At 39.9% G+C, this 72,089-nt stretch overlaps 3 protein-coding genes across 7 annotated transcripts in view; 1 reads left to right on the top strand and 2 right to left on the bottom strand.

Moving 5' to 3' along the window:
* The window catches only part of LOC134628163 (copine-9-like), a 197,493-nt gene extending 182,606 nt beyond the window's left edge, over positions 1-14,887 (bottom strand). Inside the window, exon 1 of the mRNA XM_063474871.1 lies at positions 14,650-14,887. Coding sequence (XP_063330941.1) covers positions 14,650-14,726 — 77 coding nt within the window. The 5' untranslated portion in view covers positions 14,727-14,887. The remainder of the gene's footprint in view (positions 1-14,649) is intronic.
* A 7,499-nt stretch (positions 14,888-22,386) lies between these two features.
* Positions 22,387-44,451, bottom strand: mtmr14 (myotubularin related protein 14). Of its 4 annotated transcripts, none has more exons than XM_063474873.1 (20): positions 44,252-44,451; positions 43,629-44,107; positions 43,052-43,200; positions 41,065-41,173; positions 40,291-40,366; positions 39,196-39,256; positions 38,122-38,244; positions 37,229-37,302; positions 36,488-36,558; positions 36,332-36,406; positions 34,502-34,568; positions 32,522-32,607; positions 31,409-31,485; positions 30,859-30,895; positions 30,565-30,635; positions 30,413-30,477; positions 27,984-28,116; positions 27,021-27,194; positions 24,828-25,034; positions 22,387-23,344 (listed from the first exon to the last, which is right to left on the bottom strand). In XM_063474873.1, exons 2-20 carry the CDS (start codon positions 43,761-43,763, stop codon positions 23,164-23,166), a joined length of 1,971 nt encoding a protein of 656 aa, XP_063330943.1. In that variant the 5' UTR covers positions 43,764-44,107; positions 44,252-44,451; the 3' UTR covers positions 22,387-23,163. The 4 variants fall into 4 exon arrangements, with proteins under 4 accessions (XP_063330943.1, XP_063330942.1, XP_063330945.1 ...); XM_063474872.1 differs by having other exon boundaries at positions 44,210-44,451; XM_063474875.1 differs by lacking the exon at positions 24,828-25,034 and having other exon boundaries at positions 43,629-44,451.
* A 6,949-nt stretch (positions 44,452-51,400) lies between these two features.
* Positions 51,401-72,089, top strand: part of lhfpl4a (LHFPL tetraspan subfamily member 4a) — a 35,819-nt gene continuing 15,130 nt past the window's right edge. For both annotated transcript variants that reach the window (XM_063474877.1, XM_063474878.1), the window contains exons 1-3: positions 51,401-52,823; positions 69,329-69,565; positions 71,932-71,948. In XM_063474877.1, the coding sequence (XP_063330947.1) occupies positions 52,418-52,823; positions 69,329-69,565; positions 71,932-71,948 (660 nt within the window). In that variant the 5' untranslated portion in view covers positions 51,401-52,417. The remainder of the gene's footprint in view (positions 52,824-69,328; positions 69,566-71,931; positions 71,949-72,089) is intronic.

Here is a 72,089-nt window from a genome sequence, read left to right on the forward strand (position 1 = left end):
TGCTGCAAGGCTAAATGGTTCATGATAAGTTTAACAGCATGACAAAATCTTTCATGTGTTCATAGTCAAGTTCTAAAAAGCATTGAAAGTCCTTTCTTTCAAACTCTCTCTCAGCACTGTAAAAAGGACGGCTCTTACAACAGAAGCATAGTGCACTCTGTGTACTGTATATATGTGCAGTCGTATGTTAGTATCACCTTTTAGAGAACTCTGCTTTCAAGAGTGTAACTATGGTTAGATTAAGAAACTGCTAATGCTACAAAATAGAGGCACATGAATGGTTCCTTGTTTGTTGGTGTAGAAGAAATATTACAACAATACACAAATGCCTTAATTAGCTGACTATAACTGCACAATATCGTGAAAATGCCTACAATGTTAACTGTCACAGCCTCAGTGAAGTTCTTCTATAAGATTTATCCAAATAAACTTTAATTCCAGTGGAAATATTACTGCATACATATCCAAAACCAATCAAATCAGGTTTTTGTAAAAAGAAAAAAACAACAATTAAAAGCTAAATACATTCTGAAGTGAACTAAGATCATGTACCACATGGTTTTTACCACAGTGACAGCAGGTCATACACTAGAAACGTGCTATTTCCTTCATCATTTTGTTCCTGCAGGAAGAAAAATGAATCTCACACACACACACTCACACAAACACGAAGAGCCACACTTGTGTGTCAAATCATTGCCGGGATTACAACCCAATTTCCGTCTAACAACCTGACACATTACTGAGAACCGCCTGTGATATCAAACAGCGTTCGATAAAGAGCTGAGATGTGGGAGATGACAGATTGAAACATTGCCCTCTTGAGGACTTGGAGCTGTCAGGGTGATGAGGGTGACTACGGGGAGCACACATCCTCGCATGTTCACACTGTTCTGTTCGTGTCTGAATACAGTATGTTCACGTTCATGTGTGGGCATCAGTAAAACAGCCCTCGCCTGTCAGCACACTGTGGCAGCTTGTAGTGCTATAAAACAACCATACGAGTACCCCACGCAGATGATTTTATCCTACGGTTTTTGCCTTTTTTGGAGGACATTTTTCTCCCTTAATTAGAGAAGCAGACTCAGTAACGATACCAAATAAACCTGGAACTTTCAGTTTGTACCAAGATGCAAGAAAACCTAATAAAAGATTCACAAATACGAGTAGTCCTAAAAAGCCATACACATAATACTGTTCATTCAATTTGTCTGGAAAGCAATCAACAACATTTAAATAGCTATTTAATATAATTCTTTTCCACCATGAGCCCAAGATGGTAGCAGGCTAAATGTCAATAGATAGGCAGAGCTGTGAGAATAAGCTTGTCAATCTTCAGTCTAGTCTCAGTTAACAATAGCACACTCTTTCAAAGAGGATCCCAAAAGAACAGAAAGCCTTTAAAAACTTGCGCTCCCACATGTTGCATCGTCTTTGTAATAGAAAACACAATGTTGTTTACCAAGCAGGCATCCCAACAGTTTGTAGCACACACTCTCTGACAGCAGCTGGTTTGGCACTTGCTTCACACCACTTTTTAGAAGTCTTGACTTCACTTTATTTACCATCCAACATGGAGTAAAACTAGGTGATTGTGAATAAACTGTTCCATCCTTTTAGATCTTTTGATTTTTAGAGACTGGGGGAGCCCAGGCTAGAGTACACTTCAGTGCTTAGATCTATAATTTAACCTAATGTGAGTCATTAAACCTGAGCAAGTACTTTGATGCTGCCACAGCTTACCTACAAACTTGATGACTGTAACTTAGCAGTATTCATTTTCTGTCACTGCACCAGCTTCTCTCACACAGAGCAGGGATCACTTCTAATAACAAACCTGTCAAACTGTTAAAAGCTTCATTCTAATTGACGACTTTGGTTTGTGTCAGCTCTTGCTGTGGCTTCTGACACACACACACATACACACACACACTCATTTTCATATCTTGGGGTGGCTGTAGAGGTAGAGCAGGTCAGCCGCTGATCGGAAGGTTGGTGGTTCGATTCCTGGCTTCCCCAGTCTGCATGCTAAATATCCTTGGGCAAGATTCTAACCCCATGTTGCTCTCCGATCCATTGGAGTGTGAATGTGTGTGAATGTTAGATAGGCACTAACAGCTTAGAAAAAGTGCTGGTGTGATTGGGTGAATGAATTAGTTGTATAAGCGCTATATAAGAACCAGTCCATTGTTGACATGTCACGAACCCTAACCATCAAAACTGGTCACATTTAACCCTCAGCCTAAACCTAACCATAACCTAATTACAACAACAGTCACCTCAAGGTTCTTTAGATTTTAAGGTAGACCTACAATAATACATACAGAGAAAAACCCAACAATCATATGAGCCCCTATGAGCAAGCACTTGGTGAGAGTGGGAAGGAAAAGCTCTGTTTTAACAGGAAGAAACCTCCGGCAAAACCAGGCTCAGGCAGGGACCGCCATCTGCCGCGACTGTTTAGGAGTGAGGGGAGGGAGACAGTACAAAAGACAAACTCTAGAAGAGAGCCAGCAATGAATCATTAGAGAGAACAAGCTTTCATGCTTTGTTTAGATCCATCCTTTTACTCAGAAAGCAAAGAACCCTTCTTTGAAGCTTAACATCTGTTAGATACTAATCTCATTTAAGAGACAAGTTTTTTCTTGTAACGTGGCCTTGTGTTTGAAACCTTCAGGACATGATATGAGAGAAGCTGGGTTGCCCATCAGAGCCCTCGCCTGCTGACATTGACATTCTCCCACTGAGAAGTCCTGGCTCCCCGTGTTCGCTGACCTGCCTGGCATTTCACTCCTAAAGTGCTGCCAATGTCACTTTTTAGCATCATAACATCAGCCACACTGCACAGCCATCACCATTTGAGAGCGCTGCATCGATGCAGCTCTCAAAAGCCTTCACAAAAGAAGAGTAAAACCTTCTAATGCTGATATGAGTTTTTCTCTCTTCAGTTAATAATTACAGTCTATCTAATTAACTAATTATCTAATGAAAAACATTTTTAAACATACTAATGCTAGGACAAGATGGCACCAGGGTTACTACATGGTACATCTAAGTATGCACTTCTTTAATGTCCTAACAAAGGACTGTCCTTGAACTGCAATGGCTCACTAATTCTGTTACCAGAGACAGTTTTCACGGGGTCACGTAGTGCTTTTCCAGAGGTCCCTCTGTCTGCTTTGTCTCATATTTTTTTAAAAAATGTAACAAAGATTTGGGTAAAATATCAACTGGTCTTGTTGAGAGTTTCATTTGTGTATTTCAGAAAATGTCCTCCAAAGAAACAGGTGAAAAAACTCCATAATCGTGGAATGTGGAGGACTATGAACTAAAGGGACTATATGTGGGAGTTATATTTTTGCTACTGCAATTAACCTTTTCTAGTAAACATTTTAGAAAGCCATTGTAGTCTTTATGTGGAAAAAATGGTATCAATGGTGTTTAAGGAGAAATGATGCTCACAGCACCTTTGGATTCCTTTTTCCTGCAGAAATTAGTTTGGAAAAGATGCTCTTGTGACTTTCAGCATGTTATTAAAAGCACACGAGTCCCTTGAAATAAAGCCTGTTTTCCACAGGTGCCGTCTTCATAGTGTGTTCTTGAATAAGTCAGAAGTCGGAAATTAGGAGTTCCCAGTAGGATTTTTTTTTTTGGAACACCCCTTCAACTCAGATTTCCCACTCAGAAAGTTAGAGCAGACCAACATACCCCAAGTTAGTGATCCAAAATGGCAGCACTGAAGGTAAACAGTAGTAAAACTGTAAACATTTAATCTGTACTGCCACTGTTGTGTACTTTTGACACCGTAAATAAGCCATACACTGATCAGGCTCTTTACAGCAATGCCTTTTTAAAGCACAAAATTGAGTATTATGCTGCATTGCTAGTGATACCTAAATGCCTCTATCTTGCTAAGAAAACTAATCCTGTTTTCCCTGGCTCCCGAGTTCCGACATCCGAGGTATCTGGAACGTGCATCAAGCCAGTGTTTTCTTGCTATGAGGCAACAGTACTAATAATTGCATGAGATATAGATTACTTATAAAACATGAACCTGATTGAGGAGAAAACAAAGTCTTTCTGTTGCCACCAGAAAATCTTTACTTTGTAATGTATATTGGGGTTAATAGGTCATTTACTTGCAAGAGAACGCAGGTGATATATTTTCCCTTGTCTCATTCAAGCAATCCTGTGCCAGCAGTAATCACTGCAGACTGCAGGCAGGCTGCCACACTTGGCTTGTCTAATAGGATCTAGAGGAGCAGCATTTGGGGGGCAGGCAGGCAGCCACTTGTTTAAAAGGAGACAAAAAACACAGCTTCCCGCAACACTATCTGACTCCCTTTCTGACCCACATCCATAATGACACATCTGGCAGAGCGATTTCCACACACAGACTGTATACACCAAGTCATTTTCAGAGCTCTTCTTCAAGACAGATTCCATAATGTCAGTGACAAGTGGCAAGTCAAATCAGAGTTGCGTGTTTACACAGCAGAATTATGTTGTGTCATTACTCTTTTATGGTGATGTCAGAATACAAGGCCTGACTGCAGCGAAAAGAGCAACAAAAACACACTGCCATATTAACTCTTTCTTTGTAATATTACACAATATAAAGTGTCCCGAGGTGACAGTGAATTGGTGCTTTATATACTATTCTGAAAATGAATAGAACTCAATTGAATTCATATGTGTAATTCTAGTTTAAGTTAAATTCTTGGATTTGTTGTTCTTCATGGTTTTGGTTCTCTTTACTGTTTTCTGCTTGTGTTATATTTAAAGTTCCTTCCCTGTGTTCCATGGTTAGTTACTCTTGTCTCCGTGTTTGTAGTTCCCTAGGCCATGTCCACACTAATACGTTTTCATTTGAAAACATCTTTTTTCTCTCTGTTTTGGCCTTCTGTCCACACTGAGACAGCATTTTTGGTTGAGGAAAACTGAGCTTGAAAACGCTCTCCAAAGTGGATAAATTTGAAAACGCTGTTTTCGCGTTGCAGTGTGGACTGTGAAAGCTGATGCATTTTAGTCTGGTCTCCATGTCACAGTGTCAAGTCCGCGTCTCTGTGTATGTCTTTTGTTTCCTGTTTTCCTGTGACAATCTCGCGTCCGGTGCTCATTATTTTCAGTTTTGCTTCCTCCCCGTCTCGTTTTGTCAGATTAGTCCCAGCTGTGTTTCCCTCCTGTTTCCCCTTCCCTGGTTACTCCCCTGTGTTTCTCCCATGTGCTTGGTAATGTCCTAGTTCTTGGTTTCCCAGTTTAGTTTTCCAGTTTCCTAAGATTTCTGGTTTGAGTTTTCCGTGTCTCGAGTCTTGCGTTTGGGTCCTACCTCCTGCCTGCCACACAGCTAACCATGACAGAACGACGCAACAACGGACAAAGGAAAACACAGGGCTTAAATACACAAAGGAATAACGAGGGAAATGCTGGCAAAACTTCCACTTTTGTTGAATTTCTTTATTTCTCATCTGTTCTTGCTAGATTGTAGCATGATGTGTTGTTTCTGTAATGTCGAAGGAAGCTAAAGTATCCAGAGAGAACCCACACAGACACAGAAAAGACCTGACGGATTCAGACCCAGGACCTTCCTGCTTTGAGCCAACACTGCTAACCACCGTGCCACCAATACGGTATTGTACTGTTTCATAAAACCATCAATCATACCCAACTAAATTTGTCTCAATTTAATTGAATAACACACACACACACACACACACACACACACAACAAGAAGATTGTGCATTTCTATTTGTACATTATCCCTATTTTCTCCCCCCTTCCTTTTTTTTTCTCTTTGTCCTGCCTTTGCTGCCTTAGACATGGTCATACTATACCACCCATGCTGTAACAACTGTGATAACACAAACAGAAATGAATGAATAAACAGGTAAAAGAAACACATGAACAGGAGGAGCCTATAGAGAATTTATAAAGCTCATCTCAGGAAAGCAAACTGTGTTTGGAACAGCAATGCATTCAAATCATAATCAGGACAGGATTTAAAAGCTATAAATAAATTTGGCCAAATTTCAACAGCTGCTTGAAAAAAAAATTTCAATTAGTAGTAGAGATTTAGAAATTTAAACAGATGATTTTTAGCAAACACTGAATGTGTAATATAATATCATGTTCTAACTGTGAATGCTTACAAACTGGGCTGGTAATCAATTAGTTGGTAATGTTAGAAGCAGTGCTGGTAACTTCAGATATTTCTAATTATTTACTAGAAATCAATTGTTTAAATGCTCTGAATGACATTAGCTTTCACTCCTAAAATCACATCTTACAGTTTGTAGAATTCTTTCACAATTCAGTGAGCACCTGAATGTGCAATGATTAATCATAGCTCCTTTGAATTTTGCATAAAATATTTATCTTAAATCTTAACTACAGAAAACAAAATACTTATATATTCTTGTAGCCCTTCTTTCTTTCCATATCTCTAGCAGAACGTACAAATATGGGTGGTGGTCTCTATTTTTGTGCCAATGAGACGTCAAACAGCTGTAGCATAAAAAACACCTAAATTGCATTAGAGCAATCAGTTGAAGCTACTTGCCTGTTTTCCAATCAATGCACTCATCCTGCATAAAACAATGATTCTCATTTCCCCGTTTCACTCATGTCTAATCCATTTGAACAGAAATCCCAGTGTCAGCCATCTTAACCTCAATGGGAAAAGCAATCCCCTCATTACCAGCTGCAGTGGCTTTGATATGTAACACGACTGCTGTGCTGTTTGAGAAAGAAATCCCAACGGAAAAAACAATACCTGAAAATAGATCAGCTGGGACATCAAGTGCGTAGAGACGGATTTGTTTCTCAAGGAGCAAAACTGTCTTTATACTAAAAGCATGGATGACTTAATTGAAGATTTAAAGCAGCTAAGTCAAAGAGCAGGCGAGTCTTTTAAAAACAAGGTCGCATTTTCACCTCCAGGTAACCTCTACTGCAGATGTGTTGACATCTGCACAATAATGAGACAGAGTGCTACATGGAACCCTTTTAAAATCATCCAAATGTCAAGTATGTGTCAAAAGACATCAGGCAAGTCAGACCTGTATGGATTTTCTTAGACAAAGGGAGATGAAAGAGGCTCAGGTAGAAGGACGCGTATAGTGCTGCAGCTCAGATCAGACTCGGTTCAAAGGTCCGGCTTGTAGAGAGAGATGGCAGTTTCGAGAGGACCCAGAGTTAGCATCCACCTTTAAGATTTAAGTGTGTGTTTGCAGATCTGATAGGCTCATTTTCAGTACCATCACATGGACTACTCCAAATTTTTCCTGAACTTTTAAGGTGACTAAAATGTTACTTCTGGTTGATGGTTTGCATTTGTACACAATTTGTACAATGGTGCACTGACTGCTGTTGATCATTATGATTCACAACTTGAGACAAAGCTTGAGGCGAGACATGCACAAGCAGCAAGGCACATACACAATATTAGAGTTAGAGTAAGCAAAGCGATTATATTTTATAAGTTAACTGCTTGAAAAGAAAAAGCTATGAGTATATCAGAAACATCAAGCCCTAAACACCTACATTTCTAAACTTTCATGAATTATATTGTACTTATTGGCTGGAAAATAATTTCCCTGAGGCACACATCATGCTCATTGGCTAACAATTTGTCAGGTCATTAGCCAATAAACATGCCATGGTTTATCCTGTAATGATATTGTACAAAATTGACGTCACATTATCAGTGATGGGAATAACGCCGTTACAAGTAATGGCATTACTAACGGCTCCCGCAGGCGGCAATCACTTTCTGGTAGACGATCACTTTTTGGCACAACACCTGGAGCTCAGGGGAAAACAATGGCATGAGTGCTGCTGTTTGACTGAGGAAGAATAAAGTAGTCGTGGTAAGCCAATCACATGACCACTTCAGGATGACAAAGCAACAAGGTGATATATACCAGTTTTTAAATTGTGTTGATAGACCACGTAAAACCAGAGTCATGATAAACAATATATACGAGGCGTTTTTTCCTCAATAGTTTCGTCACGTTTACTGTCTAAGGACAGCGCCAGCAAGCACTCTGCTTATGGCCAAAAAAAAAAAAAAAAAAAAAAAGAAAAAAAAAAAAAAACACAGCCCGTTGGTGTTGGTGGAAAAATGTGTAACACACCCAAAGAAAGCTCCTAGGTCTGACCAACCGTCTCAGTCGTGGGCAAAATGATGACAGTCAATAAAATTCTAAAAGATAATTTATTGACAAAAATAATCATGAGATAAAAGATAAAACAGTCCAGTGTCCCTTTTATGAATCAAATAAAACACACAGTCCTAAGGCCAGAGCCAGCTATGCCACACGGCCAGTTGCACTCCATGTGTTGCCTTTAACAGGGTTAGAAGTTGTCCTTGGAGACCCACCACCCTGCAAGCATATAGCCAGTTGTCACTCCAGCCTCTGCAACTCTGTTGCCCTTAGGCTGTGGCATATATTAGGCCCTGGCCTGCACAGAGAGACAAAACGACACCTTCACAATAGAAGTCATAGCGCAAAACCCATCCATCTCAAACATATCCAATTTCATCACATTACATACCTGTACAGAGAGACAAAACGACACAGCAGTGTTTGTAGTGTGGGCTATAAGTAGACCAGTGTATCAGTGCAATCAAGTACACCTGCCTCTAATTAGCCCAACCCCATTACAGCCATTGGCTCACCAAAAATGTGACACACACACACACAACCACTCCCAACCCAGTGCAACTTCACACAATAATATGGAGCTGAATTAACACAGGCACACTAGTCTACCATGTTACAAATGCACCATGTCAAAGATGATATGGCGACAAGACATTTGGTTGTTTAGGAAGAGGGGGAAGTTTTAGGAGTGACGGCGAGAGAGAGAGAGAGAGAGAGAGAGAGAAAAAGAGAGAGAGCGAGTTTTGAGATGTGAGAGATTTGTGACATTTAGCGTGTTTGGAGTGTGTAGTTAATGTGTTGTCTTGTGTAGTTAGTGTGTAGTGTTGTGGATAGTTTTGTGTTGTGTGTCAGAACAATGAGGCGACTGCTGTCTCCAGGTAGAAACAGGAGCAGTGATACACCTGCTGCTGTCAGACCTGCAGGTATCAGGCTGTGATGTTCTCCTTTATAGTGGACAGAAATGTTTGGAGTGGCACAAATAATTTGTGTGGCATCTTATTGATGCAGAAAAGCTGATTGTTCTGTAAATAGTTTGAAATAGTTATAAAAAAAAAAGAGTAAAAGGTAAATGGCTGCAAATAACATTGTTGTTTGCAAAACTTGTGCATATGATTTTAAACTTGACAATTTATATTTGCATTTAAGGTTATGAAATATGATTTAATGAACATGTTTATGGTTGTTACAGTAAAAAATATCACTTTTTCTACTCGGATTTTATGTTTTTTGTCTGATTTTAGATCAATTGTGTTAATAGAGTATATCAAAATGAAAACATAACTGTAAATTCAGACACGTGAGGTTGTGCTGAAAAGGATGATACCAAACAAGACAAAGTAAATAGTTTTTAAAGGTGAAATGTAGAGGAAACATCAAACGTAGTCAAAAATGGCCAATTATACCCTGGACCCCAGAGAGTTAAACTTTTTTTTAAAGTAACGCAATAGTTACTTTTCAAGTAATTAATTACTTTTAGAATCTTGTAACTCAGTTACTTTTTTGAAGAAGTAATTAGTAACTATAATTCATTATTTTTTCAAAGTAACTTGCCCAACACTGCACATTATACACTATATAACCTGAAACAAGTGATATTATAAAGCCATCCTGAACAAGTTTAATGAGGTCATAAAGAAACGGAGAAGGGGGTCACCCTATCCTCCCAATAGAGGGAATGCAGGTCCAACAGCAGCCATCGATCACAAGATTAAAAGTAAAATTGCAAGTTTGTGTTTGTGTTATCCTCAAACAGCTGATAGGTTGTGTTACATTACCTTTCACAACTTAGAGACCAACAGATTTTAATGCACTGTAATCCTGGTTGCAGCTGTCTCTGCTGCTCTGCTGAAAATGCTCACCGGGCTCAAAAACATAGAAGTATGAGTATCACTGCTGACATACAGAGGCTTATTTGGCAGTGAATATGTTTCTTAAGAACTTGTCAAGTGCCATTTTCGACCACGGTATCTGGGACTTGATCATCCAAAGCCAAGAAACAATTCCAAAGTCATCAGCACTGGAAAATAAAAGGGAAATAATTGCCTTCTATTTGTTATGTGTGTTTTGCAAAAAAAATCTGTTTATATCATATGATTAGTTTTTAAACCCAAAAAGCCTTAAAATGCAACAAATCTATCATGGTTAAAATAGTCTTGAGTCACCCTCTTACTTACTCGTGAGGTCAAATAACAAATGGGAAGATACAAAATAGCACCGACACAATGGATTGAAATCCACCAACAGTAACAGGCAGAAAACCTCGCAGTGCAATTAGTTGTTTTGAACAAATAACCAAACATCAATGTGAAAGCAGCTTTGGGTCAAGTGTCACTGTGGTGTCTTTGGTGGAAATACTGACCTACTGAGGGGCCAATTAGCAGTTTGTGAGGAGGTCAAGCTACTCTATAGAAAGGATCCATCTGAATGGAACGCAGCCATAATTAACATGATTAAGGATCCCTGTGTTTAGAGAGTCACCGTTTCCTGTTGGGTCACTGATGTTTATCAGCATTATTGGTCACCCGTTCTGATGAATGGTGCTCAAAGCTTTAGCACCATAATGTTAACCATAACAAGGTTACTTCACTTTTTCAAAAACACAGTCTCCCTCTCCTGATGACTTACTTCTCTCCTTCTCTCCTTACTCACAGCTCCTGTGTGCTTGATCTGTATGCAGTGAGGATTCTTCTGGGGCCCACTGAGCCAACCCTATTCTGTCAGTGTCAGGGAGCTGAGAAAGCTCCCTTCTAAACCCTCTGGACTGCTGGTGCCCAGAGACACTGAGGTCCAGGAACAGCTTGTCACGATCAGCGTCTTCAGACTCTATCAGCATACAGACATGACCTAGGACATGGAAATGCTGCTGTCTGAGAGGATGCATGAACTTCTCTTTCAAAGTCTGACACAGGTGATCTATGCAGGAAGGACAGCCAGCTGAGGCTTCATGACAATTTTTGAAATTGCTTTTACCAATTTGTGGAACAAAAACAGCTCAATATATGAGATAGCTACCAACACATAACTCAGTCATTTCTTAGCTTTTATTGTTAACACATCACGAGAGTGGTGCTGGCTACTGCTGGAACGGAGCTAGTCAAGAGCAGTGAGACTAGTCGTGAAAGCGAAACAATTCCTTATAAAAAGATGTTGAGGATACTGCAACAACAGACATGGATGCTTAGTGGTCAAACACTTCATTATTGTTGAGGAAATTTGCTTAATTGAAATGCAAAAGACAGATATTTATAAGGCATCCAATTTTCTGTTATGTTTAGCTAAACAAATAATAAAAAAATAATAAATATTAAAAAATGTAAATAATAAAAAAATATCCATGCTGTCAGTTCATAATTAATAAAGCACACATTTAAAGTGCTGCACTTAAAGTGCTGCATAGGATTTATCAGTTAATATGAAAATTCTGATGTTAACATATATTTACAAGTATTTAAAAACTCAATTTACTAATATAGAGAAAACTAGAATTAGAGTTAGTCCCCCAAAACTTTGGCTTCCCTTGAAGGGTTCAAGTTTTAATTAAATATATTGAAGGCTTATTTTATAGAGTGCTGACCTGTATACATAACTTTTTAAGAAATTCTGTCAGTGTTTCCTTTTTGTAAAGCCTTTGAATAAGGGCTTTAACCAGGACCAAACTCAAAGGGTCTCCAGCTGCTCAGCCATAAATCTCACTGTCACTGTTTCCCCAACACTTCAGTTTTGACTTCCAAAGGGTAACAAACTCGATGCAAATGTGATTTACTGTGAGTGACAGAAAAAATGTAAAAGAAGACTACAGCGTGCAGAGAGGTCACTGACTGTTTTAAACCCACCCATAGCATATAACGAGCTATGATTAGTGTAGAGAAGCAGGTAAAAATCAATTTGCAAAATCAGAGCAGACACATTCTGGCAGTGCAAATGAAATAAGAGCTACCAGATTTGCCTGATTCCCACAGTGCCAAACACACGAACACACAAACACACAGAGTTTGCATGTTCTCTGTGTTCTCCGTGTTATTTGGGTTCTCTCCAGGTTTCCTCCCACAGTCCAAAGTCATGAACTTAGTGGGGTTGGGTTAAGTTGTCGTTCTAAATTGTCCAGTGTGAATGGTACATCTGTCCTGGCCCTGTGGCAGACTGGTGACCCTGTCCCTCGTCCTTTCTAGCACAGATTATCAATTAGTTCATTGATTTCTTTAATCTTCTTGCTATAACGAGCATAGCATACGTATGTTCATATATCTCCTCCTTAAAATGTAATAATTAACATCTAAATAAATGATCATCTCCCTGCAAATGCGATGTTGCAAATTGTTTACATTCATGATTGTTTCACATGTCATGTTCAATGTACGTCAACCATAAATAACCTAATGCTCACCAAAATTTGAGATGGAATTTTAAATATGGAGAAAGGTGCTGCAGGCCTGCAGTGTTAATAATAGTGTTCATAATTGTTATTACTGATTAGGTGATCGTCAGCTAGCAATAATCAAAAAGTGAATATTTGCTATGGGTAGTGCTATGTGCAAATAAAGAAGGCAATTCTATGTCTAAGTGCCTAAGGCGCGCACACACACACACTTATGAATATATGGGGGGAAACTCAGGGTTCAGTATCTTGTCCAAGGATATTTTGGCTTGCAGAATGGAGGAACTAGATGTCCATCACTGATCTTCTGCAGACGACTGACTCACCTCCTAAGCTACAGCCACAGAACTCTTTTTTTTTTTTTTTTAAATTTGGAGGAGAGCGAGGACCTGCAAACTGCCTAGAAATTAAAGATTAATTGGATTATAAAAAAGGAATGATATGGAAGAAGCCCAGGCAGTTGGAGCTCCTTAGGGCCTGGGACCATAATTCAGCCTTACGTGTCGCAAGTCTGTGTGCGTCAACAATGAGTGAGCTACTCAAACACACAGTTCAGTCATACAGTTTTGGACAATTAAATATTCTTTGGTAATGGTGGCTCTGTACACCACCACAGCAGATTTTAAATCAAACAATTAAGATGTGACTGAAGTGTAAATTTTCAGCTTTTATTCAGCTTTTATTAATTAATTTACAGCCAATTTTATAGAAATATCCCAGTTGTGAAATTCTCAAAAGTGATTGGACAAACTAACACAATGTTAAATATGATTGTTTTAACACAGGCAGCACGTCGGCGCACTGTTGCCTCACAACAAGAAGTTCCACCGTCTGACTGGAGTCTGTGTGGAGTTTGCATGTTCTCTCTGAGTTCTTTGGGTTCTTTGGGAAGGAAGGAAGGAAGGAAGGAAGGGTGAATGGGTGCTTTTGTATCTTTACCTGCTTAAATGTGTGTCAACGTTGCATTTCATAAATCCATTTTCAAAACATGTCATGGCTATTTGGAATGCCTATCTCAGTTAATTTTATGAAATCATATATGTGCATCTAAACTCCATCAGTGAGGCTGACTGAAAACAAGGCAGGTGACATTTCCTTAAGATTTCCTTGAAAAATGGCAACAGCACTTTGAAAATCTGAAAGAAAAATAACTAAAAACTTAGAGTAAAAAATGTGTCTTCTACACACCACATTGTGTGTTAAAGACATTAAAAGAGTGAGATTTCTTTACTCAGTGGGGTGAGACTTCTTTTTCTTGGTGAGCATATGTTGTTGTTTTAGTATTTTTTTCATCCAGTCCCTCTTTCTATCATTTTTTCCCCTGGAGTGGGGGAATTCATGAAATCTAAATATTGGAGGTCAAATGTACCTGAGTCAGCCTATGGGAGGAGATCATTCATCCTGCAGCATGAACTCCAGCGGACGTGTTTCGTTCATTTTTTTTATGTCGCTTAGCTTTTAGACCCTCTTCCTAGTACACATCAAAACTTTGACCACGTTTAAGCACCTTGCATACTTGTACATTTTATTCTCTTGCTCAATAGGCTCATTAAAAATACAAAATATTGAGATTTTAATAACTATTTACAAACTACTGCGTAACAGTGCTGGAGCGCAGTTTCCGTGCTCTGATATCCTGCTTATAAATTAAGATATAAAACAACTGAAAGAGACCATAACTTATATTATTTTTTTGAACACTGTTGAACACTGAACACTGTTGGCGTGCGAATCTTTTTCTTTTCTTTTTTAACAGATGGTACATTTAATATCTAGGCATTCATGTGATCTGAGAGTTGCACTCTCCGGAGCTCTCCGAGGCACTCGGAATAAATCCTGCTACGGTTGGTTGCTGCAACCCCACGCACTTAAACACCCACAGCACATGCAAATTCCTCCTTTGAGGAAAAAAAAGAGTTGTTTAGCGCAGGATAAAGACATGGAACACTGGAATGGAAACATGGAAAAGTGTATCGAGGGCAGAAAATTACGCACGAGAATATAGGATTGAATAAAAATAAAACAAACATCTGGAAGAAAAAAACTGACTTTAATTACAAACATCCAGTAATGTCTAAATCTGTCAGAGCACAAAGATCCGGGGCTTACCTGCAAGAAACGGTGATTTCAATCTTTGTAGCAGGTACGGTGGAGTTGAGTGGGTCGAAATCCCCTATTGTCGCCATGGCCGAGGCTATTTTTTATTTATTTATTTTCTTTAAATCAGTTGTTCTCAGTCCCTGAAGTTCGTACTTTTATTACAGCGCAAATTTTCCTTTGGCTATGTGTGTGTGTTCCATCAAACGGAGAGAGTGAATCGGCCGCCTCCGGTAGTAGTAGTTGTTGCCGCTGGAGCGCATCGGGTTAGGAGGCATACCTGAGGATGAGGCTTTCATTTACGGCGAGAGAGAGCGAGAGAGAGAGAGAGCGAAGCTGACAGAACCGGATGCTCAAGCTCCTCTGCGCCTCTTTCCTCTTAATTCCATCGCCAGGTGGAGACAGACATCCACAAATCTTTCAGCCGTATTTGGGCTCGACAAGAAATCTGGTATGGAAAGTGATCTGTGCCAAAAAACAAAAGGGAGTCTATGCAAAGAAAGACCTTTTCAAGAACATTATAAGATTGTTTTATATTTATATACACACAGATCGCTATTTATATTTTTAAAACAAACTGAGGCAAAACCATATGGGACACCATTTGTAAACTGAAACATGCTGAAATTTACGGCAACATTTTTCCACATTTAACCTTATAAAACATGTTTTTTCGAGTCACTTTTACAAATTAATTTGCAATTTGTAAATTACAAATTTACAAAAATATTTGTAACTTTTTATATTTAAAACTAAATGTTAAATCTAATATTATATTTAAATCTAAATGTTACAGGAAACTAAATATTTAGCTAATATGCAAATTTATTCTACTAAAATAAAAGCTTTACAAAAACCTCCCGCTCTAAAGTGTGCCTGTAGTGGTCAGGTTGTGTGACTGCTCTCCCCGGACGTTACTTCTCACTGCCACCAGCTGCTTCACTGCTTGGCTACCAGCATGTTCAGTGATTTAGACAAACATCAGAGCCATATAAATGTTAATTAACAGTATGTTTTCCATTCGTTTCCTAACTTGCTGAAATATTTTGAATGTCCAACAACATTCTATTAAACTCACAGCTATGAAGGCTTATTTTCACCACAGTAAAGGGCAAACAAGCCCTTGTTTTTTGACACAGTTGGACATGTCCACAGTAACCCATCGTTCTCTTGGAAGAACACAGATAGTAGACATGGATTACTTACCTTGTTCTTCTTGTAATTAAAAAACCCAATCAGCAGTTATTTTTTAATGCCAGGCTATAAATGTTTATTTCTGCTGGCTTAACACAGCAATCCACACTCCGTCTACATCAGCCATTTTAATAGGTACACCTGCAAGTGTCTAATCAGCCAAACACATGGAAGCAACTCAGTGCATTCAGACTTGGTCAACACGACATACTGAAGTTCAAATTGAGCATCAGAATGGAGAAGGAAAGTGATTTAAGTGACTTTGAATGTGGCATGCCGCAACCCTGATAAGGATAAGTGGAAGGAAGGAAGGAAGGGACGGACGTTTCATGGATATTTAAAAGCCTTCAGGTTCTCTGGATCCAGCTCCGATGTTTGGATTCAGGAGACAGTCACCCTCTCTACTTTCAAGATCAGGATTAAAACATTCCTTTTCAGTGAAGCTTGTAATTCATGCAGGATGAGGTGACCCTTGACGCTTCTTTTCTAGTTTATGCTGCAATAGGCCTAGGGCTGCTGGGGGATTCGCATGTTCCACTGAATGTTTCTTCTTCACTCATGTTTTTTTACTCTATATGTTTATACACCAATCTGCATTTAAATCACTAGTTATTATTAATCTCTGACTCGCCACAGTGTCTTTGTCCCGTCTTCCTCCCCTCACTTCCAACTAGTCACAGTAGATGCTAAGCACTTATTGCTAAGTGCTGATATTACTCTGTTATGTTAGCATAGTGTGTAAAAAATGTTTTTACTCAAACAGTAGTAGAAACATGCTAGGTGGCAACAGCTGTTATTAGGTATACTCTGGATTTAATGTTTCAAGTAAAAATGTTTGTCCTACAGCAGCCATCACAGCTAGGATTGTGTACAGAATTCAGCTGACTGCACCCTCCAATCTACTGACATTTAAGTTTTGAAAACTTTACACACTAACTTTTATCACCTGCAATTAACACATTTTTCATTTCGAGGCAACAAGTACTTAAAATTTTTAGGAAGGCTTCTAGTTTCAAGTATGAGTGTCTTGATGCATGCTCAATCATCCAGGTAAGTAAATCCCAAAAGATTGATTCTGTTCATCTGGACGTAGCGTTTTCAGTGGGAGAGACGTTTTGTCACTCATCCAAGTGACTTCTTCAGTCTCAGCTAACTGCAGGTTTCATCAACTTTATAAACAGCACATTTGCAGAGTAACTGAAACTAGCACCACTGAATGAACAATGGGCTGTGAGGTCAGTTCTTTGATCATTAATATGCAAACTGTCATGGCCACTGATCGAAGCCCACTGATCAATGGCCATGAGTACTATTCACAGAGAGTTGGGGAATGGCTGCAATCACAGCATTGTAAGATGGTGAAAGATGTACCCTTAGGCCCCCTCCTCGATTCAGAGATGGTCAAGTATGAAAAACAGAATATTTCCTTTTGGCTAAGACTTACTAATGCTGATGTGTGAGGCCAACCCTCCCAGCCACGCTTCATGTTTTTGATCCTGTGTCTAAACTAATTATATCATGTAAGAGACTAATACATCAGGACTTCTGGCGCCGCAATTATGAAAACCAACTGATTTTTAAAGTTGAGGACTCCTTATAAGTGATCAGTTTTGTGCAGGTCCTGTTTGTCATTTTTATATTTCTAAAAATAAATGCAGTGATAAAGGCTCAAAGTAAACTCAGCTAGTCTTTAAAATTTATAATATGGTTCATTTGGCATAAAACTATATTTTGAACTCAAGACAAATGTACAACAAAGACAGTATCCTTTTTTTTTTTTGCCTGTCTACTGTAGCAATCAGAATTATTTTCTGAAGGCCAAGAAAAATGCCCAGATTTATTTTCCCAAGTGGACCATCATAGCTTTTGCTATACTGGCCCACTTGATCGTCATAGTTCAATTGAAATCTCGATCAATCTAGATCTTGAGATATATATATATATATATATATATATATATATATATATATATATATATATATATATATACACATATATAGGGAATAGAGGAGATGAGTTGTAGAGAAAAAAGACACTGAAAATCTGTTTGATCACCTACTGAAAAAAAACAACCAAATATAAAACAACACAGTAGGGAAACGACAGCAACAACCAGCATAAGCATAAGTAACAGTAAATACTGAATGTGACTGAGCAGCAGACAGGACTAATAATGCATGATATGTGTAGAGGCAGCAGCTAATCAAGACAGTGTGTCTGTGAGTACTTGTTTATACACCCGAGTGTGTAAGCACACTTGTATTCATAAGGTTGCTCCATGTAACTGTCTAATAGTAAGTGTGGGGAGCCACAGCCCCTGCCCCACAGGACATGAAGCAGGCATAGAGGAGATCCAGGCCCTAGACATCTAGAGGCCCCCCAGAGCCCAAGGAGGACCACCACAGGGGCAGTCGCGCCACCCACCTAGAAAAGAGGTGAGGGGAGCCCCGGACAGGGTTGTGGTGCAGAAACCATGGGGAGGTGCGACGACGAGCCTGCAGGCGCCGCTGGCAGCCAGCTATGCCAAAACAAACCGAGTACGGGGCACAGAGACCCGAGACCCCTCCACACCCCAGAAGGGGCCCAACCGAGCCAGGGGGGCCAGGCCCCACCAAGCAGCCGCTGGGAGTGAGCCAGTACTTACCCCCACCCGCCGAGGCTGGGTGCTCAGGTATCAGCCACTGGCAGTGTGGTGGTGGGGGGAGATAGGCCCCCACACCAGGGGTGGCCTGAGATGTTCTGAGAGAGGTGAGTCTAAGACCCGACCTAACACATAAAATAGACAAACACGCATTCCCAGCCTCATGCACACATATACAAATACTAAGCACTCACCCAACAGGGAGACACACAGACCTGAACAACACACACACACCATACCTACTCTTTACTCCCAGGTCCAGGCACCATCATCCCCAGAGGGACAATCCACCCCAGACCCAGGAGATGGTTCCCTTTACTCTGGAGTGGAGACAAGCAGACCGATCCCGGTCCTGCAGCAGCAGGGAAGTCCAACAGCCCAGACCCCGACCAGAAGGCCAGGTCCTCCTCCCAGCCCCCCCCCCCAGATGTCAAACAGAATGGGGGTGTCTGAAGACCCCATACCTCACTCCGCCTGCTCATGTCTGGTGTTGATGCGTGCTGTTCTAAGGTGCATTTAAAACAGGAGGGGGGCATTGTGCCAACGACCCTCTGCCAGATAGTAGCTAGTGTCAGCACGGCCCCTCCCGAGAACCCTCAATGTCTACATGTATTTAAAATTGAGAGGTGGGCAGAGGTGAGGCTGAATAAACAGACCGACCTCTGGACGCTGTTTAGTGTGCCCACCCCCAAGGCCCTATACGCATGTGTCATGAGAGTATAAGTAATGTGAGTATTTAAGTTGTGGAATAAAACTGAGGCACAGGTGGCCAGGAGGGGGCAGAGGAGGAATGCCTCCCCTCTGCCTGAATGATGCACTTGTACCTCAAGGCCCTGCATGTGCTGTGGTGTGGTGTGATGGAGCGGGAGGAGGGAGGCACTTGGGGATAGGGATGAAAGGATTGGGGGAGGGCAAAGTACCCCCCTCTCTCAAACCAACTCCCCCGCTGACCCCCATAGGCACCACCATTTCCCAGAATCCACCAAGGGCAGGGAGCCCGGGCCCATCCAGACCAAGCCCCACAGAGCACTGGGTGGCCCACCCGATCCCACCGCAGAGGAAAAACACCCACCGTAGTGGTATCTGGCCCTCCAGCCTTTTAACTTCAAAGTGGTCCATAGGCCAGGGGGCGGTGGGCATGTGTGGTTGGTGGCTCGGCTGCAGCAGAGAGAGCAGTGCACACTGAACCACAAACAGAGCCAGTGTGAATAAAATAAAAACCTAAAAGAGAGCATCCCGTGTTGTGTCGGGTCCTTCAGGGTTACAATGATATAAATAGATTATGCCTCTCACTTGTATGACAGTGAATAGGTTTCTCTGGCCTTTATCCACGAAAACAAAAACACAAAATAATAAAATTTAAAAAAAAAAAAAAAAAAAAAAAAAAAAAAAAACCCACACACACAAAACACCAACAACAAACACACAAACCAACACACTTTGACCAAGAATTATTTTTCCTTTATTCAAAATTGCCACCTGGAGTTCAAGTCACTTTCAACTGTAGCTCAACATCCATCAACAAGTAATGGCATTTGATAACCCAAAAGGGAAAAAAAAAAAAAAAAAAAAAAAAAAATTAGCATTTTTTAAAAATGCATCAGATATACAAAGAAGACTCTACACAGAGGACACTAGACAAGAGCAATGCAGCATTTCAACAAGTTAAAACCTCATTTGTGAAACAATGATGTACCCCAACAGAGAGAGACTGAGGGTGGCGTGTTTTAGTTTTTTATTAAAAATTGTAAAAGAAAAAAAAAAAAATTGACAATGTTTTTTTGAATGCTAGATACTATGCCAAACCAGAGATAAATGTGAGAACTGAATTTAAGGAGAAAGCTCAAAGCCTGACAGGGAGATGGTGTCATAACAGTCAGACTTTCATTACATCAAACAGGGCAGATTGTTCCATTAGTCTCTTTGGAAGTACAAGATTAAACCACTGACAGCCCGTGCAAAGAACTGGTACACGCCACATTCAAAGTACTTACTGTATCAAGATCAATTTTAAATAATCCTGACATAGTAATTATTCAAGTGACTTAAAACGCCTCAGCTCATGATCTGAGGCATAAAGAAAACAGACTTTGGTTTTAGGCATAGCAAAAGAAACATTCTGTTAAGATTTTGGGAGATGGATCAAGAGCGAAAATAAGGCTGTGCATGTGTCAAGGACAGTGAGTCAGAATAGCCTAGCTCAACCAAGGAAAAACTGCTGGCTTCAAGTTTGTCCAAAATTTTATTTTTCAGGGTGGGGAATAAAAAATAAAGTTCAAAGCTGTTCCACTCTCCTACAAGACTGTCTCTATATAAAAGAAGACTTTCAGAGCTTTGTTAATAAGGTTTAATCTTTCTTGATCCAAATCATGGCTAGACATTCTATTGTAGCTCTGCACTTATTCCAGAAACAATACTGGTGCCAACCTTTTCATCTCAACCCTGAGTACATTTCCCAAAATAGGATATTATATTCATTAAAAAAAATAAAAATATTATATATAATAATAATACCAGTCCTTTTCAGCAACTGCCATTTACAGAGGCAGAACTGAAAGACTGCTGCCCGATATCCAACATCAATCTCCACAAAACTCAGCGTTGTGTCATTGTACAAACTGCAACCACATGAAAGCCTCACAGGTTTCACTGCAGTCAACTCTTAAGACAAAGCTCTTTAACAAAAATTTGTAAAAATTAAAAATAAATGCACACATTTAACAGAAAATATACCTGAAACTGGACAGAAGACTCATCCAGTGCTAAAGAATTAAGAGGCGGGACAAAAAAAAAAAAAAAAAAAAAAAAAGGCACAACAGAAAGGCCCTGAGGTACAGCAACTGTCAAACAGTTTGGCAACACCGATAGGCTAGTTTACAACTTAAGTATGAACTGACCCAACTGAGTGGGCAGGAAAGTCCACGTGTGACCTGAAAGGAGGTGAATGTGTGATAATAGCTGGGCAGGAATCTCAGTACTGGCAGGAATGAAGCGGACCTCCCTTCACTGGAGGGACGAGAAACATCGAAAAGGCCTTTAGTTCATATCTGCTACCATAATGCTCAGTGCTTCTTCACAGTCACTAAACCTTTAACAGATATGAGTCAATATGGTGATACTGTAATTGGCAAGATTAAAACATAATAATAATCATCATCATCATCCACCCTGTGAGAGCCATGAAGGAACAGTCCTTATATTTAAACTTTTATAGAAAAAGACTAAAGTATCACATAAATCTAAGGTCAGTGTTTTTTTTCTTGCAACTACTCAACCCAAAAAATGGTTAATGTAAATCTTAGCTCCTGAAATTTAAGCGTTTCCTACAAAAATTACAAAGCAAATAATTTGATCTGTCTGTCAGTCACATAGACTAATTTTATTTGCATGTAGTATGATATTGAGCTTCCCTGGACAAGAGTTTAAAAGCAATGCATCCATATACAACTTTTAGCATTTTGACTTGAGTGAGTAACCTCTGCAGTGTCTAGCTGTCAGCTTGAAACGTTCCAAAAGACTGTTGCTGATAACTGGTCTTAACCAGCCTTTTGCCCACAGGCATAGTCCTGTTTCCACCAGTCAAAGTAGAGGTTCAAACAGAGTAATAACCAAATAGACAACATTTGGCTTGTTCAGTTAATGGTGCCAACTAAAGCCAAACTGCATTGTTGGAGAAAAATTTCAGTTTTTACCAAGTCCTTTTTATTGTCCAATATTATTTTGTTCCACTTCAAGGCACCAAACATCTGCCATTGAGTAGTTTGTAAAATAAGAAAGCAGCATAATTCAGTTCTCTTCAAACCAAGTTGACAATGGTCAGACTATACAAGGTCTTTCAGCTAAAGCTTTCATGGGTCATTGGGGGAACCAAAAAAAAAAAAAAAAAAAAAAAAAAAAAAAAAAAACCACCAACACTTCATGGTTCAAATCCCATTATTAAGGGTCCTCTCACAATTAGTAAAGAATCTCAGCTTGAAGTGTTTGGTATGCTTGACACAAACTAAGTGAAATAAGGTAAGGCCAGGACTATCATTTTAAAACCAGTTTGAACATTGATTACTACGACCGCAGGAGTCAACTATTCTAAACGTTTCTGTATGGGAACATCAAAACCAAAAGCCCTTTAACTTTAGACCCCCACAACCATGAAGCTCTATGCAGTAAAACAGATTGGATAAAGTACTGTGCCAAATTCAAAATCAGAAGAGCATCGAATCTTTTCTGTTTTTAGAAGAAAATCTGAGGGAAAAACAAAAACAAATAAACCCCATCAAGTTCTTTGTCTCATTTCCCTGCCCAGTAGAACTACAGAACTGTTTGGATCAGTGAAGAATAGCAGCATAAGCAAAAGAAATCAAGTGATATTGTTTACTCGACATGGAGTTACAAATCTATAAACAGACCAAGGCAGAATTCTTTACACTGTAATAACAGGAGACCTCTAAGCCATTTAAATTTATCACCATCCCTTTTTGAAACCATTTCCCTTCCTGAATGTGACAAAAACCTCAGACATTTAAAGTCCACAGGGGAAAAATAAAATAAAATGGAGGCCATGTTAAAAAATAAAAAAATATTAAAATATTAAAAACAATAATGCTTCACCCCTAAAATTGAAGAGGGGATTGTTTGGCACAGACATGCTGAATCAACTGATGTAAGTAGGAGGGTCCAAGGTCCCATCAAGAGGCTCAGACGATGGCGTTACTGCCGCGGAGGCCCACCCCACGGGCAAACTGCTCCAGCAGGCCGGAGATGGCACCAGAGGGGCTGGGAGCTGAGGATTTGAGGCCGACAGTGGAGCTGTAGGCTGCCAAGAAGGCTTCACGTACTGCCTCCAGACGGGCCTGACGCTCAGAGGGGAAGGAACACCTGGAGAGGATAGAGGAAATAAGCAGGGGGGATAAGATGGGAGGTAAAGGTCTGAGAAAATGCAACTCCTGCCGAGACCAGAGAGAAGGCAGATGAGTCAAAGGGAGGACCCAGTGGAAATGGATCTCCCCAATTCTCATTGTCTACTGGGCAGTAAGCCATCTCTACTGAACATTTCAGTGCCCTGGTTCCAAAAACTTTAAAAAACAAAAAAAAAAAAAACAAAAAAAAAAAAACAAAAAAAAAAAAAAAAAAAAAAAAAAAAAACACAATTTCCTGACAAATCAAAGCTTGTTTGAGAAAGAAAAACACAAACTTTATGATACTGCTGTATTAGAAGTAGCACTATTCATGTCAATTATGTCAGTACAAATGGCAAGATATTAATGTGATTGTAGTTTGAAATATGGTCAAACATTAGTTATAACACTAATGTGCCTAACTCATTGAGCCCTTTTATTACATTGATCTTCCATGGCAAACACTACCCCACCTTATCAACTTTATGCACTGGTACAGCTGCCAGCACTAGACAGTCATTAGGCCCCTTTTAAAATTCTCTGAACCCTGTTATTGGTCAAAAGAGCTAGTATTCCCCGGTAATAGGACCTCTATGAGATGTCCACCCTCCTCATGGTTCTAATTATGATGTCAACTTCATATGGACTGACATTTATGCATTTCTCTACCATCACTGATCATGTGATCAAATGTGGTACATTTACTCATATATTCATACAATTAACCCAACAGCCATGAACAAGTCCGAATCGGTGATAAACAGGCATGTCTTTGGACTGTGGTAGGAAGGTACTGGGAGGACACCCACATTCCATAAGAGGCCCCACCCTGGGGTCCAAACCAGGAACTTTGTTAAGTGACAGTGGTTAGCACGGTCACCTCAAAAACAAGACAAAAACACAATGGCACAACATTTGTGACACAGACAATTTACCATGCTGGGTAGCACAGGAGTGTGTTAACAGCCAGGAAACACTGTTATAGTCAAGAACAGTAGGGACAGATAAATTGAAAAGAAATACAGACTAATGACCAAGATCATTTTGGTTGTGCAAACCTACATACAATGCTAAAGTAACTGTGAAACCAGCAAAATCTTACTACACCCAGTCATACAGCCCAGCACAAACTATGGTTACTGATTTGCTAAAGAGATCCTAAACAGGCACAAAATAAAAATGGCATCACAACTGAAAATTTCACAATAAACTGTGGACCCTCTAATGGCAAACAGATCCAGTGTTGGAATGAAGGATGAGATACCTGAGCATAAAGCTAGCCGTGGTTTAATTTAAGAAGTCTAAGCTGTTTGTTACTAACTGAGAAAAGGGTGACAGTCTGCTTTTCAGCATCCTTGTCCCACTGGGAAGTGAACCTCTTGTTTAAGACTATGAAACCATGCCATCATCTACAAATCTTTCTTACGGGACTGAAACCTATCTACCAGTGGAGAGGTACTTACATTCGTCCACTGGCTTCATCCTGAAAGCTGAATGGCAGGTGGGAGTCGTAGGCAGCGATAGCAGTAGATGAGTTGGAGGATGAGGCTGAGGCCAAAGGTGGAGGGAAATGGGCATGGTCATGGATGCTGCCACAACCGGAAACTATCTGCCAACTACCATAATCTGTAGAGAGGGAGGAACTTGACCGAGCACAGTCCGCTGCTAACCTGAGAGACAGATAAGAGGGACAAAAGTAAAAGAAAGCCCCCAGACCTCATCATCTTGATCAGTAGCATGACTGAAATTTGTGTTGGAGCAATCTCATTTTATGATACCCCGACTCAGTTTCAAGTCTGTATCAGATCTGAATCTTTAGCAAACCAGTTGTATCCTGATAACAAGTGGTGTTAAAAAAACAAAACAAAAAATCATTATATTTGTTCCTATAATGCATCTAAGATGTTTTAGGCTTTGCGTCCACAGACAGCTTGATTTTTGGCACTTCAGAGGTGCCCATGACCTCCACGACCACTGTTTACACCACGCTTCTTAATAGCTGCATAGCAAATGGATTTAAATACAAAATGCGCTGCTTGTGGACAGACCCTTGTAGGACTTTGAATTCTAAAGCTTGCTAAAGGCTTCCACACAACCTGTTAATAGACCTCTCTGCATTGAATCGTACTTGTTATTAATCTCTGGCTCTCTTCCATAGCATGTCTTTGTCTCGTCTTCCTTCCCTCACCCCAACCCAACCGGTTGTGGCAGATGGCCGCCTCTCCCTAAACCTGGCTGCGCTGGAGGTTTCTTCCTGTTAAAAAGGAGTTTTTCCACTTCCCTCTGTTGCCAAAGTGCTTGCTCATAGGGAGTCATGATTGTTGGGTTTCTTTCTGCATGTATCATTGTATGGTCTACCTTACATTGGTTTTGAGAAAAAGGTTCTATTAGAAAAGGTCCATAGTGTTGTGCCAGATGTATGACATTAGAATATCGTGTTGTAACTTTTGAATGATATGGAATCTTAAAGCCTTCAAATGGGACTACACTGATTTTGATTTCTAAGGAGACAGCACTCCATTCTTCACTTTCTGTCCCGTTTCTTTGCACAGTTGCACCCATTTTGGAGAAGCCAAATACTGCCCGAGTCTCAACACTGGTACCAATGTCTGTATTTCTTACCATATACTTTAAATCTTTTTGTTAAGGACAATCCATGAACACAGTCTCATAAATAAAATACCAGATTCAAATATGTATCCATTTTATTCAAGTATTCTTGCTAGATGAAAGTGATACAAATTAATAAGATGCTCAAATTTGAATAAGCTGAAACCGTTTAGCATATGGCATTTTTTGTTGTTTTTGGATGCAGCTGCATACTATCGGAGCTTTGCATGGATTTTGCAAAAATCAGTTATACAATACAATCACTTAAAGCTTAAAAAGTCATGCTGTGTTGATGACAGAGTGGAATCCAATTTGTCAAAATCCATTCACAAAGCAGGTCTGTTATGTACTAAACTTTTTTTGGCCTACAACTGCAAAGAGCATGTTATGTAGACCATCTTGTCTTCCTTAGGATGGGAAGTGTTCAGAGGGTTTGTGCCTTTTCCTGTACTTGTACCCGTCACAGGGTTTCTAAGACTGTTTAAAAAGCAGCAAGTTTAGACTTCTGTTTTACTTGGGGGGGGGGGGGGGGGGAAAAAAAAAAAAAAAAAAAAAAAAAAAAAAAAAAAAAAAACACAAAACAAAAAACAAAAAACTGCAGTTGCAGTTTTGTAATAAAGGAAATAAGCAGGTACTATGCAACAAAATCCTCCACATACACTTGCCTAATAGCAGCATTTAAGTGGCTGACAACTTCAAGCTATCTGATTTGGAAAATTTCCGAATACGTCAAACGGTGCAGTTAAACCCAAAATAAGGGATGTGATAGAAACAGAAATGAAAGAAGAATTCAAAGCCAACAAAGAAGCTGACGAAACCTATAGATAGAGGAAGTGGAACACACTCCAAACCAGGCGCTGAACATTTTAACAGGTTCAAATGACAACAGTATACAGTAGCAACTGTATTTCACTGCTCGTAAGTAAAAGCAACAGAGCTGACAAGGCGCATCTGGTGATTGTCCAAAATTTAAGTGTGTTAAGTGTGTAAAAGTACGCAGTCAACCAAACTTGAACTGGCGGCTTAAGCTACATGGACTCCCTCACCTTCTCCCTGGAACAGCCAATGGGCTGCTGCCAGTACGAGTGTCGCCATGCTCCGACTGATTGGATGAGGAGCTAGAAGACCTGGCGTCATTTGCTGTGTGGGAGAGGCGTTCGTCCAAAGGGTTCTGTTTATTCCAAACCACCATTGGAGAAGAGGACGTGGTGCCTTTTCTCCTGAGGGCAGAGAGTAAATCACCATTAGCAACAGCTTGTTATCTGAGGCCAACGATACCACCACTGCATAAGTTAGATGTTGTATTTGGTATCCCTTAGACAAGGCATCTTTGGCTTGGAACGTACGTGTGTGTGTTAGTTCTAAACTAGCAATGTGTTGGAGCTGTGAGCATTTCCTTAAAATGCAAAGAACTTGTTTGAGATGACACATCAACTTCAGACACTTTAAGGCCTTGGTTGAAAAAAGACAAGACTAGTCCAGCATAGGGTCACAACACAACCATCCAAATCACTCACCAACTAGCTTGCATACGATGACTGCAAAATGTTTAATAATAGAGTAAGCAGCTTTCTCTGACTGGGAAAAGTACCTGGAGACTATAATGCAAACACCCTATGAAACATCAATGCAATGACTGAGGTGAGCATTTACATAATACTCATGCACCTCTACATAACCAGTCAGATTCCTGAGTGACTCCATTCAACTTGCCCTGCATAGCTGAGGAGGGTCTCAAGCAGACAGAATCACAAAAATTGTAATTGTGTGGATGGAGCTTCTCACCAAAATATGAAAAGCTTTTACATGCGTTTTGCAGACCTTTTATTATCCATTGAAGGAGAGTAGATTTGCATTTTCTACAATATTGTTTTTACTGGACAGTATGTATTATATAGCAGTATAAATATTCTAAGAAGCTTGCAATAACTGGAAGAAAAAAAAATTCAACCTAAAGATGCTTTATGAGAAATTAATCCTTGAATTTTGTGAGCATGTGTGGTGCTGACCAGTTGGAGGCTTGGGGCTGACTGGAGGACAGGTCCACAGTGTCATTGGTCAAGCTTGATCCACTAGCAATCTCTTCAGTGATGAGGGAAAAGTCACTGCTCAAACTAGTCACACTGCCACGGTCCCTGGACTCTGAAAGCAAACAGCATTTCATCCAACATGTCACACAGGAGAGCCTGAGTAGCACCAACCAATAAAGGTTTACCCCCCTCCTTCAATTTTCCCAAAGCTCCTGTATTGTCCACCCCACCCCAGCTAAATATATTATTTAGATGTATAAAACAAAGACATTTACAGGGGAAGGCTGGAGTAGTTCCCTGACGATTCTGCAGTCACACGTCTGCTGCTCAGACAGTGTCGTCCTCAAACACTACAGCAAAGGCCTGAACAAAGCACCATTTACACCTATGAAACTGATCGAGTCTGACATGAAAAAGCACCCTGATGTGACTACCACATTAAAAGGTTAAGAGTTTGTTCCAGCAAGTTTTGGATTTTAGGCTTGCACTTTCATAAAAGATTAAAGTACCATTTTAAAATCACGGTCTCATTGTTTTGCTTTAGACACATTAAAGTCTCCTTGCATCAGACCAGAGGCAAGTAGGATGAGCTCCCACTGTAGTCTTTAGCATAGCACCAGAGACTGCTTAATGCTCAATACCTTTCTTTCAAGAGTTTGGGAATTCTTGAATAACAGCATTAGTGCCAAATGATGGTCATTTGATGCCACATTTAGGATGTCTATATAGATATACAAGCCAAAGCCTGCCTATGTATAGTTGCTGAACAGCGCACCCAACTTCTGATGGCTTTTTTCAGCAGAATAACATGCCATGTCACAAAGCACAAAGTCATTTAAAGACCATAGTGAGACGTGCTGTAACGTATAGATCAGGGGTCCCCAACCTCCGGACTCCAGCCCAAATCTGAACCCCAAGAGTGTTTTTTTCCCAGACCGCAAAGCATTTTCTCATTTGCCACGTAGATAAATGTTTTATTCCTGCCGGCTACCGTGGCTGACTTTTGAACAGGCGTGTCGGGCAACTATGTGGGGCAGCGACATTCTGGTCCACACTCCAAGCCAGCTGGTGGCAATATTGCACCACCAACACAAACACACAAAGGAAACCCATGCGGGCCCTTCAGCGCGGGTTGCTAAATTCCTAGCTTGGGAGCACAGATGAGTGAGTAAAAGAAGATGGCTTTGTCATAAATACGTAAAGTGGACTATGAAAATTGGGCATTTAAAGATGAATGGACAAAATTCACTCACAACTGAGTAATGAACATTTGCATCCATGCTTAAGAATTGCATTGACCCCATTTCACCCAAAATTTAAAATGCTAGCTGTCCATGTCCATGCAAATTTCTCCTACTAAAGTGAGCCAGCACAGTTTTGCAGGATGTTTTAAGTGACATTGTGTAGAGTTTGCCAAACACATTTTCTGCAGTTTAAAGCACTTCCTAATTTTCCTGAATACTGAGGGGTTTTTATGTTTTTGTTAGGTGAATTGTTTGCACCTTAATGTTGGTTTATGTGCAACAGATGTTGCAAAGATTATTGCATAATTTAATTGTTAAATTGTTTTTTGTTTAATATTGGTACTTGAACTGGATTGCACTTGTCTGTCCAGGAGATGATTTAATGGGCATAAAGTTAAATGATTAAAACTAATTTCTAAGTACTAAGTTTTAAAAAGAGACTTTCCATTTGATTCAATTTTATATGATGGATTATGCAGAAGAAAAATAGAATTAGGCTGAAAGGCCTGTTGCTTTACCAGTCACACCATATGATTAAAATGTCCTCTTTGCCCAATTCATCCCAAACCATTTCAATTGGATTTCTGCTTAAAGCGATCTGGCCTCCACAATCACTCACCTTACTATTCCAGAACAAAGCTAAACACTTTACATTTCACTAGATTAAATAGCAGTGTTTAGGTATGTCTGAACTTTTGATACTACATATCATCGGAATACCTTAATCCCTAAGGAAATTATGTGGTTACAGTTGCTCCAAGACAAAAGTAACAGACTGAACTAATTAAATAATACAATATATTACAAAGTTTACAAAACATAAGAAATGGCTCTAATATATACAAATAGTTCAATTATTAAATATCCAGAATACTACAGAGGTAAAATAAATATGATTGACATTTTACTCTAAACTGTAAAACTTTGTCATTTGTTATTTACACCCTTTTGCACGTTCTCTACAGTAACTATTGCAGTGTGTACTGTGCATTAGATGGAGGAGTTGTACAGGCAGGAATGATTTCCTGTGTCATTTAGTGGTGCATTTGGGTATTATATTATATTACAATAATATAGGCTCCCAAAATATCTGTAATTAATTAGCTAGATCCATGAAATATCAGTCAAAACTTCTACAGATGAAAGCATGCAAGAGTGACTCACTCAACTGGCAGAGCTCTTCCACAGTGAAATCACCGTCTTTGAAGTGAGAGTTCTTTCTTCTAAAACTTAGAGGTCAGACATTAAAAGACTAGTGAACAACTGATAGTGAATCCACACAGCTGGAATTTGACTAGGTAATGTGGTAAACACACCTCTGCTTTTTAACAGTAGAGAACTTCTCTGAAACAATGTGCTTCAAAAAATTGAAGCAAAAAAAGAAAATCTGAGGAGGAAAGAAGAATGTCTGATGAAACACAAACAGCAACCACTAAGACAAAAATAGAAACTGGTAATAGCAAGGGGTACACAAAGTGCATGTAGCCTTTCACAAACCAAAATTTATACAATGTATTTAGGAATTGTTATTCCACATTAATCTAAATGATGTCAAGTGTCATTTTTACTGGCTTTAGAATGAGCTACAACTTCATTTTAAATACAAGTACCTCTTCCCCTTTGGAGAGTCGATCTGGCAGCATGTGACTAGAAGGGGGAAAAAAAAGGAATGACTGAAAAGCTTCCCCATTGCCAAACCTCCTCAGCATAATATAATATAGCATAATAATACTATAATATAAAATTATATAATATAATAGTTCTAAACTGACCAGTTCTTTGTCATAGTTAAACAAACTGAACCTGAAAATTGGGGGGGGGGGTAGCCGTTTCAACTCTGTACACTCATTCCAGTAACTCTTAAACATTTTAGCTTAAAGATCTGAAAATGAGTTCATGAATCAGGAGTCCCGTGACTGAGTTTAAGCTGTTCGGTGATGGGATCAAAAAAGGCTTAAAATTATCTTAAATGCTGCATGTCTCAAGTTTACCTTCCCATTCTTCCATTAATCAGTCACAACTCAAATATGTACTGTAGACAACCAAGTCAGGTGGCACTACGAAGTGTCCAAATCATCTCTGACATATTTCTGCTGGCTAAATCAACATGGCTTAACAAGTTGCTGTGAAGTCATGAAATGACAGATGTAACATTCTTACCCAAAGAGGAACCAGTCGTAAGCGATAGTCAGATACAGAATCTCTGTGGGCTCCAGGCTGGCATGCACTGCACCATCCTGTGAAAGATGGGAATAACTGAGTCAAACGGCTCGCACTGCGGGTGGCATTCTAGTAGGTTTAGGCTTCAGCAGGTACTGTGTACATGTCTAGTAGAAGTAAAGTGCTCACTTTACTTCTGAATAGACCTCTCAGGAAAAGCACATGGGAGCATGACAGCAGTCTGGTTTAAATGCATGCACTTAAGTGAAACCATCCATGGTTTTAAAAAATAAATACATTAAATTATATAGACCATTTGTAATTTGTGACTATATAAAAAGGTAATAATCTGCTGCTTTTCCACGATGTTCCTCATGCCATGGATTCACTTTAAATATACAGTCTTGGACTACAGCCTTGTGGACCACCAACTGTAGCTTTGGTGAGCTAAGCCTAAAAGTGCTTGAATCAACTTTCCAGTTCCTGCAGGTACTGGTTACACTGGCTTCACCAATTTGTCCACATCTCCAAAGCAGAACAGATACAGTTCAAAAAAGTAGAGCTGGCATTTCTGCCCTTTACAGAGGTGCTGTGTCACATTGACATGTTTTACGTTGGCCAAAGTCATGAGTCTAGAGAAGGTAGCAGAACTGCTCTCTGAACAAGATTCAGAAAGTCACTACGGCATAATACCTTAATTTTGCCATTTCTGCTGCCTGTGCCCTACACAGTATCAGCACCCCATGACAGAGCTGACTAGTTGTCCACAGATCAACATAGTTTCAGTTCCTACTGAAAACAACTCCGTATGCAGTCTGTAGTTTTATCAGAAGATTGCCATGTGGGTCACATCTTCAGAAGAAGACTTTTTTTGCATAAACATGAATTGGAATTTAAAAAAAAAAAAAAAAAGGTGAATACAGCGAGGCTAATCACAGCACAGCAAGAATTGACACAAGGAGCAGTGGTGGATTTGTGGCAGACTGATTAAGCATGGGATTACAAGAGTCTCTAATGAAGGTCTGAAGGACCCATTAAGGCGTTTGGTGTCATGAGGAGAAACAGGAGGAAATAAAAAGATTTAAAAACCACTCAAGAATAGAAAAGACTTACTGCCCAGAGAGAGAGCCTGAGGAGGGATACGAACAGAGGCGTTCTGTCCCATCCTGATATGCAGTGCACCAGGAGGCCGCTATCATCTGAAATGACAACACCTGAGAGGTCAATACTGTAAGCGCTCTCTGGAAAGCAAGAGTATTATGAATAGGTAGAGTACATAATGCACCAGTACAGAAGTGGTGTGTAACATGAACTCGATAGATGAACTCAACTTGTGTACTGAACTGGAAACAATACTGAATGATTAAAGTGAAGACGACAGCACCGAGACTGAGCAACATGCATATTCTGTTTTGCAATGGCAGAGTGAGTGCCAGTATAACAGCTCAGCAATGAACTCTGCCTTCATGAAGGATGCTGAACCACAGCCTGAAATTTATAGATGTACAGGGAAATGCAGAGAAACTTGTTTATTGATCTGCATTCTGACAAAGGACAAAACAATAGACAGTAATTGGCATAATAATCCTCCGCAATGACCTGATCATGCTAAACACCATCTAGTGTTATTAATTATACTCCATTAGCCTGATTTAGTTTCAACTGGTGTGTTGAATTGAAGATAAGTTTATGTAACTGTATTCTAAATCATACTAAATAAATGGAATTTAAAAAAAAAAAAAAAAAAAAATAGTACCAATATTTGACGTAGTATAAATGAACAAAAAATAAATAAACTAAAGGACCTTGGAAAGAAAAGTGTCTGGACTTCTTTAAGTTGCTTTAAGATGGTTCTAACTAGAACTGAAGAAGCTTCTCGGATGAGAGGTGAAACATCTTCAAGCAACTTAAAGTCCAGATGCTTTTCTTTCCAAGCTCCTTAGACTACAATGATCTGGATGACTGAGAACCTTCACAGACAATAAAGCACTGTCAACTAATGCTTATTTAAGGACTTTTTGGCTATTTGAGATGGCTACACAGACCATTAATTAAGTTAAGGCAGTGTTTCCCCAACCACTGTGCCATGAGAAATGATCAGATGTGCCGTGGAAGATTATCTGGTTCCACCTGATTAGTACTAAGCGATTGGTGTGAGTAACGGGCAGAACAATTACATTCTCTTCCACTAGAGGGCAGTACAACTACCTGCTCCAATTAAATGGGTTGCCAACTGCCAGTAAAACAGAAGATGAAGAAGAAATTACATAATCGTCATGCTGTGAGTGAGACAACGCAGCACGTAATAGCAATAGATAAATATTTGAAAAGAAAAAGTAGTCAGTCTGACCTGGGTCCTGGAGAAAATTCTGACCCAGATGAAGGCCCTAGCATGAATGGTGGTCAGAAGCAAGCAAAAAACGTATACTGGGGACAAACCAAGCCAATTCCGTTATGCCTGGTGCACGGGGGAAAATGATCAATATGCTTTTTGTGACATTTTTGTTTGGAAAATTCACACAGCACACCACCAATGTGAAATATGTGCCATGGCTCCAGAAGGTTGGGAAACACTGGGTTCAGGAACAGTTCTGCTACTGTGATTATCATGATGAACTGGTTAAGACATCTTAAACTTTAATTAAAACCATTGTTTTGACACAAACTGACCTGAGCATTTTGACATTGTAGTTCCTTAAATATCTACTCAGATTATTCTGTTAGAAGTTGGACATTGAAACAGTGACAGTCTACTCAAAGAATCCTCAAAGTCTTCAGCTGTTTGGTGGTGGTTAACCATTTTTCCTGCCAGAGAATTATCCAAAACAGGAAGTGAATTAGCCTACAAAACCTTATGCTAAACCTGGTTTCTTATTTGACAGTTGATTCTATATTACATCCCAGTGACCAACGAGATTACCACTCATTCTGACAGAACATAAAATAACTGCTGGAGGAGTTACCAAGGTAGCTAGTTAATGGCAAGCATTCCTTCTACAATGACTTTGACTGTAGCTTCATATTATGATTGAGCTGCCTCCAATCCACAGCAAGAACACACACACACACACACACACACACACACACACCTACCATCACTATTGATGATGTGGAGAAGTAGCTTCAGGTAGTTCTGGGTCTGCTGCACCAGGTCCCATGACTGGACCGTTTTCACAGAAAAACAAACATTAATTGTGTGATAAAAACCTTACTTTGCACTAGTGCTGGGCGATATGACGATATATATCGTGTGGACGATAGAAAAGTGTCTATCGTGCCATTTGTCTTCTATCGTTTCTAACCCGAATTTTACAAATTATTACATAAAATATATCATTAACCCTTTACAACCGGTCAGAGCAGGCACACTCCGTTTTCCCTAACTATTTTTAAATCCCTGTAGAACTGTAACCACGTAAGGTAGTGCAATAATGTTTTTTTTTTTTTTTGCATATGAAACCGTAGGGGTTGTACTTACATCTTATTCCATTAGCTTGTCCTAAGTCACGGTTTTCTTCCACATATAGCTTTGCAAAAATTGCATAAAAAGCACTTCCAGCAACAAAAACATAATATTCCAGACTTGCAGCAACAAAAACATAATATTCCAGAAACACGCTTTGCCGATTCGATCAGCTGTTCATAACACTTCCTAGTTGGAATATAAGTCAGCGCAACTATCGCATGTCCACCATTACCTGTCCGAAACCGGAAGTGACGTCACTTTCGCGGAAAATGTAGTTTTTTAAGCTTCAAAGTCTGTTGGTGTTTTTAAAAGTCATGTTTGACTTTATGCTCTTCTGTATCGTTTCTGGGATGCTTAGAAGTCAAATTACACTGTTGGAAATAGTTTATTTTGATGCACATGCTGTTTTTTTGCAAATTTGCATTTATTTATTTTCATTTATATATAAAAATTTGTGTATCTCAAAAATAAAACTATGAAGACACTCAAAATAAATAAATGTAAAGATAAGCTCTGGCGGACTTGGTTCTATGGTAGGTCTTAAAGGGTTAAATAGCCTGTGCAAATATATTAGTGTTGTCTTCTCACTATACATACTCTGAACTTTATGCAAGAGAAAATAAAGTATAAAAAAATGATATTTTTCACAAAGAAACTGTCTTGTGGTTTTGCAACATGGTGCTGCTTTACGTGCACCCGGATTTGCGACATGCTTTACAGTAACTCAAAACAAAGACTGCACCCTCTCCACTCGCTGTTTACAGACTGCATACTTAATTTCCAGATGACCACAGGTCAGGTGGTATATCGTGATATATATCGTTATCGTGATATAAAATAATTCATATCGTGATAAATATTTTTTCCATATCGCCCAGCACTACTTTGCACTCAGGAAATGATCTTACTGGATTACATCTTAAACTGGAAACGTCCTTCATACTGTGTGTCAAAGCTTGGCTAGTTCCTCCAACCACATTTAACCAAATCAATAGATTAAAACCCAGGAAGAAAATCATTTTCTGCACATTTTGGCATTTAGCTTTACATTCGTGGACTCCAAAACAACATTCTGTGAGGTCAGACACCGTTTGACTGTAAAGTTTTTATCAGCATGAGTACACCAGCAACCGTTTATTTTTCAACCCACAGAGAAACATTAAACATTACTATAAGACACTATAATATTACTATAAATGTGCCAGTTTGTCCGTGTTTTGAAGAAATCTTTAAATTACAAAAATAATTTCAACCCATTACAGCATAAAAGCAAAAGCATTGGGGGGGGAGAGACTTATCGTGATGCTAGTGTATGAGCAGTCAAGTTATGAATAACGAGCCAAGAACTATGCAAGTTGGACAACAGATGGAGCTATAACACCAGTAATATCAGCACATGACAGTTATAGCAGATAAAGAACTCAGAAAAAGCAGGAAGACAAGAGAAGAAAATTAACCTGGTACTGAGTCCAGTCAATGTTCAAGTTGTGAGTAAAGCACCTGGGGATTGTCAAAGGAGCATCCACAAAGTCCTGTCAGAAGATACAAAGAAGAATGCTTAATACAGAGCTGACTTCTAACCAGTGCCTGATCTGTCTGAGCAGATTCTCTACCTGATTCCAGTTAAACACTAGACCCTCTGCTGTGTAATCTCTGTCTTTGTAGTCCTTGAAAAACTCACATCCTGAAAAACAACGGTAAAATTTAATTTATTTTTACAGCGCCAAATCACAACAACCGTTGTGCAAGGTGCTTTATATTGTAAAGTAGACCCTACAATAATACATAGCGAAAACCCAACAATCATATGTCCCGTCCCCCCCATGAGCAAGCACTCTGGCGACAGTGGGAAGGAAAATCTCCCATTTAACAGGACGAAACCTCCGACAGAACCAGGCTCAGGGAGGGGCGGGGCCATCTGCAGCAACTAACAAACAACTCCTCTGTAAATTAACCCAAAGTCAAGCTATAATGAGAGCATACAAAAAAAATAAAATAAAATGTCTAGTTCCCAAATATTTTCTGCCTGGCAGAAGGTTTTATGACAAATATGCACTTTATACAAAGCAGAAAAATGTGAATAATTAAATGCTTAAGATTTGACAAATTTTACTAGCTTAAAGTACAACATCCCAGAGCTTTAATTTGGGTAGACAGCACAGGTACATGTTATGAAAGATTAGTAGTAATAGTTTTAAGCACATACACCAAATGGTAGTTTAATTTATTACTATATTATCAATCGAGGGCTTTGTTCTACAAGTCACAGCTGTTCATGGACCGCCTCTGTAATTCCACTCATATTCCATTACCGGCTGATAAAGCACACCTAGCTCTGGTGAAAGGGTCCTTACCTGGGTAAGGCACAGAAAGCAAAGTGAAGTCTGCATAGCGTTGGGCCTTGTCTACCTTCTCTGATGATGTCACACTGCAGGGACACAAGGAAACCAAATGAGATGCATTATAAGTATTCACAAAATCAAATTACTCTAAGACTGAAGGGCAACATATATGGCAAAGCAGCCACCCAGAAACATGAAAATAAACCATTTTATTAAAAGCTGTTTTTATTGTGATAAACTAGCAGTGCAGCTTCTGACCTTTCTAAAGCTGACAATATTTTTTTTTTTTAAAACTAACTAAAAAGCTTATTAATGTTGCAAAATATAAAAAAAAATAAATAAATAAAAAAAATAAAAAAAAAAGCAGGTTAAGTCTCCCTTGCAATTAAATGCATTTACACAAACTTTTCATTCAAGAACCACCATAAAATTGTTCATATTTGCACAAATGACCAAAAAGAAAAATCCGTGTCAGAACAGTACTGGGGGGGGGAGGGGGGGGATTGGAACTTAATTACTCCACTTCATTGAAGTGTTCCTGTTATTCGTAGTGTATTAGTTCTTGTTAATACTGCTGCTTCACACAAAAATCTGTCCCTCAAAACAGTAGTTCCATCTGCTCCATGTGACACACAACTTTGTGGTCTGATAAGACCTTATAATACACTGAATGATGCAGCAGTGATTGCTGTGCTCTAGACATAGCTGTTTATAGTAAATTGAAAAGAAAAAAGGACTTCACCATAATCCCAAGCACACTGCACACACCCAGCTGTTAACGACAGAACTGACAAAAACCTGACGCTAAACTGAGTAGCCACATCAGAAGCCTCCCTCTCTCTTCTTCTAGGAAACTGACCTAAATGGAACAGAGTGTGAATGAACCAGTGCAATCGGTTCCTTACTTGAGGCCAAACTTAACCTTCTTGTTCTCCACCATTAAGTCGCAGATGTAGCGAACTGACAGGTAACGCAGCAGCTTAATGTCATAACCTCGAACCTTATCGAAGAGATGGGAGTCACCGTTCCTGACGAGGAGAAAAGTGAAAAAAATTAAAAAAAAATGATAGCATAGACAATTTATCTGACACATGCCACATAGTAAATGATCTAAAACACTGGAGAAGGAAAACAAGTCACTTTCCAAAATACAGCAGGGATGGGGGGCACATCACAGATGTGTGTACTTGCTGTACATTTATTAGTTTCTAGACAAAAATTATTACCTGCTAGCTCTCTAGCAAGCTACACATCAAATGCCTCTCTTCCAGTGGAGTGACATGAGCATAACCAGTGACCAGGCAGATGGTTAGACCTCAATATTTGAGATATTTTGGCTCCTCATCTAATGAGCAGTCATATGTACCTTAAGTCTGTAAAATGAAAGCTATGAAAGTTCGGAGATTGAGGGAAAAAAAAAAAATGATTAAAATAAATTACGACTGACGTTTAACACTTGTTAAAATTCTTGTCATTTGTATTTCACTTTAAAGAAAAATAATTTATAGAGATTGTGAAAACATGCACATAGCATATAAATGTTGGGCATTTGCTGGGTGTAGTTTCTAAATGTACAGATGTGTTACAGCATTAAATTATTTTTCAAGTTGTCAACCAATGATTGGATTAAGAAAAAATTAAGATTTAACTTTCAAGACCAAATATCCAGGCTGTGAATTCTGTGGGGTTTTTTGTTTGTAGTTTTTTTAAAACCCTGTATGATCAAGTCAGTGACAACATCAAACCTACCCTCAAATCCAAATTCTGACTTTTTTCTTAAAAACAGAAGACATTGTCAAGAATGGATTAATTTGTTTGTTTATCACAGATGAGACTTGACTCCATGAGATTAACACAATTCTTAAATTACAAAATAAATACATTTATAAAAAAAAAAAAAAAAAAAAAAAGCCATCCCACAGTCCTGATTAACCCACAGAGCGATGTCCTGTGTGTACAGCAGATAAGGTAACCATTACCTGACTACGCTGTCATCCTCTGGAAACTCCTCCGACTCCGTCCATGTGTCATCACTGCCCCCTAAACAAAGATAAATTATAAAAATAGCAGGCAAACATTAGTCGGGTCAATCTCTCCACATACAGGCTTGGAAATATTAATTGTTGCAGACTTTGCATAACAAGTGCAGCATCAGATAAAACATTGTTCCAATAAAGGGAGAAAAGTTAACACCTTAATGGAAGTGGGAAATCATTCAGCCATCTTATTCCACTCATCCATTTAAGAGTTGTGGGAGGGCTGGAACCTACCCCACTGTCATGTGTAAGAGGTGAGGTACACCCTAGACAGGTTGTTAGTATAGCAGGGCTAACAGAGAGCCAGACAACCACTCAAGCTCATTCACCTTGTAGTATCATCACTGAACCTAACACATCTTTGGAGTACTCAAGCAGAACCCACATCAAAGGAAGACACTTCCACAGAGAAAGGCCCAACCAGTGTGCAGACTTGAAACTGGGACCCTGTTCCACCCACTAGTCCTAAAATAGGGTGTAAACAGTGAATGCACTCTTAAGAGTTGTGTAGTCAAATACACAAAGAAATTTGCATGTGTGAGCCTAGCAGTTTTCACTCCATTAACAGCAAGTGTCTTCCTAAAAGTCAATCCCAAGTCTCTGGAGAGTTTTCTGAAAGCTTCTGTAATGCAGAAGTAATCTTTGCACTTAGTTCATAGAGTCTCAGTGTGTGCAGCAATGCAGAAATGGCACCATTTGTCAGACTGCCAGGAAGTACAGCTACTGTACCACAGCAGTGAACTTTGCAGCCTGAGAAATGCTAAGTGATCTTAATATTCGGTGCATTTCCACCCCCCACCCGCACACGTTCCCCTCAACTGATGTTAAAAGGGAACTAAAACAGAAACAACTGTAGTCATCCCTGATGAGTTGGTGATTTTCAGTGGAGGCAACCCTCAGTCAAAACAAAGGCTCCGAAAGAAAAGTGCTGCAGCTATTCACAGGTCAGAATCTAAACTGAAACTTATCATGAAAATAAGTCAGCCACAACTTCACGTTTATACTAATTTTAAGCCATTTGCAGGTGTTGCTTTTTACCTGAGAAAATGTAGTTGTAGCCTGTGCGTCCATAGAGCTCCCCCCAGCCTGCCAGTGTGGATGATCGGCATATATGCTAAAATATGGCAAGCAAAGAATACAAAACATTTTATATTGTCAAATTTAAACATTCAGAAAACTGAAAATTTTGAACCTTCAGCTACTTTACTTCTTAAAGAAGGAAAATGCTCCACAAAGTCAGTCAGACCAAAATTATGGCCTTGCAAAATAGCACAGAGAGTTAGCATTAGTACCTTAGAATCATTGTACCTCAGCGCCTCGTGCCTTAACACAGATGTAACATTAGCTGGTGCTGGCACTACGTAATCTTTAGAGTGTTACAGGTTCACTGCACCCCACACAGATCTAATAAACTTAAGTTTGATGCATGCAGGCTGAATTGGGTCCAAGATCCTCTGGCCCTTATTCATCTTCCACTCGTTCCCGCGTTCCCTTTGGTTCCTCACAACAACAACACGAGAAGGATACATAATTCAAACGAGCTTCTGCTTTCACAACTCAGCTTGATTTTTTTCTTTGTTGGCACTGTACACATTTTACCCGCATGTTTAACCTCAAACTATTCAGGGTTTGTTTTGAGTACATTTTTTTTTCCCCTGCTTCACAAGCGTCAGTGTTAAGTTTGTTTGTGCATGCTGCAGCGCTGTGGTTCAAGGAGCAACCACAGCATGAGGAGATCACACCTTTGACATCAGAATTTTGTCACATGGAGGAAAAAGAACAGTTGTATGTAACCAAGACCAATATAGATACCTTGCCATTGTAGAGGATGACTGGACAGACGAACCTCCCTCTACAGCGAGCCATCTTACTCCGGTTCACTAGGTCCTGCAGCTTAGAGATCTGCACCGTGCTCTCAAACCTGTACACACAAACCACCACATGCTCTGCACATTAACTACTCAGAATCCAGCAGTTAACAAATTTCTGCTCCAAATGAAACTAGTCTCATTTATGCAAATTTACAATAAAGATAAATCTTAAAAACTTTTATGCTCATATTGCTGATCTTCCCCCAGTTTCAAAAACTAAAATAACTGCAACCACTATAGCAGAAATGAAATTGACAGTTACAGCTTTTCTTTAATTTTTTTTTTTTTTTTAAACTCTTTTCTTAGAAAAACTTTAGCACACTGACACATGAAAGCCCTCAGCATTTTCATACATTGCTCTGGTTTGACTGTTTTAACTATACATCCTGCCATCTGACTAAATCACTGGACTGCTCCATTTTGAAAGTTTAAACTAATATAAAAATTGCTTTTAGTGGCAGGAAAGGAACACTGCACTGCTGAAGGAGCTTCTTTAAACACTGGCATTACTTTCATATTAGAGGCCTTTTGCAATAGTGACTAGGAGGAAATTAAGTTGCTCTCCAATTGATGTATACCAAAGGTAAGATCTGAGCGGAATGTTCAGCTTCTGCTACATATTTAGCTTTTTTTTGTTTGTTTTTTTAAATAGCCACCAATATTTTGCCCACACTTAACCTTATGTAAGTGCAGTCACAAAAACACCTAAGGATTACCTAAGGTAAAAGGGATCAAATGTGATAAAGCGGCCAGAGGTCACTCAACGATTAGAGTCAATAACTGATACTTAACAGATGACTCAGCATACTTTTTACCCCATAATGCAAACATTTATTACAGATGCAAGCTGCAATATTGGTATTAACTTTGTATCCAACTTTAGATCATTGCAACATTTTTGCAACATACTTGAAACCCTGTGGAACTCTGGATAATCTTAAACATTCATTTTAGTGATAAACATAATTTCCCAATTTTCCTGATTCTCAGTGCACTTTTTTGTCTTCACTAAAATACATTTACATAAATACACTAAATACATTTTTGTAACTATGTTTCTTGCATCATACTCAGTAGTTAATATGCATAGTCCATTGCCATTTTCAGCTTAACCTGCAACTTAAACATTTGTGAGAAAGTGAAAATTTTGTTTTTAACCAACACTTAAAAACTTCTCTAGAAACATGGCTGCACATGAATACATTCAAAAGGAATATTTAAGTCTTAAACGAAACACTCCAAAAAGCTATTTTTGCTTCATCATTACAGATAACTGTGCAAAGATTAAGAGTCTAACCTAGAAAAGATCAGAAAGGTTTCTGATGTAAAGTCAGCCAGCATTCCGGCCTCATCCATGTTTGCTACTTTAGATTACTAAATGACATCAGTTGACAATAAGAAATGTTAAGTTGCTTCTATACTCCCCTGGGTGCAGTTATACATGTGGTGGCATGCATTAATTGCAAACAGGTTTTTGTGTTCCACAATTTTTCAGCTGACATGAACTTTGGAATCACTTTAACTGAAAGAAAAGGTCTTTTTCAATGTATGAGTTTCAACTGTGTAAAACCAATTGATAAGATATATAGATCTTGCTGTGCATATGAAGGATTTTGCTGCCGTCTTAACACATCTATTTCTAGCACTCTACTGGAAATTTGTTGCGCTACATGAATCAGCAATGAGAAAGAGGGCCTTTTTGAATCACTGCTATAATGTGACTGACTCCATGTGACACAACAGTCACTTTACCCCTCTGCCTCCTTTATGTGTTCAGAGGGGCTGCAGACGGAGGATGATCTTTGGTCCCCACACCATAATAAGGTGTGCATGGATAGAAGAGGCACACAAACAAGTGGGTAATTGGTAACTAGGCTGACCTTTGTATCGGGGAAAAAGGATGGGATGAGTGAGCAGTGGAGATATACCTGTCTTTCTCCACATCTAGGCATTCATACTCCAGGAAAACTATCTGTCGGGGGTAGTGTCCACACACTTCTCCGCTGGTGTTCTGGATGATGCTATACTTGTAATCTCTGGCAAACAGATGCAGACAGCGTGTCTCTATGGCCTCCACCTGAAGGAGATACACATTATATTAATAGCCCTTAATGGTTCCTTTAGATAATACTATAGTCCAAAAGGCTCATGTGGAGAGACGATAAGATTCCATTGTTTTGGTATGGCAGATTCTAGCCACACAGTCCAAATGCATCCCCATAGATTGACTGCTCAGTGTCTAATAATGCAAACTGGAATGGATATGACAGCCAAATGTCTAAACATTGTCCACACAATCATCACAGTCTAGCTTGAGCAATACAACTTAAAATAACATGCATGCAAGTTACGTACTACTTTTTGGATATGCTTTTGCCGAATTGAGCATGTCTTCAGTGCAACTCATCATTTAAATTGACTGATTTAATACAAATAACATTTGGCGCATCCTTAGCAAAAGTAGTAACTTATCATGAAGCTAAAGTAAAGAGAAAAGAGAAGTACCCGAGGAGTGACTTCCTTTGCCCTGTACTGCGTCTTGGAAAACAGGTCTATCAAATCCGTTATTTCTTCACTCTTTCTGACCAACAGCCCGGGAGCCGGGAAGCCGCCGGCCGTGGGGAGGTGGGTGTCCGTCATAGTGCCTCGACCCGCCGCGGTGGCTTCGAGCCGCACTCGACCTCCTTCAAACACCGCTGAGCCTTGTCCTCTGGGACGGGGAGACCGACCAGGCCATCCCTTCCCAGCCAGCTTTTTCCTGACTGCCCGCTTGAGGGAGCCGGAGCCGGGGAGTCTTCTTGAATTCAGGGCACCAGCGAACTGTTCCACTCGCCAAACACAGCCTGTTAGCCAGCCCGTAAAGCCGGTCACTCAAACCACAGCTGCTGCCACTGCAGGCTACAGAGGTTAGCAAGACTAGCTAACAGGCTAGCTCAGGTCCCCAGGCGTAGCCTATCGTTCGTCTTTTCCACCAACTCAAAGCCCTGGTAAATTCATTCAACATAAATAAACAGCCGTTTTATTTTCTAACATAGGGTAAACTTTCGTTCATCTCTCAGCACCAATAAAGTAAAACTCCCCGTCACCTGGAGTCAGGAAATCTCCAGGATCCTTCCCGGCCTACTCACGTTTCCTCAGTGCCATGTCTTCCTGTCTCCTTAGAAACCACGACCATAACCTGGTTAAATGTATACAGTAAACTGTCCTGTCGCTGTAAGGTAGCAAAATAGAAGTGGATAACAGCCTCAACAATACCGAGTGGTGTCGCAAGCTGTGAAACAGATACTGAAGTAAAACAGCCGATAAACAGGAAGCAGGTTTAACCATGTGACAGCCATCACCCCCTTTAAATGGGTGGTGCCTGATTGGATCAGCTGGAAGGACTCACTACTACTTTACTACGGCTGGGTGTTTCCTGCGCCGTTCGTGTGCCTGAACGTAAACAATCTGATCACAGTATTTGATCGGAAATAAACACAGTGTTAAAAATTAAAGTAACAAAAAAACCCGATGATTTTACTAACCTTAACTTTACTTACCTTTCTAATTATCCTAGCCAGGTTAAGCAGACCTGAAATTAGAGAAATTATAGAGCTCGGTCTATGCATACAGAAAAAACGAGTGAAGGTTTGTTTGTTTGTTTTTTGCTTTTGTTTTGTAAAATTTTAATTTTTTGCTTCCCAAAGTGCAGAATATAGGGGAAAAAAACGAAAATACATTTATTTGTGTCACTACAATAACTCAATTATCGAGCGCTTAATCAAATCAAATCAAATCACTTTTATTGTCACGTCACATGTGCAGGTACACTGGTACAGTACATGAGAGTGAAATTCTTGTGTGCGAGCTTCACAAGCAACAGAGTTGTGCAAAAATACAATAACGTAAAAAAAAGCAAAATATAAGAATGGCTAAATCTGAAAGTAATAAATATATGTACAATATATAAGAGTATATGCATTACTGGATGTGTATACTAAATATGTTTCTCTACGTGTGTGTGTGTGTGTGTGTGTGTGTGTGTGTGTGTGTGTGTGTGTGTGTGTGTGTGTGTGTGTGTGTATATATACATATTTTACAAATGAAATAGAGTAAACAATAAAATAAGATATATAAAATATACAGAGGTCGGTAGTTGACATGTGCAAAACAGTGGCATTAATGTACAGTATGGAGTGCATAATGTTGAAGTTCCAGTAGTGAGGGTGAGGTGTCTATGACGTGTTCAGCAGTCTGATGGCCTGATGGAAAAAGCTGTCTCTCAGTCTGCTGGTACGGGACCGGATGCTGCAGAACCTCCTTCCTGATGGAAGTAGTCTGAACAGTTTATGGCTGGGGTGACTGGAGTCCTTGATGATCCTCCCCGCTTTCCTCAGGCACCGCTTCCTGTAGATGTCTTGGAGGGAGGGAAGCTCACCTCCAATTATCCGTTCAGCACACCGCACTACTCTCTGGAGAGCTTTGCGGTTGTAAGCGGTGCTGTTGCCGTACCAGGTGGTGATGCATCCAGTGAGGATGCTCTCAATGGCACAGCGATAGAAGGTCCTGAGGATGCGGGGGCTCATGCCAAATCTTTTCAGTCTCCTGAGAAAGAAGAGGCGCTGCTGCGCCTTCTTCACTGTTTTTTTTATGTGTACTGACCACGTAAGATCCTCAGCCAGATGTACACCAAGGAAGCGGAAGCTGCTCACTCTCTCCACAGCGGCGCCGTTGATGGTGATGGGGGTGTGTACTTCTCTGCACCTCCGGAAGTCCACTATCAACTCCTTTGTCTTTGCGACGTTGAGGGTGAGATGGTTGTCTTGACACCAGTGGGTCAGGGCGCTGACCTACTCCCTGTAGGCCGTCTCATCACCGTTGGTGATAAGACCCACCACTGTAGTGTCGTCCGCAAACTTCACAATGATGTTGGAGTTTCTAGTGGCCATGCAGTCGTAGGTGTAGAGTGAGTACAGGAGAGGGCTCAGTACACACCCCTGTGGAGCACCAGTGTTCAGTGTGATGGGGGATGAGGTGGTGCTGCCCAGCCTGACCACTTGGCGTCTGTCAGACAGGAAGTTAAGGATCCAGCTGCCGAGGGAGCTGCTCAGTCCTAGATCCTGCAGTTTCCTGTCCAGCTTCGAGGGAACGATGGTGTTGAATGCTGAGCTGTAATCTACAAACAGCATTCTCACATACGTGTCTCTCTTCTCCAGGTGTGACAGGGCAGCATGGAGTGTCAGGGCTATGGCATCATCAGTTAGAGTAGAATTAGAGTAGAAACAAAACATTCAGCTTTTTCTTCAGTAATCATGAAGTCTTAATTTAAGAGTTCAGTTAAAGAGTTCCCTCTTTAATTGACACTCCAAATTCATCAGTGCTGACATTATCAAACAGTACAAGGTAACACAATGTGGTTCTGTTACAGAAGAGGAAGAGTTACTGAAAATAGGCACTATAGTCCATTATATATAGCTTGGATCTATCATTGATTATTGGGTTACAACATTTTAATCAAATTCACTTTATTATCTGGAGTGATAGCTGGGGGATTAGGCTTAGTGGCTTACTAAAAAACATTTGTTTGCTGAAACAAACAAAGGGGGGGGGGGGGGGAGACAATGGATGAAACTTGCTAACAAGGTCTGCTAATATTTACTGATAAATTCGAACTCTTCTTGTTTAAATATGGTCACTTATTGCATCAAATTACAACAAATTGACAGGAAATGTGGTCTTCAATGAAAATACAACTGGCACTTTTGTTTGATAAAAATGTGGATCACATATTGTTGCAGTGATTAGTACTCTTGTCTCACAACAAGAAGGTTATAGGATTGAACCTGCTGGGCTACAGGAGCAAAGATATGCATGATCTGTTAACTAGTGACTGGCAGCAGGTGTGGATGTGAGAGTGAATGGTTGTGTGTGTTGGCTCTGTCATAGACTGGACAATGTTAACAAGGGGGGGGCTTTTATTTTGAAGGGCTTTTTATTTTGATATTATCGAGCAGGTCATGTGCTGTCTGTTTGCACTTTGTTCCAACTGAAACTGCAGTCTATTTTAACCCTTATTTAAAGCTTCCAGTATACAACATAAAAATTCCTTGACAAATTTTCCAATGCCTGATGCATAACATGGTTGCAGTGTTGTCAGTAAACAAAAGGTCCTGAATGATGTGGATAACATTTTTAGAAAAATATTTTTCCCTCCAGCGTGACTAGTGTAGGTCCGTGTCTACAAAAACACTGCCAGCAGCGAGCATTCATTATAGATAACAAATAACAAACTAGACAGGTGTCTAGCTATGTGGAGTAATTAACTTCAGCCCATATAACTTAGACAGATTTCTGACTCCACTTAGATTTTTGCTGTCTTTTTCTAATTCGTTTTTTTAGCTGCACTGTGCCGGATGATGTTCAGTACATGTAAAGTTGTTTTGCTTTGTTTAAATTATCTCTGTAAATATAATGTAATGTACTTTTTTAGTCTTACTGACTGAAGCATTTTTTACTGCAAGTGACATTTTAACTATATTTTCATACAATGTTTTATTCACCAAGCACGTTATCTACCTCCCATCCATGGTCAACTTAGAATTACCAGGTAACCTAACATGCATTTCTTTGGAATGGAGTAACTGGAGGACACCCATGCAGGCACAGGGAAAACATGGCAGGGAAAGGCCCTATAACGTGTGTGTGCGTGTCCTCTAATGTCCACTTGAAGCTAGCTGCCAAAGCAAGTTAATTCCAATAGACTGCCCTTTACTACATTTATTACTGATAAAGCTTAAAGGGGCATTGCCACACTGATTGTAGCTGCCTGCTCAGCCTCACCTCTGCTAATTCTAGTTATTGAACTATACTTCTCAACTGCATTGGTGCCTTTTGGAGCACAAATATATTCATCTGACAAATAACGTGGCTTAAAAATAATGTATTTTTGTTGAAACCCTACAGTCAAGCCTCCTTGAATTACCAGAAAACTTAGTCTGTGACTGTCTTATCCAAATGGGGTACAGACTGTAAAAAAAAAAAAAGAAGAAGAAGAAGAAGAAGTACGGTAAGAGCCAAAATGCTAACATGATCAAAGTGCTTTGAGATATTTTCTTTAATTATACCATACATTTCTGTTCTAGTTACATCTTGGAGTCTATGTTACCCAGATTGTTTCTCATCCTCCATTGATTAAGTCAGAGTAGGATGCGTTGTGCTGATAGTGACTTATGTATCTTGGAGTTTGTAGCCTGCAGCAGAGATAAGAAGCACTAGCCTACCATGGTCAGAGGTTTTTTCGACCCAAATGACACTGACTAAAAGAACATAAGTTAAGCATTGTGACATTGTTTAGACTTCACACAGTTTCCTCTGGTGGAACTAAATGCTGTATACAAGTTCTTTTGCACACAAACAGTATGCAGAGTAGGACAGGGCATTTATAAGACATATCAAGGCCCACAGGGTGAGGTTGGGGTGCCTTTTCAGAGCATGACTGAATGCACCAATTTCTGAACAGCAGTTCTTGCAACAGACAGCATGAAGACATTCAAAAGACATTCCTGGAATTAAGAATTGAACCCAGCAGAGGTGACACGGTCTGTTTAGTTTACCTTATATCCTCATGGCAGTTATGTTGGCATGATCTGTCTCTTTAGTCTTAGAACTGCTTTGTTCTGCAGGGGACATGATACTGTGGTGACATTAATCTATATGGAAGATTGTAACAGTCAGATCCAGCAGTCAGTTTTAACTGATCATTTAGCCAGACAGGCAATGGCCACTTGATGTGCGGATATAAAGGCAAATGTAATCGGCCCACTTTCACACACTGCATGAGCCATGTTTTAATCAACAGTTCTCCTTGTGCTCTATTTAATGTTCTGTTTAATAAAATTAATAAACTAGTAAAACCTTATTATCTAAAGTCATATTATGAAGAAATTTAAGTTATACCATTAATACCAGTTTTTCCCAGTCTATCAGCATCTGGCCAGGTGTGGAGTTCATCTGTGTTTTCTCTATTCTTTAAGGTGGAGAGCTGGGCAGGTCCATCGTCCCTTGGTACGAGCTGCACTTTCTGGGCTTGACTTTCACACCTGCTGTGTACATACACATTGTGGCTGTATATCTTCCATTCTCTCACAGTTGGTTTGTCCACAGTGGTGGTAACTTGGCTCTCTCAAGTCTAGAGTTAGTTTTTTTGTGCTTTCTCCTGTAACCCAGTCTCCCAGTTCCTTGCCTGAAGTCTGATTCCCACCCTTTAGAAACTCAACCTGTGTTCCCTTAAGGATTCAAGAGTTCACAACTAGAAATACACTTTCATTGCTCTCACAGTCAAACACTCCCTGTGGATTCAAGGCTCTACCTGCCACATAACGTCCTTGCCTGCTCTCCATTGATTCCCAGTCACTCACCTCAGATCTCTGCCTGCCTACCAGCAATTCTCTCAAGCTCTGTTCACCTGCACCACAAGTAAGAACACAGTTTGCCAACTCTCTCAGCTGTTGCAATTCTCTGAATCAGTCCAGCCACGTCTAACAGTTGCCCCTTCTCTACAAACACCACCTGAGTTCACCTGTAGTGCCCTTCTCTCTATTTCTTACCACTTGTAAATAAACCTTGAAACACTCAGTTGTGATCACTGTCTCCTCCAGGCTGAAAGTTAACACTGACAGTCATTAATGCCCACATAACCTTTATGTCAGTGGTGGAATCCACAAACATCCATTTGGTAACAGTCCCAAAAAGCTGATTCTGTTCATCTGGATGTCTATTCACACCTACAGGCCAGTGGACACTCTTTCAATAATGAGGATGTACACATCCTGGAGAGGGAGGAACGCTGGCGGGGAGTCAAGAAAAGGGAAAGACCATCTCTGAATCGAGGAGGGGGCCTAAGGGTACATCTTTCACCATCTTACAATGCTGTGATTGCAGCCATTCCCCAACTCTCTGTGAATGGGACTCATGGCCATTGATCAAAGACCATTGATCTATGATCAGTGGTCAATGGTCACTCACATCACTCACTTGGATGAGTGACGAAACGTTTCTTCCAGATGAACAAAAACAACTTTTGGGATTTCCTTACCTGGATGATTGAGCATGCATCAAGACATTTGGTAACAGTGTTGGTAAATTTTGTATTTTGCAATTCAGTTATTCGTTTTTACCACTCTGTTGCAATCTGGATAGCTAGTTTGAACAGTCATGTCTTACTTTATCTTCTTTGCGTCTTAAGGGCCTGATCACCCTCTATTTTTCCTGCGCCTGAGTTCAATGTATTTTAAATGGCACTTGGTCATATTTTTAGCTAAATAGTTTCATGGGTCTAAAATGATATATTTTTTTATTTCTTTGGAAAACCAATAAACTTTTTTTAAACTCCTATTTATCTCTGTTCTATCAGCTTGGACACTCACACCAGTCCCTTTTTAAGCCAGCCGTAAGTTTGAGTTCAAATATGAAACTGTTAAATTTGGCGACTGTATTTTGCACAGCTGTCATATCTCTGTGTACTGGAGTAGTTCACACAGGGACCATGATCTGCAATGATCACTCACACACAAGATGAAAACTAACAGCTCTGTTATTATGGCTACTACCAAAATAATACAACCAGTGACTACCTTTATATTGGCTACATTTCATTCCTCTAGTAGGTGCAGTAGATAAAACTGAAAAAGAGAACATTGGGTGATGCTATAAAACCATAAACCCGGTTTAGGTAGCTTGGATGTGTCAACACACTGAACATTCTTTATTAAGTCTAGACTGGTAGTCATTTCTTTTGACAGTGACATTTTCATCAGTGGGGGTAAAATTCTGGCATAAAAATTGGCTCAGGTGGTTTTGGTGGTAAACTATTGAGGGAAGTGGGGTCAGAGATGTCATATAAGGAGAATCTACGAAACTCAAAGAACCCCAAGTCAAAATCTAGTGGAGAGTTCTGTAGTACAAGTCTAGTGGTAAGTATTATTTCTAGAGTAAAAGAAAATAAGTTTAAAACCATTGTCTTGTGGTAAACAGCAAATTCTTAAGTCACTTTTAATCAGATGAGACTGGTGATTATAGTCAAGCATTTCTATGTCCTGGTGTCCTTTGAACTAACTATCAAAATAAGTGGTCATATGTTTAAAATGACTGCCTTTGCTTCTATCAGGAGGGGAAGTCTTCTTCAATAGATTAAACGGGTCTTGAACATTAATGGAGATCTTCATTTTCTGTTAATTGATATATGAGTTAATTTTCAGATATTTTGAATTCATGAAACCACCAGAAACATCACACTCTCGGGAGCCTCGATCTGCTGGGTTGGCAATCTAGCTTTGTTTGCAGGGAAGTTCCTGGGCAGAGCTGGTTACAGCAGAGAGCTGCAAATGTCTTTCTTCGCTGTAAGAAATGTTTACATCTTGTGCCCTTTATTAATGTCAGCACTTATTTGATTAGTGATGCGTGTGTGCTTTTGGCTGTAGAGAGAGAGAGCAGAGGTCTGCTCGGGGGTGGGGTGTCTAAGGTTCGTACTCTCAAAAATAGAGAGATAGACAAGGGAGCGAGGAGAGGAAGTGAATATCCGAAACCACAGTCATGAGGTTGTCAGTGTGTGCAGCGGTGTTGGAGCACTGATTTGTCCATCAGCATACACTTAGGGTGTAAGGGTTTCTTTGTGTTCTGGCGAGTTTTCTTCGTGCAGCATGTCAGAAGCTGCACGAGTGTCTTTCTGTATTTCTTCTGGATCTCTGCTGATGTGCAGAAAGATTCCTCATCAGCTCGGTGAAAGTTACTGCTGTCGCGCATCGTTTTGAGGCTTTATTTTATTTTAGTTTAGTTTAATTTTATGTTATTTTTGCTCGAACATCCTGGCCTGGATGCGCAGCAGAGCGGATACCGTTTTGCCCGCGAAGCGCTGAAATGATGTGCATCCGTGGCCGCAGCGTTTCCCTCTGTGAGCTCGGCCGTCCGCTCTGTACACGCTGAGAAAAGCGGAGAAGAGGGGAGCCTTTTCCCGTCAGCCGAATCACGTTTCACCGCTGACTGAGTGACTGTTCAGAGCTAAGGAAAACGGAAGGAGGAGTGGGGCGTGTGGATGTGAGACTAAACCAAAAAAAGAAAGAAAAAAGCAGGATCTGGATGGAGAAGGGAACAGCCACTGTATGCGGGGACAATTGTTGTCGAGATTTTCAATAGAACCGAATTTATTTTCATCCTTTGTACTTGCGGATTAAGAAGTTAGTTCAAGAAAAGAGGAAATAGCAGGTTGGCGCGCTGTTGTGCACGGTGGGTGAGGAGGGTTTGGGGGGTGGGAAAGAAAAATGCTGCCTTCGCAAGAAGCCTCCAAAATCTACCATGACAACTATATGCGCAACTCCAGGGCCATCGGGGTCCTGTGGGCCATATTCACCATCTGCTTGGCCATCATTAACGTGGTGGTGTTCTTCCAGCCTTATTGGATTGGCGACAGCGTCAACACACCTCAAGCCGGCTACTTCGGTTTGTTCCACTACTGCGTGGGTAACGGGAACTCCAACCGGGAATTCTCGTGCCAGGGCAGCTTCTCCGAATTCGGCTCCATCGCGTCAGGAGCCTTTAAGGCGGCCTCATTCTTCGTGTTGATGTCCATGGTGCTCATTATCACCTGCATCGGCTGCTTCGCCCTCTTCTTCTTCTGCAACACTGCCACGGTCTACAAGATCTGCGCCTGGATGCAACTGCTATGCGGTATGGATGGAAGACACTTCGATATGTTTTGAGGTAGAGGGGGAATTTGAGTCTTCCCAGGCTTTTTGGCGTGGGGTAGGGGCAGCTTGAGGAGAACGGGGTCCTCTTGTGTTACCCACACTTTGTGTCGTTGTCAAAAAGTGTCACCAGGTCCTCAACAGAATGAGTGCAGCAGGATGAGCGCTTCGGGGAGGGGAGGGTGCGCTGCGTGTGTGTGTGTGTGGGGGGGGGGGGGGGGGGGGGGGGGGGGGGGGCTCACATAGAATACAGCTGAAATGTGATCTGGCTACTGATGAGGAGCACAGATTAGAATAAAGATCATCCCTTCAGAGTTAAAATTATTTCTTTATCCTCATACTGCACAGACTCTACTGTGTCAGCACTAATAAAACTAATAAAGAGGTTTTGAGCCTTTGGCTATTATTGGGTCTTTCCTCAAGAACCCTATCATCCTGTTTTACATAAGGCTAGTTAAAATAATGTGTCAGAATGTAATTATATGGAATTATGATAATGAAATGCCTTCAGCAGCATTGAATCAAAGATCACAGCTTCTATTTTGGTTGTCATATCTGCCTACAAGATTAGCCAACATTATGTGTGATCTACAAATCATGCATTTCAATAATATATCCTCAGTACATTCATTCATTCATATATACAAAACCAGAACAAACAACATATAGAGCTGACTTGAGAGGGTTACACGGAGAGGGGAGTCTTTCCCATCAGTGCTGAGTGCAGTGCAAAGTGTTTTTTCTTCTTCACATTAAGCTGATGAAGCTTTTCAGTTTTGTCAGTGACTGATCATTTTTTCTGTGACCTCCAGGGCTGGAAAATGAAGCAGAGGGCCAAAAACTACAGTTCTTCTAATTGGCACTTGAAGCTGCCTCCAAAAGCGATTGAGTGCGTATTGACTCCTATTTTTAAAAATGCTTTAAAAAGCATTTTTACAGCCTGGTTTTAAAAGCACAGTTTAGGACTCTATGGATAATATTCACTTATAATATTCCTAATTTCCTAATAATTTTCATCTATTCAGAGATTTACTGGAGTTAAGGTCATGGCTGCTTTGATTGATTTATGCTTTATTAATTAATTAATTAATGGTGTGTGGTTCAGATCATCCTAGGAGTTTGTGCTTCAGGTTTTGTGAATAAAATTCTAGTATAGAAGTATCAGCTGGTTAAAGATTCTAGCTTTATATGATAAAGTTAGAACCCCACTCCTTCATCCAAATATGTTCAATTTTGGTCCCAAACAAAAAAACATGATAGTGGCCAATACTCGAATGCTGAGGCTCCAAATGGAAAGTATGACATTCATATACAGCCTATGATCTGGCTTGGAGTGGTGCTTTGTTGAGTCACAGCATTGCTGTATGTGAAACACTTGATAGCAAGTCTGGCCTAAATTTGATCTGCAGTTTGTTATGGGCCACATTTGGCTTTGGCCATTGACGTTGGCTGATTGACTTTCTCTCATGTCCACCAGATGCTGGGTGTGTTGTGGCATTTTAGCCAAATGTGGCCCAGCAAGGCTCTCTTGAGCCTTGCTCATGACTATTTAGCCATACTTGGCCCATTCAACATTCACTACAACTATAACCAAGTGTCAACTTCCAAAAGGAGCCAGATTAGACCCAGAGGCGTTTGCTATCTCGGTTACAACCCTTTGTGTGAGCTTTAAAAGGCTCTCCCATCACAGATTGTTGAACAGATTGTGTCACTTCAGGTGGCGTCTACAAGTGTTTCCCATATGCTCAGTAGAATCCCCTACTGGATTCCTAATCATAAAAAAACGCTAATTAACTAGACGTGATGCACCTGAAACTGGTCTCAAATGGGTTTAAAAATGCAGTGAGTGTTGATAGCGGTGATAGTTGTGTTGAAGGTTTGGCTTTTGTCGATGCTCTTGTTGCATGATTATTTCAGAATTCCTCACTTTAGTTTTTAAAAGTCTGAACTTCTATGCATGTGTGTGTTTTTTATGAAAAGATGGAGTCTAGTGTGGTGTATGTGTTTGGGGAAGAGTATATTTGTGAATTGGTCTGGAAGCACTGACATTAACTGGGAGGAGATATTGCTGGCTCAGTTATTCATCCTATTTGGGAGCTGGAGCCAGGGCTACATTGCAATGGACTTGGGACCTTTTGTAAGCATAGACCTTTTTCCAGCACTAACTGGATCCACAAAAAAGCAGGATAAAACTATGGAAACAGTTTCTTCTTGGAAACGAAATATTCACACAGCTTCAAAGGCATTTCTGTTTGGTGCTGTTTAAACAGTGTGACTTTGAAGAGCTTGCTTAGCAATAAGAAATGATCTAACCTGCTCATGATAATTTATTAACTGCAACATATACTAAAGGTCCACAATGGTAAAGGACATACTCATCTTTGTCAATAGTCACTGTATTTGTGTTGATGCAGCAGTCAGCCCTGTTGCCCCGTAGCCCCCACCCACACTTCACCAGCTTTACCTCATTTCCTCTCATCTTTTTTTTTTTTTTTTATTGCTGATTGGTCCCTAAGTTTCTTTGCTCCTTGTGCCAACTGAATTCAGTTGGCACACATTACATAAGGACTGCACACTCTCACTCTTTTTAGTCCCACATGGAGCGGCAGAGAAGGTGAGTTTGGTTTGTTCTTCTTTTTAATTTATTATAACTTTTCTTTAAGTTAATGACTTAGTCTGACCTCATTTTCTTTTTTGACTTACATGGACTTTGGCACATTGCTTTTCTTCATTAATTCCTTAAAGTTAACCACAAAGAAAACAGGGATGACATCACACCAGTGAACCCAAATTATTACCAGTACCCCAATCTGACTAAATGTCGTCATTACTACAAGAGCTGGATGTTGTACTGGAAGGTCAGATCTTCTGTTTAAAAGAAATTAGTTCATGCTGAATTATTTATCCTAGTGGCTATATATATCTTGTTTGTAGTGTCCTTATTTTACAACCCCAGTTCCAAAAATGTGTTGAAATATTTAGTAAAATAACAACAGAATGCAGTGATTTGCAAATAATCAAGTCATAAACCCCAATTTTTTCCTGACACAGAAAGGTCTTCTATTTAATAAGTTAATTTTTTATCATTTTAAGAAAAACATTACCTTGTTTTGAATTTAATGGTAGCAAAAGGTCTCAAAACACTTGGGATGGGACAACAAAAGTGTGTAAAACTGGTACAGCTGGAGGAAGATATTGCAGATAATTGTTTTATTTAAAAAAGCATCTTAGAGAGGCAGTGTTTCTCAGAAGTACAGATGAGCAAAAGTTCTGCAAAAAAAGAGAAAAATGCATAAACAAATTGTGGTACAATTTGAGAATAATGCTCAGTATGAAATTGTAAAGAACAGGCATGATTCTGACAATTGTATGTGAACACAGCTCACCATTTCATCCACAAATGGAGGTTAAAGCTCAATCATGCAAGAAGAAGCCATACGTGAACAAAACATCCAGAAATGCTACCATCATCTCTGGCCCACAGAGTGTTTAAAATAAACGGAGGAAAAGTAGGAAAACTACTCTGTAGTCAGACAAATCGAAATTTGAATTTTATATCATTTGTATATAGAGGTTTTCGAGCCACATAAGGCCTTCATATTTCAGCAAGACAATGCTGAACTGGCCTGCCTGAAATTCAGACCTTTCACTAAGTGAAAACAAGTTTGTGGATGATGAAGTAAAAAATAAAACACAGAATCCAGGGCTGGAATCCTGTATCGCATAAGAACAACATTCCTGAATGTCTGAAGTTGCTCTTCTCAGTTCCCAGGCATTGTTAGTGGTAATCACGTCCATGGCTCAACTTTTTTTGAGACCTGTTGCTTCCATCAAATTAAAAAAAATAACCTATTGTAGAGCTGGGCGATAAAACGATAACGATATGTATTGCGAAATAACTTTTTCTCGATAGAAAAATTAAACTATTGCGATAGGCCTCATCTCTCTTGTCCTCTTAAAAAAAAAAAAAAAAAAAAACAGCCAATCCAAATTAAGTAGCGCAGAGCCGAACCAATCACAGCCGCAGCGTCACGTCACGTGACTTGTTACGTACAGCACAAGTGCCAAGGCGCACATGTGTATTTGTTTTTGCAGCCGGGCCGCCCGGGTAATGGAGGAAATGAGTTTGCCGACTAGAGAAAAATCAACCGAGAGCGTGAGCGAAGGTTACCGAAGAAAAAAACAATGATTGTTCCAATGCCGGAGAGATTGTCGAACGGAAGGGCCATAGAAGTTCCGTAGTGTGAAGGTATTTCGGCTATTTCAAGTCTGACAAAAAACAGAGTAGCGCGCACTGTAAATTGTGCCGAAAGCAAGTCTGGAAATACAATAAACCGGTGCATGCTCAATCTCTGACTGAAAGCGCTAATTCGTCATTCGGCTTTTGTCAGACTAAAGTAACTGTTAAAACTGTTTGAAAAGCTAAGCTATACAACAAGGAGAGATTGACAATTTCCTTTTAGTTCTCAGTTTATTTGATATTGACAAAAGTTAGTCAATTTTGTCTGTTCTTCTGTAAACAAACTAAGATTTATTTTTAGAATTAAAATTTTGTTTCTAAGTGGAATTGACAATTTAGTAGTTTGTTTTGTTTGTTCTATTTTGAAACTTAAACGCTTTAGCGGCTGCCTTTTGTGTAGTTTGCAATATTTGCCTTTATTTATCTGAAACTGAAGTCTCATGTTCCTTAAGTACATCTACCCTGTTGAACTTATTATGGGGAATAAATATTTAAATCAAAACAAGCTGCAGATTATTTCACATTTTACTCGTGAGCAACGGCACATTTAAATCTTACAAATATAGTTATTTGATTATACTTTATTCATCCCGAGGGAAATTGGGTTAAGGCTGCCAGCCGTGCCAGCGCCGTTATAATTTGGCTTATATCGTGACATATATCGTTATCGCCTGAAATGAAAAAAACATATCGTGATATGAAAAAATCTTATATCGCCCAGCTCTAACCTATTGCATTTTATCTTTTTTTTTTACATATATTCTCCATGTTTTAGTATGACCAATATATAAATTCATTGCATTTTATTTATTTGCATTTTACAAAGCATTCAAACTCATTGTTGTTTGTTTCATCTCCTCTAACCTTTACTAGTGAAAGAGGTTTCTTTCCTCTTGCTTTCAGAAAATGAAGGGCGTATTCCTATGTGTCTGTGATATCCTGATGGGACTGGAGTTGAGCCGAAGACTCTGGGGCAGGGTGCAGATAATGGTTTAATTAGCTCCGCGGTGCAGCTCTGCAATAGGGCTTTAGTTGGCTGTGGACAGTGCAGAGCTGTGGCAGCCCAGCCTAGAGAGGCTGGTCCTGCTCAAAATGCTTCACAGCACAAAAAGACCACACCAACAAAGAGGAGATGGGGAGACCTGTCATAAGTTGTCGGGTGTAGCAAATGCGAGGACCCAAATGCAAACAGCCAGATTGAAAGCAAAAAGCAAATCATTTGTTTTAGGTTGATGAAAAAACTATCAATGTAAAGGTCCAATAAGGGAAACACCGGGGTAACAAGAAACAGCTGAAACTAATTTTACTCCACACAGTGACAAGACTCTAATGCATTTAAACTTACACATAAAGACACAAGGGTGGAGGCCTTAACTGGAATGCAAATGTACATAATGAAGAACTTAAAGCCACAAGATACAAAGGAATATGAAATATACACAATAAACAAGGTAGGAACCAAACTGAACATCCAGTAAAAAGAATATAAAGTTCAAAACTTCAAAACTTTGACTATAGGACATTGGACCATGACAAAATCTTTCCATCAGTAGGTAAAACAGGAGTTGCTTTGGTCATGTATGTATTCAGAGAGTTTTACTACAATCTACAAACGGTAAAAGAGCATTCTAGATCACAAAAGAAGTTCCTGTATATTCAGAAAAATGCCGTTTCCTGGAAGCATTACCATCTGACTGCTTCCTTGAGGGCTAATTGACTGTTATTTATGTACATCATAAATATATTTTGGCCCTGAGCCATTAAGTGATTCATAAACTAACAGCAGCACTCAAAAACTGCTCTAGGACTGACTGGAAGCCAGTGAAAATGTGTAAGTGCACTAATGCACTCAGCTCTCTTGGTGCTTAGTGCATTAGTGTTGGTGAAAATGCTGAGTACCTTTTTAGAAGACGCATGATAATCTTCCTGTACTATCACAATAAAAAACGAGTTATCACTGCATTTTAACATTAAGTGCTAATGGTCACAACTTGAATGCTGGCATCTTGATCAGTATCTGTGTGGTGATTGGGGGGGGGGGGTGTAGCTATTGTTTCTGGCCTTAGAAGGACAAGATATTAAACACTGGTCTATGGAACTTGTTTAAGGTTTGCTATTGGAGCAATGGAACGGTCAATCAAACTGGTCAAAGACAGAAGCTTGAGCTAAAATTACTACAACAGTTTCAATTATGATACCACAGTTACTGACAATGATGATGTTTCCTGCTTTAGTCTTCTTTACAGATATTTGACTGGCACATTATATTATTCCTTTTTTTCCCAGTTTAACACTGTTAAAGTCCTGTCTGCTGCCCATAGTGTTCCCTCTAATGACAAATTATTAATTGTGGCAATTTTGGTTATATTTTTACTCCCACACACCAGCAAACTAAAGCAGTTATGTAACCCAAATAATAAATATCCATCATGTTACATTATGGTTACAGATAAATACAATGTGATTACAGTAATACGTCATTTTCTCTGACCATGTCTTATGCAGATGGTACAATCTGAAAAAGATGAATACATGTATGAGGACAGCAAGACAGTGATGAAGTGTGCCTTGAGGTGAGCCCCCTATTGATGATAAGTAGGCCGACAGATGCGGTCATGAAGGAGTCTTTGGACCACGATGTATGCAGATGACATTGTGGTCTGCCAAAGTAAGGCAGGTGGAAAGTCACAGATGCAAAGAGCAGAGGTAGTGAAGGTGGATGAGACCTTAAATATCTGGGGAAAATCAGGTACATTTGACATTAAAGAAAAAAAAAAAGAAGAAAGAAATTGCATTTGCGCTACAAATGTAGTGATGAGGGGGTATGGTTTGTGGCTTGGTGTTAGGAGGGAGCGGTTGGGCAAAATGGCTAAGGTTGTGGTATCCGTTGGAGAGAGTGCACACTTGGCATGGATTTGCTAATTAGTCTCTCCCCATGTATTTACAACACGGGCTCGTATTTAGTAGGTGCGAGGCTGGAAGGAGATGTTTTATTTTATTTTTTTTGACAGACTGGCCATGGGAGCAGGACACTCTGAACTGCATGTATTTGTCCAGTAAAAACATTTTGTAAGCAATAATCACACCCTCTCTGTGGTTACTGAGGTGAACCGCAGAAACATCCCTGAGTTTTCCCTGCCTGTTTGAAATCCGCTGCATTAGTACTGATATGAAAAAAGCCTGGACTGGATGTTGACATAGTTGCAAACTATAGACCTATCTCACATCTATCTTTTTTGTCTAAGGTCTTTGAAAAAGTTATTTTTAAGCAGCTCACCGACTATCTGTCAACAAACAATCTGTTTGAGCCATTTCAGCCTGCTTTTAGACCCAACAATACCACAGAAACAGCTTTAATCAAAGTTGTAAATGATCTGTTGGTAAATGCAGACAGTGATCGCACCTTAGTTTTATTACTGCTGTGATTGACACTGTGGATCACTGTATTTTATTGGCTAGGCTAGAACATTTTAACAGAGTTACGGGAAATGTTTTATCATGGCTGAGATCCTACCTGTCTGGGAGATCTCAGACTGTTAGTTTTAAAAATGATCTCTCTGAGACCTGTGCTGTGAGGCATGGGGTCCCTCAGGGCTCTGTGCTTGGCCCATTGCTGTTTTTTCTCTATCTGCTGCCTCTTCTTCTGCGTTCTTTTAATGTAACCTTTCACTGTTACACCGATGACCTGCAGCTATATGTTCCTTTAACCATAGAAAACTGTGCTGACGTGTCTAAATTAGAAGCTTGTCTATCTGCAGTTAGGGGCTGGTTATCTGATCATTTTACTGCTTCTTAATGCTCATAAGACAGATTTGATGGTCACTTGACCAAAAAAATTTTAGTACTTGTCCCAAAATTTCTCCATGAAAATTGATGACTATGCCTAAAGTTTTAACTGGTTGCTATTGCAATTCCTTTTTGTTTCATCAGTTTTTAAACTGTATTGTTTTTATTCATTCATCTTTTTTTATCTTCAAATAGCCGTTCAGCACTTTGTTTGAAAGTGCTTTATAAATAAAGTTATTATTATTAGTAGTAGTATTTTTTTAACATGTAAAATTACTTTCTTTCTGTTTCTCATCCCAATCCACCAATTAGCAAGCATGAGATAAGATTAAAATATCGAGAAAGATGAAAAACATTGCCATGCCTGCAGCTTGCTGTAGTTGTTTGCTTCTAATTAGTCTACTTTGACAAAATGCAAAGAATACATTACTAAAGAATCTCTCTCTTTCTCTAGATAGTTGTTATTGTTTTGGGCGCTACCTTCTAAGCAGAACTTGGCCTAGTTAATAATGATTTGTTTCCAGGTTTGATTGTGCCCATAATTAAAAAGAAAACCTTTATCAACCCCAACAAGGATGTGGAGGATGTGGACGAGTAGTGACTCTACTCCGAGCTGCAAACGCTCCAACTCCTCATACTACCTCTAAGTGAGAAGCCTTTGGAGAAGCTTTCTCCTCGTTGGAGATAAGCTAGAGGAGGGGGAGAGGGAGACCTAGGCTTCTGTACAGCTGCAACCCAGCTCCAAATAAGCGGAAGAAAATAGATAGATGAATGGACTAGAGACCATGGAGTATTGTTGCGTGTGTTTGATCTGTGTTTGCACAAGACAGATTTCCTCCTGGGGCAATAAAGTACGTCTTTATCTTTAAAATTTCTTGATAAATTCAAATATTTTGCACGATTATCTTGTGATAACAGCAAAGACATTCTAGTCAAACACAAACTGATACAGCCTCAATGCTCATAAATAGCTTGTACGGTTACTGAAGACAAATAAGTTGCAAGTGCAAAAGAACCAAAAACATATGATGCAAAATCTTGTTTGAAATTGCATGAGATATTTTACTTTAATGAGTCCTCACTGTTTGTTTTCTGAAGCAACCTGAGAGACTGACTGCTGATCCTAATCTGGTGTTTGCTCCAGGGAACATGACGATATACGAGTGAGCTGCTCTACTCTGCCTGCACACACACAAAATATTACATAAAGATGGATACAAATGCAAGAGGCTATTTTAAGACACTTGCTATTCTGACACTGTTCAAACAAACAAATGATAGTTATATATGGTGTATTTAAATGAATGGGATGCCAACTTATTACATCAGGTAGCAAGATACTTTTTTTTACATACAAAAACATTTCATTGGGTTGAGGAGAAAGTTTCTTCAGCCTAAAGCGCCACAAAGTTCATATTTAATTGTGGCTCTGTCTTTGTAAACTTGAACATTTAAACTCCAGTATCCAAGGCACCAGAGGTTCAAAGCTACAACAAAAGCTGTAAGAGTTTATAGAGTGGACTGAGTTGATGTCCACTTATCACAGGAGAGGTTAATGTTAGGGCTACAGGGCGAGAAGACAGGCTACTGCCATAACACACTAATTTAATTTCACTGGACTACTTCTACTCTGCAGTTACCCTTAGTGAGAGACAGTGGGAGGGTATACTTTCACCCTGGTTTGGGTTTTTCCTCAGTCGATGAAAGGGTTACTTCCCTGGACCTCCAGGTTAGAGAATGGGTCCTGAGTGTCAAACTTTACTTACACACTGAATGAAAGTTCAGAGTACCCAGCCGTCTTGGCACCTGGTGTCCCATCACCATGTGCCCCATCTGGTGGATCTTGTTCTACTAGAGGAATTCAACGCTTACCGGCGCAATGGCTATTGGACCGGCTGGAACAGCCTGCTCAACCTGAACCCAAATAGTGTTTTTGGGTGTAGTGTCCATTAATGGATTTATGGAGTGGAGTGAGTTGACTAAGTGCATATTCCGGACTTATAAAACTGATTTTATTTTAGAATGTAGCATATATTAAATAACATCAGTGTGATTTTATTTTCTTTATTTAAAAAAATACCTAAGGGCATTTCTCTTGTTCCACTGGTCCCAAAGAAGCCCAATTGCCCACTAGCATAAGATTTTCTTATTCATGTCTCATACGATCAGTTTAAATTATGCTAGAATAAATCACACAATGAGCAACGACTTTTCTAAAAAGCAGCTGGAAATGGGATAGTCCTCCCTGGCACACCACAGGAAGTGTTGGATTTCCGTCTGTTTGCCCTGGCTGTTTGCTGTGTTTTGGCTGACAGTGCGTATACTGCCGCTGTGTATTCCTTGGATCCCATTCTTTCATCCTCACATCAGAAACAATGGCCATCACGTCCTCTGTTGTCTTCGTGTCTGTCTTCCCCGTTTACGGCATCTGAGCATCGAGTTGAACGCGTGGAAACAAAGTATATACAATGAACTTTAGTGATTAACTAAAGATTAACACATGTCTGTGCAGAGCAGGGGCAGTTCATTATGACTTTGAATAACAATTCTTTTCATACATTGTTGGGCTCAGATGGCTGGAGCTTTAATCTGGACTAGACCCAGATCCAATACTGCCACAGTAAAGTCTACTGTGCGTGACGTAGCCGAGTGGTAGAAAATCTTCATCATTTTGCTGCACACATTCCTCCTCCTTTAGTAAATACAGCTTAATCCCAGAATTGATGATGAATCAGATTCTGTGGCCTTTTGAGTCACCACAGCTCAAACCAACATAACATGAACGCATCCTAATAAAACACAACTGAAGAGAATAGCTTTTGGAAGAACGGTGTTCCACAGACCAGTACATCCAATGAACATTTTACACACACACAGTAGGTTGTTGGGGGTTTTTTTGGGGGGTTTTTTTGCTTGTTTTTATTTCTTTAAATTGCATGCTAAGCATTCCTTTCTGAGACTAACTTGTTACTGATGACCCTCTAACCAGTAAATCTTGAATCATTGTAAATCGACAGCAGCTACATTGTGATTGTCCCTTATATAATGACGGCACAAACAGGTGTTATTTCTCATTTATTTGTTACAGCAGCAGGATGCACTTGAAGCTCAACTCTCCCAACAAAAATGACTGATACAGGGAAAGCAGGATGAATAACAGGTGGATATTAAGGTGGCTACAGGGCAGCAATGGCACTGACATGAGAAATGACATTCTTCAGCTTAAATCAATCACTGAACTGGGAGGGCGTGGTTGGTATAGGATATGAGAAGAACAAATCATTGCTCTGTGTAAGATCTATTGCATGCCTGAAATAGCTGACTGGCTTCACTATATAGTGTGGGAAATGATTATTTCATCTCTTGCTGAAGATTGCTCATGTATAAAATAATGAATAGGCTCTAATTTTTGTGGGGGTTCAATTTTAATGGAGAGACAGAATGTCCAATGAAAATTCAGGAAAAACTCATTTGAGCATTTCTCCTTTTATACATTTTTTTTTCTTTTTTGGCTCTTTCTCAGCTGTTTTGTGTCGAGATGATGGAGTGCTGTTAACTCTGTGAAATCTCTGAGGTATACGACCTCCTGCATCAAGTGTCAGCACAGAGCTCCTCTGTTTTTGCACCTTCCAACAGCAAAGGCTACAGTTTTCCTGAGCAGCACCAAACCAAACTGCAACAAAATCAAAACAGTCATTTTCATGTTATTAAAAATAAAAAAAAATAGAAGAGTAAACTGTTTATTTTCATAGCCCATCACTACTACAAGACACTTCAGTACTATTGAATTCTATGTATTAAAGTAAGGGCTATACCATGACTGTGTTTTGACACTAGGCCGAGTACCACGCCCCAACACTATTGTGCACCATCCCCATTCCCCCTTTTTCTAGTACTAACAGTATCAGTAAAAACTCAAGTCCAAGTATGCTTCAGATTGTCTGTCCATCTCACCTCCTCTCTCTCATGCTTCTTCTCTCTCTCCTACCCACCCATGTGCTTGAAAAGTGCAGAATACACTAAGGACCGTGATTTTATGCATAGCCATAATTCTGCATGCACATCATGCCAGCAACAGAAACATGGCTGATGTCTGGGCAATCACACTACTGCTTTGGTGGCAAAGCTGGTGGCTGGAATTTATAAATAATGCATTTTGAAAATTGAAGTAGATTAAAATATAACTGCTTTTGATGTAAATAAGGGTTATTTCAAGAAATAAGATTAAAGCAAGAAAAGCTCTTCTAATGGCCATTGCACAAAGGAGGTCTTAGACTTTATTCTTGTAAATTATCAGGTAATAGTGATAAAAAGTTTTAAGCAAAATTTCCAGGTAATTAGCTGTAAAAATAGAAGATGTAGAATAAATCTAAATCAAAAACCAACTACATACTTTTTGTATGTCTCATATAAAAAAGACGTTCTTGCTTGTGACTTGTAGTATTGAATTCATACACATTTTTTATAACATTTTTTATTTCAATGAAATGTAAAAAAAAAAAAAAAAAAGATTAATTTTATGAGCTTTCAGCACATTAGACTTCAAGGAAGGTTTAGATTTATTATGCCTAGTCTAAACCCTCACACGGTACCTTTAATGCAGGCTGTAATCAAAATAACTGTATTTCCCAAACCTTACTGAGTCCTAGGGGCTCATCGTAGCTGGGGAAGTCCATGCACCAAGTAGAGATTTAAAAGGAAAAAGACAGAGCAAAGCTTTCAGTGAGGCCACAGCTGTGTTATTAGCGTCATGTTCCACAGCAGACAGCGGCTGAATTAAACCCCACACTGTGAGAAGAGTGACAGGAATATGAGGACATCAAAGTATCATGCTACAAAAACGGGATCATGTTTGTGCTAATCTGGAAACCACACACTCACACACACATGCACAACTGTCTCTCACATGAGTAAGCTAACTCACAGGAAGCCTACATTGATTTTTTTTTTTCTCTAATATGCATGAGTGCACATTCAGAGACACACTCACACAGGGGACCTCCCCAGCTTTCCTGACATGGATTAAAATGAGGCTGGATGAATCATTAAAAGTGAATGTTGTTCACTTCTGTCATACAGGCAGGAGAAAAACTCGTAACAGCACATTAAACCTGTTGTGGTTGCTTCTGAAGTAAACTGCATAAATTAGATGACGTATTTTAAATGTGCCGGTAAACACTGAGGTACAAAGATCATACTTGTGCAGTGTCTGTCATAGAAACTCTCACTTAGAAGAGTCCCTTTGACACTGACTGTAGGGGTGATATATCTAGGATCATTTGATAGATCCACTTCTTTCAGACATTTATATTGCACATTTGTTTTTATTTCATCAGATAGTAATTAAACTGCTAAACAATCTTCGACCTTCCTTTTATCCAAAATTCTTGCAAGAGTAGTCGACTATTTGACTCCATGATATAACTCTCAAATGTGTACCTTAAAGCAGATAAGGCATAAGCTGAAGAGGAACTAGCATCTCCCACTAATTTAGAAGATTATCGTTTAGCCTGGAAAGCCAGTTTGTCTACTCCTCTATCAACAAAACAAGCACTGAACAGTCACTTATATTTGCCATCAAAAGGTCATTAGAGGACTTTAAGGAGAGCTATTCCAGTGGAATGTAACTTTCTGAAACCCACACTGAAAGTTTTGCTACTTCAAAACCTTCCGTAATTGTGTCCCAACAAGCTTTTCTAATATTCTGGCAATAAAAGGAAGTTTTGAAATGGTCCTATAGCCCATGGGTAGTGACAAGTCCAGGTTTGGGCTTTGTAATTCCAACAGGAGTTGGACAACACCGTGTTTGAAGTAGCCTGGAACACAGCTTGATAACAAAGAGCAATTTAGAGGGACCGCAGAGGAATCAATAGAGTCAAAGAGTTTAACAAATTAGATTGTGGGTAAAATATCAGCTGGGCTTATTGAGGGTTTCATTTGGGTTAGTATTTCAGAAACAACATCCCCAGAAACCAGTTCAAAATTGTGGGATGTCTGGCATCACAACTAAAATGACTATTAGACCATGATATTTTTTTTATGCCGTTAATTAATAAAGACCATTAATCGACTTTCTTAGAAATAATAAATTAATGGGGAAACCACTCACCGAAGCTGCTTTTGTTCAGGTTTTGGCAGCAAATTTCTCTCTTTTTTTTCTGGTGGAGATGCAGAGCAGTGGTTCTACTTCATGCCCTGGCATAGTCCAGATTTACAAAAACTCTCCATGCCTAGAGCTTCACACATTTGTTCCACTGAAGAAGAACAAACCATTTACATGTTGTTGTTTTGTTTGTAAATTTAACATAAACAGCTATCCAGATATTTACACAAATGAATATAAAAATGCACATCCTTCTATAATAGTTAACTGTATTATTTCACAGTCTATGAGACATGGAGTGTTTGGCTAGTGTTGTTATCATTGAAGTAAACTGAATGCAGCTCAGTGTCCATTATAACAGCTGAACCCTCAACATTCCTGCATGTTCCTACGTTTGGAGTTCACACAAGTTTTTCTGGGGGGGTTTCTGCCTTGTATGCTGCTCTCAATAGTAGCAATAGTCCAGTAAATGAGGCATTCAGGGACCCATCTGTTAGGGCCAGCCTGACGTCAGCTGGGCCCATACACACCAAGGGATCACTTGGGCCTTATGGGGGCATGCACATATAAACACGCACACAAAGTTTCCACAGATGCATCCTTTTGTAGTTCAAAATGGGGAAAAAAAAAAAAGTGATCCAAATGGTCACAAGAACAGGGCCATCAGATGTAATGTGGAGATTTACAGTTGAGTACACATGGAGGAATTTATATACGGTCTGTGACCTCTGTACAAAAAGATATGTCCTATGGTTAATGTGACTGTGATGTAATTAATGCACAGCTGTCTTATATGTGTTGTATGTCAATTAATTTTAATTTTCAGTGGCTACAATTTACTGGCTGATTTTAAAGGGGGAAAAAATGCATTTTTTGTAGTTGCATTTTGTGTGCTAGCAACCAAAGGAAAAAAGCTTCATGACAGCAAGACTTTCCAGGAAAAATTTGGAGATTGCCCGATCAGTGCTTTCATTTTGCTTCATTCTAAGTGATGAAGTATCAATAGCTCATCATGTTCAGCAGCAAAGAAAATATTGCCATGAAAATGTATGCATCATGCTAATGTCACAATAAGCCAAACACAGCCAAGGCAGTAGAGAAATAAAACTACGTTGCTAAAATATAATTTACTTACCATAGAAACAAACAATAAGACAACGGCCAACAAGAACTTAAATATGTAGAAACAAAACAAAAAAGTTCCATTGGCCTTAGCCGAATAATTAAAACCACTAAAAGTCCAGTAAAATGCAAAAGCGTCCTCGCACGTCACCTCTGCCACTTCACTCTGGTGTAAACTGAAGAAAGAGGACAGCGGCAGTCACTTTCATTTATTTACCCGGCGTTGCTTCGCGGTCACCACCACCATCATCACCATCATCATCATCCTAGTCCTTTTGCCCGTTATGTGCTGCCGCTCACCACCCGACGACTCTCATCCGTCCTGCCAGGCCCTCTTATTGGCCTTCAGTGGCCAAAAGGTGAATCCTGATTGACCAATCTCCTTGCAGTTTTTCCAGGAAATGCTCTCTCGCAGGTGTGTCACATGACCTGTGTGTCAAACTGTCAAGCGATCAGGGGCGGGGGAGTATGGGGGGGACGTGCTCCCCAGAAACAAGTCAACAAATGTCACAATAAAAGCATGCAATAAAACTGTAAGAATAAAACAACATTATCAAAAATGATAAAACACAGCAACACATGCAACATAATTAAACACACCAAGTTAAAACATGCCAATTACAACATGCAACATTACACCTTGTGAAACATGTTTCCCGTTTTATTTTGATAGTCCCTAGTCCTGTGTTCAGTACGTTCAGTCGGCTTCCTCCCTGTCTCATTATGTCTGATTAGTTCCAGCTGTATATCCCATCTCCTCGTTATCCTCTGTGTATTTAGTCCTGTCTTCCTCTGCCTCTTGTTGTTTTCTCACATTGCTGTCTGTTTCGTCTGTGCTCTGCGGTTTCTTAGTTCTCTGTTCCAGTTCCAGTCCTAGTTTCCAGTTCTAGGTTAGGTTTCCTTGTGTTTGGGTCTTACAGCAAAGAAAGGCTTTTTGTTATTCCTTCATGTTATGAATCGTGCGTTTGGGTCCTACTGCTGCCAGCAACGTAGCCAGCCTTGACATTTTCTGTCATGAGCTGTTTTTAAATGTAACACATCTGTTACTTTGACCCATCACTCTGCATGATATCATACGTGGTCCCTAACAAAATCCAGTATCACACAAGACAAATACAGTTCTACTCAGGTTGTTGTGACTACTGTTTATCTATCACATCTTTGTACTAATTATTAATTGAGTAATCCCTTTGCTCACTGCTGGCCTACATTCCCTCTTTTTTTCTTTTTTTCTTAGCCATCTGTCTCGTGCTTGGCTGTATGATCTTCCCGGATGGCTGGGACGCAGAGGTGATCCAGGACATGTGTGGTGAGGACACTGGAAAGTATACCTTGGGCAACTGCTCTGTTCGTTGGGCCTACATTCTGGCTATCATCGGCGTGCTGGATGCCCTCATCCTCTCCTTTCTGGCCTTCGTGCTGGGCAATCGGCAGACGGACTTCCTGCAGGAGGAGCTGAAGGCTGAAAACAAAGGTGAGGATTGGAGAAAACAAACCAAGGCAGAAAAATTCATTGGAAATAAAGAGCATCATTATGTTATGTAGAAGATTCATGACAAAAGGTTAGTACACCCTGTTTAAAATGTAAGGTTTCACATATCAGGACATACTAAAAACTAATTCAGTTCCATTCAATTCCATTTTATTTATATTTGTTGATATATATTTAGCACCATATCACAACAATAGCAGGTAAATGCAGCCTCAGTGCGCAGAGGTCACCAACTTTTTGCAGAGTCCATAGCGACACATCTCCAAACTTCATGTGCCCTTCAGATTAGTGAGCAGCGCTTAGAGAGCTTCATGGAATAACTTTCCATGGCTGAGCAGCTGCATCCAAGCTTTACATTACCAAGCACGATGCAAAGTGTCAGATGCTGTGGTGTAAAGCACGCCGCCACTTGACTCTAGAGCAGTGGAGTTGTGCCCTCTGAAGTGATGAGTCACACCGTGTCTGGCAATCCAAATGAAAATCTGGATTTGGTGGTAGCCAGGATAACAGTACTTGTCTGACTGCACTGTGCCAAGTGTGAAGTTTGGTGAAATTTGGACATTATGTTGTGGGGTTGTTTTTCAGGAGTTGGGCTTGGCCCCTTAGTTCCAGTCAAAGAAACTCTTAATGCTTCAGCATACCAAGACATTTTGGACAATTTCATGCTCCAAATAATCACTTTCAACTTTGGGAACATTTTCAGGATTGACAACATGACTGCACACCAGTGCACAGAGCAATGTCCATAAAGACATGGATGAATGAGCTTGGTGTCGAGGAATTTGACTAGCCTGAGTACTGACCTCCACCTAATGGGATTAATTAGAGCAGAGGCCTGTGAGCCAGGCCTTCTTGTAAAACATCAGCCTCTGATCTCCCAAATGTGCTTCTGGAAGAACAGTATAAAAAAAAAAATCCCATAAACACTCTAGAAACCCTTTAGAAAGCTTTGCCAGAAGAGTTCCATCCATCCATCCATCTTCTTCCGCTTATCCGGGGCCAGGTCACGGAGGCAGCAGCCCAAGCAGAGAAGCCCAGACCTCCCTCTCCCCAGCCACCTCCTCCAGCTTGTCTGGGGGAACACCAAGGCATTTTCAGGCCAGCTGGGGAGAGATAATCTTTCCAGCGTGTCCTGGGTCTGCCCCGGGGCCTCCTCCCGGTGGGACATGCCCAGAACACCTCACCCAGGAGCAACCAGGAGACATCCTTGTCAGATGCCCGAACCACCTCAACTGGCTCCTTTCGATGTGGAGGAGCAGCGGCTCTACTCTGAGCCCCTCCTGGATGGCTAAACCTCTCACCCTATCTCTAAGGGAGAGGCCATCCCAGAAGAGCTGAAGATGTTATATCTGCAAATGGTGGGCCAAGGAATGGGATGTCACTCAAGTTCATATGCATATGAAGGCAAGCAAGCAAATTCTTTTGGAAATATAGTGTACATTAGAGGTAGTAAATGCATTAGAGGCTTATCTTGGGAAATTAATCCTCAACAGTGCTAGTGACCAGCTATCAGCAATAAAGCAATGCCTGAATGAGCAATTGCTTCCTGTATAACATTTCAGTGTCTGTAATCGTGTGACCCTCAGTTAAGCCTTGAAAATAAACTGTGCACAAAAACTGGGATAAGCTTCTGTCTGAAAGTTGGTTCTGCTTTTGCTTTTCATCAGCAGAGTACATTCAGACAACCACTTACACTGACACACACCTGTGGAAATTTAGAATCTCCACTGAACCTAACTTGCATCTCTTTGGAGGACTTCATGATAGAAACCATACAGGCACAAGGAGAACATACCTAACCTCACAATATAAAGCACCTTGTGGTGACTTCCATTGTGTTTTGGTGCTAAATCAATGTGTGTAAATACATTTTGAGTTGAACTGAATTGAGTTGAGTATTACAGTAGGAGTGTTGACAAGTCCTTCAGCAAACAGATTATCAAACTGGAGTACATTAACTGCATTGGCACTCACAAACAGTGATGGCATTTCTGATATAGTGACTTAACTATGTGACCAGAGCTTCTTTATAGAACTCCCTTTATGTATGTATGAAGTATTTGGCTGTTGCAAGGGTTTTAAAAACATAGTAATTGATCCCTTTTTATGAACCGCAAACACTCAGTATTCTGTATAAGCTCTGGCATGCAGGGAGCTTTAAAAATCAATCAGTGCACAAACTGAAACATTACGTCACATTTGGATATCTCATAACATAATTATTTAATACTAAATAAAGTTAGAATACTGTTAAAAGCTGTCAGGTCACAGCCACTACCAGGCATGTTTTCATTCAACAACCTTCAATCAATCAAAGTGTGACCTTTGTCCTTGTTTCTTCTCCACAGACTTCGTTGTGTCAAGGGTAAGTGCACATGTACGAGTACATCATGTCTTCAGTCTGTGGTTTCATGGTTGATTTACTGTATTTATGACATCATGAATATAACAGACACTAAACTCTTCAGATTTAGTCTGAATAATATCCTGTTGCTTATTACTTAGA

This window comes from Pelmatolapia mariae, linkage group LG5, assembly GCF_036321145.2.
Source record: "Pelmatolapia mariae isolate MD_Pm_ZW linkage group LG5, Pm_UMD_F_2, whole genome shotgun sequence".
In the NCBI taxonomy this organism is placed as follows: domain Eukaryota; kingdom Metazoa; phylum Chordata; class Actinopteri; order Cichliformes; family Cichlidae; genus Pelmatolapia; species Pelmatolapia mariae.

Bases quoted from the DNA above. Each gene is read 5' to 3' on its own strand.
- mtmr14 (XM_063474873.1), bottom strand. From the start codon at position 43,763: ATGACGGACACCCACCTCCCCACGGCCGGCGGCTTCCCGGCTCCCGGG. The intron at 37,303-38,121 runs GTAAGGAACCGA...GTGTCCCTGCAG, and splicing joins AAGGTTAAGTTTGGCCTCAA to TGTGACATCATCAGAGAAGG. The intron at 28,117-30,412 runs GTGAGTCACTCT...GTTTGCTTTCAG, and splicing joins GGAAGAGCTCTGCCAGTTGA to AGTCCAGGGACCGTGGCAGT.